Here is a 71,233-nt window from a genome sequence, read left to right as displayed (position 1 = left end):
GAAAGGGATAGCCAACTTGGAAAGAAGCATCTCACATATTTCACTTTTTTTTTTTTTGGCTGGTCGTGGGGTCTGAACTCTGGGCCTGGATGCTGTCCCTCAGCTCTTCAGCTCAAGGCTAGTGCTCTACCACTTAAGCCACAGCGCCACTTCTGACTTTTTCTGCTTATGTGGTACTGAGGAGTCGAACCCAGGGCCTCATGCATGCAAGGCAAGCCATTCTACTACCTTCCCAGCCCACATATTTAACTTTTATGTGTAATCTAAACTGAAAATATATGATTGAATGTTAAAAAAAGGATTATTGGAGGAAAATGGAAGGGGAGGAGGTAGGGGAAGAGGGCAATGGGAGTTGAATATGATTGGAGTATACTATATATGCATGAAAATAGTATAACAAAACCCATTAGAAACTAAACAGAAATAGGAAAGAAAGGAGGGGATGTTAGGAAAGAGTAATGGAAGGCAAATTTGATCAAAATACATTAAATGCATGTATAGATCTGTTACCATTGTACAATTAATTTATGCTAACATAAAAGTAGGGGTAAGGATAAGGTTGAATGTGATTCTTCCCTTGTGATGTTAAAAGCATGACATGTCTGGATATCACAAGCTGCATCATAGCCGTGACCCTGGGAGTCCCTGGCCTTGCTGCACCTCTGGTCCCCTAGAGCATAAGAAGCTTCCTAGCTGGGCACTGGTGGCTCACGCCTGTAATCCTAGCTACTCAGGAGGCTGAGATCTGAGGATTGCAGTTCAAAGAAAGTCCATGAGACTCTTAACTCCAATGAACCACCAGAAAACCAGAAGTAGCACTGTGGCTCAAGTGGTAGAGCACTCGCCTTGAGCTGAAGATCCCAGGGACAGCACCTAGACCTTGAGTTCAAGCCCCATGACCACCAAAAAAAAAAAAGGAAGCTTTCTAGGTGTGGACAGGTTGGGGAAGGAAGAAGGCACAGAACCTACTCTTTAAAAGACACATTCTCTAAGTAAAGCTTTTAGGAGGGGCTAGGAAGGTGGCTCAGTGGTAGAGTGCTTGCCTTGCATGCATGAGGCCCTGGGTTCGATTCCTCAGCACCACATAAGCAAAAAAAACCTGGAAGTGATGCTGTGGCTCCAGTGGTAGAGCACTAGCCTTGAGTTGAAGAGCTGAGGGACAGTGCGCAGGCCCTGAGTTCAGGCCCCCAACTGACAAAAGAAAAAAAAAAAGAAAGAAAAAAAGAAAGAAAAGCTATTAAGAGTTTATAACAAATATGGCAGTAACAAAATGCAATCATGAAATACTTCTTTTAATATCCTTTCACTTGTGTGTGTGTGTGTGTGTGTGTGTGTGTGTGTGTGTGTGTGTGTGTGTGTGTGTGTGTATGTGAGTGGGGAGAGAGGGAAGGAGGGAGGGAGAGAAATAGATTAGTAAATACAGGAAGGAGCGCTGGGATGTAGCTCAGTGGCAAAGCGCTTGCCTAGCAAGTGCAACGTCCTGGGTTCGATCCCCAGTACCAAAAAAGAAAAGACAAAAAAAATACAGTTAAAAAAAAAACCCAAACAAATAAAGGAAGGAGTATTTAAAACTGTAAGATGGTATATATGAACATATGATGGCAAAATATCTAGGTATAGGCTAGTGTATGCCCATAAATATTAATATTAATTGCATATGTGTCTCTGAGTGAGTACATGACTCAGTTCAGCGAGTCTACCGAATAGAATTTGGACACAGAGAAGTGTCTTCTTTTGGACAAAAATCTTCATTAGTGTTATTAAGCTTATCGTGTTAAGATATTGTTACTTTAGTTTTTGTTGTTGTTGTTGGTGGTCATGGGGCCTGAACTCAGGGCCTGGGCACTGTCCCTCAGCTCTTTAGCTCAAGGCTAGCACTCTATCACTGAGACACAGCGCCATTTCCGGCTTTTTCTGCTCATGTGGTGCTGAGAAATGGAACCCAGGGCCTCATGCATGCTAGGCAAGCACTCTACCATTGAGCCACCTTCCCAGCTCCTGTTACTCTAGTTTTAAATCTCAAGTATTAAAACATTTGTGTTTAGTGCATTGAAATATTTTATTTTATTTTAATTTTTGGTTGTGGGGCTTAACTCTGGACCTGAGCAATGTCCTTCAGCTCTTCAGCTCAAAGCTTTACCACTTGAGCCACAGCACCACTTCCTGTTCTCTGGTGGTTGATTGGAGATAAGAGTCTCACTGACTTTCCTGCTTTGAATTGTGGCTTTGAACTATGATAATCAGATCTCAGCCTCCTGAGTAGCTAGGGTTACAAATGTGAGCCACCCACATATGTTAATCTAGCACAGTGAAAGACTCAGTGTTTGCTAGGCTAAATTATCAGTTGATGACATACCGTGTTGATCTAACAAATCTAAGAACCACTTCAGGTAGCTTTTAAAGGAGCATCTAGAGTCAGGCACTGATGGCTCACACCAATAATCCCAGCTACTCAAGAGACTGAGATCTGAGGATCGTAGTTCAGAGCAGCTTGAGCAAGCAAGTCCATGAGACCTTTATCTTGAATTAACCATCCAAAAGTCAGAAGTGGAGCTGTGGCTCAAGTGGTGGAGCACAAATCTTGAGCCACAGAGCTCAGGAACAGCACCCATGTCCTAAATTCAAGCCCCAGGACTGGCACCACAAAAATAAGTTGAGGGCAAGTGGTTCTTTTAGGACCAGAGGTAGATATTACACAATGGCAAAGCAAGCAGGTCTTCACCAATGATGTTTACAAAGTCATATAAGACCAAAAGTGTGTCCTGTCACTTGTTAACATTTGTCAGCAGACAAGAGGTAATAAAAAGAGTACAGCCTATCTGGAAAGCTACTTGGAGAGGTCATTTAAACTTGTGGGGAAGTGGTTGGAAAGGGGAGGAGCTTCTCTTTAGAGAGGGTGACTGTGTATCTTCATGGGTGTGCGTGTGCTGCCTTCCTCATTCAGCCGATCCTCTTTCACTTCAAAGAGAGTCCCTCTTGGATGATAAATTATACTGCCACCCTAACTTCAGGAGTCAGTCATGATTGGGTTGAGAGTGTCTTAGTAAGCCTAAATATCCTTATTATCATCTGTCCTTAGGACCAGAGGCTTTGGGGCAATGGTGTCTTGCACCTTGAGCGCTCACAACCCAGGGCTCTCCATTTTGGTGTGGATCCCAGGCCTGGAGCAGTTCCATGTATGGATTGGGATTCCCTTCTGCTTGATCTATGTTGTGTCTTCTCTACCTTACCGTGGTGGAGCGCAGCCTTCACGAGCCCATGTTCTTCTTTCTCTCCATGCTGGCCACAACTGATCTAATCCTGTCTACAGCTCTTGTGCCCCAAACTTTCAGGATCTTCTGGCTAGACGCTCGAGAAATCACATTCCCCGGGTGCCTGACGCAAAGGTTCTTCCTGCATGACAGTTTTGTCCTGGATTCAGCCATTCTGATGGCCATGGCGTTTGATCGCTACGGGGCCATCTGTTCCCCTTTGCGATATGCCACGATCTTAACGCTCAGGACCATCATCGAGATGGCAGTGGGTACCTCCTGGCGCAGCTTCTGCAGCATCCTGCTGACAGGCCTCCCATTCTGTGGGACACGCATCATCCTCCACACATACTGTGAGCACATAGGTGTTGCCCGATTGGCCTGTGCGGACATCTCCATCAACATCTGGTACGGCTTCTGCGTTCCCATCATGACGGTGATCTCAGACGTGGTCCTCATTGCGGTCTCCTACACTCTCATCCTCCGTGCAGTGTTTCGCGTCCCTTCCCAAGATGCATGCCAGAAGGCCCTGGGCACCTGTGGTTCCCACGTCTGTGCTATTCTCATGTTCTATACACCTGCCTTCTTCTCCATGCTTGCCCATCACTTTGGGCACAGGGTTCTCCGCACCTTCCACATCATGTTTGCCAACCTCTACATTGTTATCCCACCTGCGCTCAACCCCATGTCTATGGAGTGAAGACCAAGCAGATCAGAGAGAAGATCCTATTGTTGTTTCCCCTCAAAAGTACAGAATGATATTCCCATCTTTGTTTGTAGTATGTGTAAATGTGGCCAGAATGAAAAGCAGATGCTCTTTAAAACCATAGCTGTGTTGCAGCAAGGTGGAAGGATGTACATGAAGGAGATAGTTCTGGGTACATATTAAAGAAAACCCTTGGTTGCCCTTGCTTTGGCAACATGGAATTGGACAGGTGTCCCTATCAAGAGGAAACAACTGCAAACAGAGTTGAAGTACTCTAAGTGGAAAGACCCATAAACATGGTAAGGTTTAAGGCTATGATGAGAGAATGTGCTTAGGTAGAGACACTGATGAAGAGAGAATAAAAAATGAAAAATAAATAATTTAGGAGATCAGATGACGGATATTTAGGTTATTTATGATAATAACTGATGCTGAGTATTGTATGTTTTGTGCTTCAGTGCAAATCTCTTAAAGGTGACTCCCATTTCTTCCAAGTCTGCTATAAACAAGTTCTGTCAGCTAGCTCTCACAGGAGTGAGAGCATTAGCATGTGGGGCCAATGCCAGGAGGGCTGGCTGTGGTTCTGGGAGGGGAGAGTAGCTTCTTGGCTCTAAAGGACCTAGAGAAGGTGAACTGCAGCCGTAGTACTAGGAGAATGTAAACCCCTACACACAGTTGGAGATCTGAAAGAAAAAGGGCTAGGATTGCCACAGTACCCTCAAGTCAATTGACTTGGACATTCAAGTGAAAATTAAATCACATTGGTTGGGAGAATTTGTGGAGGTCTACTCTACAGACTGAGATTCCTTGGTTATAAGAGACAATTGATTACAAGATGTAGCAATAGTGAGGATGATGAACAAGACCGGGAACTCTACAATAGAGTAACACATTTTCAATAAGTCACATCCCAATTTTATAGGCATTAGCATTTAGAAAACATGACACATGATCAAAGAAAACTCTGAGGAGTATAATTGTAGGGCATTAGAAAATACAGTCGATTGATCCAGTGGCTTTCAACTCTATCCCAACTCTATTCAACTCTATCCTGGGTTCTAAAAAATCGGTACAGTGCATCTCAAAACATGTGATTAGAACCTTCTTGGTCAAGTTTTTAGGCAGTCCTCCATTTAGTGTAGGATGCCAGTAGCTCACACTTTGTAATCCTAGCTACTTAGGAGGTTCAGATCTGAAGATCCAGGTTCCAAGCCAACCCTGGGCAGACAAATCTGAGAGACTCTTATCTCCAATCAACCAGCAAAAATTTAGAAGTAGAGTCATGGCTCAAGTGGTAAAGTACTATCCCTGAGTGAAAAACCTGAATAAGAGCATAGGGTCCTGAGTTCAAACCCCAGCACTGTCACACACACACACACACACACACACACACACACACACACACACACACACACACACACACACACACACACACAAAATAATAATTCATTTAGCTGGAAGATATATGGAATCCTGAATAATTTTAGAAATTGTCCTAAGCACTTAGACTTATGAAGGCTGACAATGCACTTTAAAAAATGACATAAAGGAATGAATAACAGAAATGTAAAAACAGGTCTGTGCTACCAGTGGGATGGGGGAGGCCAACAGAAAGGGTGAATATGGGCTAACTGCTTGAACTCAGGGCCTGGGCTCTATCTCTGAGTTTGTTTTTCTTTTTGCTTCAAGTTAGCACTCTACCACTTGAGCCATAGATCTACTTCTGCTTTTTAGTAGCTAATTGGAGATAAGACTTTTATGGACTTTGCTGCTGGGCTGGTTTTGAACCACAATCCTCAGATCTCTGCCTCATGAACAGCATTGTTTTGCATTTTGTATGAACATGGAACAATGAAAACTTTTAGGATTGTTTTGGGAAGCAGGGCAGGGGATAGAGGAAGAAAGATAAATGGGATGAATGTATATCACTAGTATGTGCTAATAAAATGTTCTAAAGATCTACTGTTAGCATTTTCCCACCTAATTAAAATGCACTCTTTGAGTAAGATTGCCTCTTGGCCCTGTCAGGCTTGGCGACCAACATTCCAGTCTCCTCTGTGGGAACCTCAGTCATTTTCAAGTGAGCCACGAAATCTCTATGAAGGATCTACTTCCTGCGCCAGCTTGCCAAAAACATTCACAGACAGCATGATGTTTTCTGGTGATTCTCATTCTTTTGGTATTTTTCATCTTTCTGAGACCATGGGTTAGCCAAGAGCTGATAGTTTTAAAAGCTTACTGAGGATATAATAAGCAAATAGATTCTGAGCTGAGATCATTTGAAAGGACATACTCCATTCATCTTGATTGGAACTCAAATCCAGGATTATTCACAGACATGCATGAATGGTTTCCATGAAAGACTCATGGACTCCAAGACAAAACAAAACAGGATGGGGCCGTTGTCAGTATGTCTCTTTTGCTTCCTCCTATTCTTGTGGCTGCCAATTTGCTAATAACAGACCCTTCTTCTCATGACAATTCCTATTTCTCCTCCTACATGGTCTTTTTGCTGGCAACTCAATATGCAGCATAGTTGTAATATACCATCTTAAAATTTTTTTAAAATTAATTCCCCTTCTTCTCTTTCCTCTTGACCCAGCCCCATCCTTTTCAAGTACCCACTTCCTGGTATTTATTTTTTTCAACTTTGGCTTTGCCTTTATAAGGTATTACACTATCACAGTTCACCCTTGAATCTTCCATATTTCAGTTAATATGTATACTCTTACAAGCACTCAACGTATTTACTTATAAGTTTATAAGCTTATAAGTTTATAGCTTTCACGTATAAGGAAAAACATGCCTCCTTCGTCTCTCTAGGCCTGACTTACTTCACTTAACCTGATCTTTTAGGTAATTTTATTGTTTGCTATCTGGACTCAGAGAGTAAGTACTAAAAGGAAAATGTCGACAAATATGATTTTCAGACTATAAATTGTGTCACATTTCAAAAGGAAATGTACTCATTACCTGACTTAAATAACTAAACCCCTCTGTAAATCACCTTTGCAATAAAATTTAAAAAATGTTTTACATGCCTTTATCTTGACTAATTATTAATGCAACATTATATTTAAAATTGAGCTAATTAGAGCTGGGAAGGTGGCTCAGTGGTAGAGCGCTTGCCTTCCATGCATGAGGCCCTGGGTATTCCTCAGCACCACATAAGCAGAAAAAAGCCCGGAAGTGGCGCTGTAGCTCAAGTGGTAGACTGCTAGCCTTGAGCTAAAGAGCTGAGGGACAGCACCCAGGCCCAGAATTCAGACTCCATACAACCCACCAAAAAATATATATAAATAAAAAATTGAGTATTTCTCCCTTCTTCTCACCTTTTATAAGAGGAGAAAGCAGACCAGGCCAAGCTTTCCTTGCCCTCAGTCAAGATTTACAGATCCAGCTGCCTTTTTTCTTTCTTTCTTTTCTTTCTTTCTTTCTTTTTTCTTTCTTTCTTTCTTCTTTCTTTCTTTCTTTCTTTCTTTCTTTCTTTCTTTCTTTCTTTCTTTCTTTCTTTCTTTCTTTCTTTCTTTCTTTCTTTCTTTCTTTCTTTCTTTCTTTCTTTCTTTCTTTCTTTCTTTTTCTTTTTTGTCAGTCGTGGGGCCTGAACTCTGGGCCTGGGTGCTGTCCTTCAGTTCTTCAGCTGTAGACTAGTGCTCTACCACATGAGCCTCAGCCCCACTTCTGGCTTTTCCTGCTTATGTGGTGCTGAGGAATTGAACCCAGGGCCTCATGCATGTAAGGCAAGCACTCTAACACTGAGCCACCTTCCCAGGCCCTCTACTGGCTTTTTCTGATGAGAGAGATTACAAATTTTCTGTTTTATCACTGGACCACAAATGGAATTGCATGTTATGGTTTGTATTGGAAAAAAATAGCAAGCCAGGCACTGGTAGCTAGTGCTTGTTATCCTGCTACTTAGGAGGATGAGATCTGAAAATTGAGGTTCAAACTCAATCTGGGCAGAAAAAATTCCCCAAGACTCTTACCTCCATTTAACCAGCAAAAAGTTGTAAGTGAAGGTGTGGTTCCAGTGGCAGAGCACTAGCCTTGAGTGAAGAAGCTAAGCAAGAACTCAAAATATCTTAGGCTATATATATATATATATATATATATATATATATATATATATATATATATACACACACACATACACAAATATATACATATATATACATACGCAATACATATATATGTATATATACATGTATGTGTGTATATATATACATATATACACAAATATTTATATGTGTATACACCTTGCCTTTGTGCAAAACCTTATACTAGCAATTCTACTAATGGGGGAATAGGACCTGTTACATATCTGTCCATCTGCACATCTACTAGAATTTTCTACAAATAGTAGAGATTAATGAATGTGTTCCTAGTAATCTCTTCCAGACTTCTTACATTGAACTATGTCTTTGTTATTCCATATTTGTTGCCCCTAGGATTTTAATCTTGTTAACACACTGTTCTATTTCATATGCTCCATCTTAACTCAGACGTTTGCAATTTGTATTTAAACCAAAAGCTGTGTATATGTTTTCTTTCAAATATTAGTGGCAATTAGATGTGGCTTCTGGATTCTGGAGACTGACTTAGAACTTCTTAAAAATGAATAATGAAGGGGTTTGGGAGTGTAGCTCAGTGGTAGAGTGTTTGCCTGGCACGTAAAAAGTCTTGAGTTTGATTTCAGCACTGCAAAACTAAAGAAAAGGGACAAAGGGGGAAAAAAAGCAGTTATAGGGTTTTATGCTTTATATCTGCCATTCTGACCTGGATTATGAAAATAAATTTGTTACATTTTATTTGTCTCTTAAAATTTTCATGCAATAACTTTCCCAAAGTCACTGTTACTTGAAAGAAAATGTTTACAAAGCAGGAGTAGAGATGGAGTAGAGCATGCTGTTGTTGCTTATAATCAAGAAGACAACCTTAGCAAAAAATGTATATGTAGATAATCTATGCAGATAAAGTTAGTCCTTTGTACAGCAATGATTGGAAACTATTATGGAAACAAAAAAGGACATTTACTCACTCACCTTCAGAGTCTAGAAAAACTTTGGAAAAGACATTTCCTGTGGTGTATCTTGAAAAATTTAGTGAATTTGAGCCATAAGAATAAAAGGAGGGGCTGGGAAGGTGGCTCAGTGGTAGAGTGCTTGCCTTGCATACATGAGGCCCTGAGTTCGATTCCTCAGTACCACATAAGCAGAAAAAGCTGGAAGTAATGCTATGGCTCAAGTGGTAGAGCACTGGCCTTGAGTTGAAGAGCTGAGGGACAGCACCCAGGCCCAGAGTTCAGGCCTTACAACAGACCAAAAAAAAAAAAAATAATGTAAAGAACAGGCAAAAGGATTACTTGAGCTTAGGTGATTTAAAAATCTACACACTACAGGGACAGAAGAACCAACCATATCAATAATAGCATTGCTCAGAGGGCTTGGGCTTGGGACAGTCAGATGGAAGAATAGTTGAAGTAGTAAAGTGCTTGTCTAGCAAGTACAAGGCCCTGAATTTAAACCCTAGTACCATATAAATAGATGAACGAATGGATAGATAGACTATAAGCAATTTCACAGTTTGATACCATCATTGGTAGCTGAGAGTTTATGATTGATCACATCTTTTTATTTTCCCTTAGAAACTAAAAGACAGGCATAAAATTCAGATAGATAAAAACAGGACCATGAGATTTATTTTATTTACATATTTTTGTGCTACATACCAGGGTATCTCACATTTGCACCGCTTTTTTTTAATGAAAGACCAATTTTGAATTTCAGCATTTAATGGTTAATTTGAGAATAAGAGTTTCTAGGGTCTGGCCTGGGCTGACTTCAAACCTTGATCTTTAGATCTCAGCTTCCAGAGTAGTTAGGATTACAAGCATGATATAGTGTCACTTAGCACAAGAAAAACTTTTGATGAGGAAAACTTTATAGAAACTGGGTTAGTACTTTTGTAAGATACAAGAAACTAGAAAAGTAAAATAATAAACATAATTGAGAAATTATGAATTTGTTCTATGAACGCATATACCAGCAAAATTTCTTTCAATTCAGGAACTAAAGCTAAATGTCAACTGTGAGTAATATATTATGAAAGCTATTATGTTGCTCTAAAAGGAGATAGTTGTGTGTGTGTGTGTGTGTGTGTGTGTGTGTGTGTGTGTGTGTGTGTGTCTTTTATTTTTTCAGGGGAGGTGTTGCAAAACAAATGATGTCTATTGATGTTATGCAATAGTTTCTCTGTGTAGCTCTTGTTTGTTTTCAAGCTCTCTCTCTCTCTCTCTCTCTCTCTCTCTCTCTCTCTCTCTCTCTCTCTCTCTGTCTCTCTCTGTCTGTCTGTCTTTCTCTCTCCCATCCCTTTCTCCGCCCTTTCTTTTTGTGCTGGTCCTAGGACTTGAATTCAGAGCCTCCCCCCTCTCATTTGGCTTTTTCATTCCATGCTGTGCCCTACTACTTGAGTTATACCTCCACTTTTGCTTTTTGCCAGTTAACTATAGATAAGTGTGTCATGGATTTCTCTGCTCAGGCTGGCTTTGAACTTGGATCCTCACATCTCACCTGTATTACAGGTATAAACCACCCATACCTGGCTCAAGCTGGCTCTTTCTAAGTCACACAACCTTTTGTGATATCATGTTATGTCTTCTGAGCTCAAGGCACCTAGCCAAGTGCTTGAAGCATGTTCAATTAAGTTTATAACCACTTTTTGGGGCTATATAACAATCCTCATTATATAGAGAAAAAACAAAGCTCATATGGCTTTCAGGGTGGGCTCAAAGCTGTAGAGTAACAGAGTTTTATTGCAGGTCTGAGGGTGGAAACCACTCAAGAACAAGAGCTGTCAGTTTCCAGAAAGGAATGGGATGGGCATTGTGTAGCAAGGAAGCCAGTTTCCATCTAAGGGCTCAGGGCTCAGTAGAGAGTAACTCCCTTCCCCAGCCCCCCTCCCCCCCATCTTGCATACCCTTGCTCAGTCTCTACTCTCCGGTGGCAGTATAGCAGGCTCAGAAACCTAGAGCCTAGGAAATCTCCCAGAGACAGCCTGGGATTTCTGCTAATTCCTCATTAACACCTCACAGCTGAGCATCAAGCCTGTCAGGAGCAGCCCTCCCCCTGCCTGCCCCCCCCCCCCCCCCAGGTACTCACAGAAGAAGTCCATAAATCCTACTTTCCCTCACCCGCCTTTCCTGATCTTCAGAGTCTCCCAGGTCTCAGATACACTGTCAACTCCATGGAGATGCTGGAGGAGCCATGCTTGCAGCAGGACTGGGTGCATAGAGTCCGGATGGTCAGTCCTCTCCATTAATCCCATCTCCACAGCAGGCAGGTGAGAAGTTCCGCTCCCTTCACACCAGCTGCTCCTCAGCCAAGATCAGTTAGACTCCAGACCATGTCTGGGGACATGGTCTGAAGAAGTCTTCCCTCTTTTTTCCCTACCTGGATTTATTCCACATGGAGTCCACCACTGAAGGGCAAAAGAGACAATACCCCAGTAAGTGCCCCCTTTGAACTGATGAGTTGCTCAGACATTTTCACCCTCACTGAGTAACCGAAACAGAGGAGGATGAGTAACACTCACTGCTGTGTAGCCTTGATAGGCTCTAGAATCCTTCTGAATGTAAATGGGTGCTGTGCTATGACCCTTGAAAACTATGGTCAGGTGTCTCTATGCAATCTCTGTCTTCATGGTCTTGGATCAGAACAATGAGGAAAGGTGGAGAAAGAAGATAACACCATATTTCCCAGCTTCTATAGTCAGTACAGTTCTTCCAGCTCCAATGGTAAAGGAAGTTCTTTCTTGGATCTAACTGGAATCTTTTGTTGTGATTTTTCAGTCCTTTTTGGGGAGTTCAGTGTTGGGGTTTAAACCCAGGATTTTGCATTTGCTAGGCCAGTGCTCTACCTGTTTGAGCCATGACCTCTGGCCCTTTTGTGCATGATTTTGAGATAGGTTCTTGGTTCTTCCCTGGGCTTACTTGGACTGTGATCCTGCTATTTATAATTGCTACTAAAGCTGAGATGATGGGCACATACCACCAGGTTTTTCTGTTAAAATAGAGTCTCAGGCATATTTTTTATCTGGGTTTGTTCAGAACTAAGATCTCCCTATTTCCTCCTCCTGAATAACTGGATTATAGTTCAAGAAACACAGGCATCTGGCCTTTCTGTAAATTATTACAAAATAACCTCAGGATCATCCTGCTTCCAAACATTCTTACTTAGTCCACAATTCAATTTTTACTATAAAAATATTTCAGACATACTTAAGGGCTTATGAAACTGAGAGCTAAGAATGCTGTGATGAAAAGGGGCTCAGAAAAGACAAAGTCAAAGAATAATAAAAAGATCAATAATGATGAAAACATTGACAAATGTGTTGGGACATTTGCTATGTTAACAGATTTAATAATCTTTTGTTGTTGTTGTTGTTGTTGGTCATGGGGCTTGAACTCTGGGCCTGGGCTCTGTCCTTCAGCTCCTCAGCTCAAGGTGAATACTCTACCCCTTGAGCCACAGTACCACTTCTGGTTTTCTGGTGGTATTGGAGATAAGACTCTCATGGACTTTCCTACCCGGGCTGGCTTTGAACCGTGATCCTCAAATCTCAGCCTCCTGAGTTGTTAGGATTACAGGTGTGAGCCACCAGAACCCAGCTAGTATTCAAACTTCTATAAACTGACTTTAGAGCCCACTCTGGGTTTCATTGCTGTGTGAATAAGAATAAGAAAAATATAACTTGCTATCATCTTGCCACTCTACCTCTGCTGCTACCAGGATGAATGAGGATCATGAATTCTCAATAAACTATGGTTCCAAGTTATCAATCAATCAACCACAATCATAAAGAAAAATGGAACTGTATATATATAATGTATACACACATATTACATATATATGTATATGTATAGGTTGTGCAAATTATTTTCTTGAACTCTTTTATTGTTCCTTCTTCCCCTTCCCAGTGCATCCTGGGCTACTATGTATGTTGTCTGATGTTCTATTCTGAACTAGAGAGAATGTCTTGACCTTCAAGACTCTTGGCAGGGGCTGGGAAGGTGGCTCAGTGGTAGAGTGCTTGCCTTGCATGCCTGAGGCCCTGGGTTCGATTCCCCAGCACCACATAAGCAAAAAGACAAAAGCCGGAAGTGGCACTATGGCTCAAGTGGTAGAGCGCTAGCCTTGAGCTGAAGAGCTGAGGGACAGTGCCCAGGCCCAGAGTTTGGGCCCCACAACCAGACCCCCCCCAAAAAAACAAAAAACAAAAAACAAAGACTCTTGGCAGAACTTAGTATATGACCTATGCTGAATGGAAGGGCTCTTCAGGAGCCAGGGTGACTCTGCAAAGGTTCAATAGAGACAAAGCAGTGAATAGTCAAGTAAGTAGCAGAGTAAGTGAGTAAGTGACAGAGAGTAGGGGAGAAGTCTCAGTTTGCAGCTGGCTCCTGCAGGTCTCTGGGTCATCCATTCCCCAACGACCTGTGTTGGTAGAAGGAGGTGATGTATGAATGGAGTCTGAACAATGACAGCCTTAGCATAGCAGACAGAGCTTTAGAATCTGTGTGTGTGTGTGTGGCATAAGCAGCTTCTTCTGCCAAGAAGAAAATGGGGGGGAGACAGAACACGTGCTGTGAAGCTGTGGGCAGTGGGACTGGGGTGGTGACCTGTGGGGACACTTGGCCCCACCAGCTGGCACCTCACACAGCCAGAAGAGGTTCACAGCAATAGAACCTTGAGTTTCAATTGTGTACATTTTTAAATTGTAAGATTTTTACTGTATATTGATACATAGTGTGATTCAATAAATTGCTTGTAATTTAAAAAACTATTTAATATTCAAAATAAATATAGTTATATATTTATAAAAAAAAAAAAGAAGAAAATGGCTGCCATGTGAGGAGTAAGGTTAAGAATCTGAGAGGACAGTCCTGGATCAGGGCCCAGACCATCTTCCTCTTGGTCCCAGATCCTATTTGTGACACAATCCTATTTTTACTTGACTTTCATGATCCTACAAAGAAGCACAAGATAATGAACATGGCTGCATCAGCATCATCACCAGGTTAGAATATCAGATTCTATTTCAAGACACTGTGTGTGTGTGTGTGTGTGTGTGTGTGTGTGTGTGTGTGTGTGTGTGTGTGTGTGTGTGTGTGTGTCGTGGGGCATGAACTCTGGGTCTGCGCATTGTCCCTGAGCTGTTCAGCTCAAAATGCTCTACTACTTGAGCCATAGCACCACTTCCGGTTTTCTGAGTGGTTTATTGGAGATGAGAGTTTCATGGACTTGCCTGCTCTGGCTGGCTTTGAACCACAAACCTCAGATCTCAGCTAGGATTACAGGGCTGGGAAGGTGGCTCAGTGGTAGAGTGCTTGCCTTGTATGCAAGAGGCCCTGGGTTTGATTCCTCAGCACCACATAAGCAGAAAAAGTTGGAAGCGGCTCTGTGGCTCAAGTGGTAGAGCACTAGCCTTGAGCTGAGGAGCTGAGGGACAGTTCCCAGGCCCAGAGTTCAGGCCCCACGACTGGCAAAAAAAAAAACAAAAAAAAAAACAAAAAAAAAAATCAGCTAGGATTACAGAGATGAGCCACCAGTGCCCTGCCCAGCTAATTTGAGATATTTAAAGACTTAACTGGACCTCAGGTGGAACATGAAAAGCCCACCTTCCCTTTTCCAGTCTCCACCCCCCACCCCCAGAACTGGGGATTGAACTCAGGACATTTTATGCTTGCTTAGCCTCTTTCACACAAGGCGGGTGTTCTGCCACTTGAACTAGACTTCCACATCCAGCTTTTTGCTAGTTAATTGGAGATAAGTATCTCTGAGATAAGTCTGCCCAGGCTGATTTGAACCTCGATCCTCAGCTTTTAGTCTCTTAAGTAGCTAGGATTACAGGCATAAGCCACGGGTGTCTCACCACCAGACTGTTCTTTATCATGCTTCAGGACTCTGAGTTACAGCCCAGAGGCAATCCTGTCCTGGAAACACACACAGGGAGCCAGAGACATCTCTTTCCCTCTCCCTCTTGGTGCCCCTTGCTGAACTGTGACGTGTAGCTGAGCGGGTGAGTCCTATGGATGGGGTGAGGAGTGAGGGATCAGCCGAGCAGAGCAGGCAGGTGGATGATAAGAAGGTGTCACCATGTTTGAGGAGAATCAGATAACAGGGCTGAGAGACAAAGTGTGGGGAAGGTCCTATTTCCTTCTTCCCTCTTCAGGAGAATTGTATGCTATAGATATGAAGGAATCAGATATGGAGGAATCAGGCCAAGAGGAAGTATACTAGTAAAGCCCCTACCTTGAATACAAACTTTCATCAAGAGGCCTCCATGTCTTGAGTACAAGACTGTCTTAAGAGGCCCTTGTTTGGGTGCAGATTATGTGTACCCTGTGATGTGGAGACAGACACTCCCAGCTACTGTTGATATCCTCCTTCTCTTGTATGGGCTAGGCCTGCCCTGGGGTAAGTGGGGCCCTGTCAGGATGTTCCCAGGGTTCTGAGGAGTAAGTGGGGCTCCCATGGGGAGGGCAGCAGGGCCAGGCCCCATGACTTACAAAGCCTCACCCTTCAGAAGGAAGCTCTGGTTCTTAAGCTAATAAACCAAGAAGACTTGCACGTGGGAAAGTCTAGCCTGGGTTTTATTCTATCTCTATTTTGTAGGACCCAGAGTGAAGGCCCCAGGAGGCAATGTTGAAGCAAGGGTCACATGGGAAGCTTGGTTGGCCCCCACCCAGGGTTAGAGGCTCTAGTCTTTGCTCATCTGCTCTAGGTTCCTCAATCTTTGGCACCAGAATAGAAGATGAGACTCTGTCTCTCAAGACATGTAAAGACATAACTGTGGTTCTCAGATGGGACATGGAACCCTCACCTTCCCCTAGATCCTTTCCAGACTGTTCTTTATCTACTTGAACCCAGGTAAGTGGAGTTCACTCTCTCCTCCCACCATGACCATCTTTACCAGATGGACAGTTTCATGGTCACTGAGCCATCCAATCCCATTCCTCACAAAGCTGTACAGACACAGCGATAGATCCCCTTAGTGGGTACTGGATTTCCCCAGACGGGGTACTATAGACCCTAAAGTGTCCTTCTATGGACAAAAGGAAGATGAGCTACAAAACTGGGTCAGAGGATGGATGTCTATACTGGCAACAAAAAAAAGTTAAGCTCCTTGAACCAGATGCTTAGAACTCTGGTGGATAAAAATGGAGAATGATGTTATGGCCAGCTGGACAGACTGAACAAATTGAGGATGAATGTCACAGAGGCAAGGTTTGGGGGTGTGTGTCCTGAACTTAACTTAAAAAATGCTTCGGGAAATGTGGAGTGGAACAGGAACTTGGAGCATCTGTCAGTTCATGGACTGGAAAATGGACATTCCATACTACCTTGCAGCTGACTTACATCTCTCCTAGGGTAGAGGGAACACAAAGGCTGTCTGCCTTTGGAGATTAAGCTTAGAGGACAATGGCTTCCTTGGGTCAATGGAAGGATGTTCTTCTATCTAGAGGGAAGGACTGTCAGAAAGGTGTTTCATCTGATAATTTTGGCTCAAACCCTAGCTTTTCTACGAACCAGCTGTGTGACTTAGGAGTCTATTTAACCACTCAGAAGCCCAAAATCTTCGATCCCTTAGGTGACAATATGAGCAAACCCACAAGACCCTTAGGAAATCCATTATTCAGAATGTAATAAGCTCCTACAAAGGTGATCTATTTGGTGCTAGGAAAATACTATAACAACTGAATCACAGATCCTCATCTAGACCTTGCTAAACATTCTGTACATTGGGTAGCTGCCTCTCACAGGCCTCGTTTATGCCCTCCAGAGTCGCAGCCCCATGGAACCTGGAGATGGAGCCGGATCCTGCATTGCCTGCTCTCAATCAGACTTCGCTGCTCTCTGGGCCTGGGCCCTTTGTCCTGCTAGGGGTTCCAGGCTTGAAGGCCCTACATTCTTGGCTTTCTGTGCCTGTCTGCCTGCTCTACGTGGTGGCTTTGGTGGGGAATACCCTTCTACTTGGGCTGATTGCAGCTGACAAAGCCCTTCGATCTCCCATGTACCAGTTTCTGGGGCTCCTGGCAGTGGCTGACTTGACTCTGGCCACATCTACCGTGCCCAAAGCTCTGGCTGTGCTGTGGGGTTTGTCCAATGAGATTTCCTTTGGGGCTTGCCTAGCTCAGCTCTTCGTTGCCCACGTGGCTTTCATTGCTGAGTCGTCCGTGCTGCTGGCCATGGCGGTGGACCGCTACGTGGCCATCTGCCAGCCTCTGCGCTATGGGGCCTTGCTGACACAACGCGTGGTAGGAATTGTGGCTGCAGCCGCTGTGATTCGAGGTGCCTGTGTTATGACACCCCCGGTGGTCCTGCTCCAGAGACTGCCTTACTGTGGGCAGAGGGCCTTGCCCCACACCTACTGTGAGCACATGGGCGTGGCTCGCCTGGCATGTGGGGACACACGCCCCAACATCTGGTACGGCCTAGCCACCACGCTGCTCTCCCCAGCCCTGGACCTGGTGCTCATAGGCGCTTCCTATGTCCTCATTCTCCACGCTGTGTGCCGTCTGCCATCCCCTGGTGCCCGCTACAAGGCCCTGGGCACCTGCGGGGCGCACGCCGGTGTCATTGCGCTCTTCTACACACCTGCGCTCTTCTCGTTCCTGGCTCATCGTTTCGGCCGCCACACGGTACCCATCCATATCCACATCTTGTTGGCAAACCTCTACGTGGTGGTCCCCCCAGCCCTCAATCCCGTGGTCTATGGAGTACGGACCCAGCAGATAGCTCAGAGGCTTCGGCACTTGCTTCGGCTCATCTGGGCAGGGGCGGGGAGGAAGGTGGACTCCCAGAGGGTCTCTTCACACAAATGAAGGCACTGTTTTCTCCTGCCAAGGATTGCTCCTGGGTTCATCTGGGTAGAATGCTGACCAAGGCATCTCCATCTTCTACTGCGGGTGGTGCTTATATGGTCACCCCGACTCATTCCTGTCTTGAAGGTAATAGGGCAGAGTGAGTTCTTAACCCTGCCCGCTTCTTTCTGCACAGTCGACTCTGGCTTTCATGCAAAGTCACACAAATTCAGGAAGTTGCACTTGGACTATGACAATCAAGAGGCCCAGGATGCATTCTGGAGGCTAAGATCTTGTCTTTCCCCATCATTCCACCCAGACAGAGCCAGACTGGTAAAGGTAGACCTGTGTGGGGCATTTTGCATGATGTCTGACACTAAGCAGGAACTCCGTGTTTACTCAAAAGGTGAAGACAGGACAGTGTGGGACATGGTATAATGTGAATTAAACAACAACAACAAACCAGCTCTGGAAACTGACTTGGTTTCTGACCTTGGGTGATTTATATGTGGGGCTCTGGATACCTGGGAAGGGATTGGACAGTACTGTGATTGCCCACTGGTGCTGTTTCCCATATGTATTTGATCAGATGCTGAGGCTGCTTCTGCTTTTCTACCTTGTGCCTGCCATTGGCTAGGTGCAGCAGGTTCAAATAGGGAAGATAATTCCACACTACTTGTCATGTTGCCTGCCCTATTCTCTCACTGGTCTGACCCCTCCTCCACAAAGTACTGTAGATTTGCTGACATCCACCTGGACAGTGATTCCAGATGTTTCCCTAATCTGTGCACCTGAGGTTTCCCAACCAGCTTCTCTAGGCTCCTTCTCTGCATCCTGCGATTATAACAAGACCAGGCTACAAGGGTTAGTGGAAGAGTCCATGGTCTCTGGTCCATGGTCATTACCCATCAAAGGGTAATGGATCCCCAAAAGAGTCCTAGGTATATCTTTTTGGAGACTTGTATTCATCTAAGCTCTTGCTAGAAGCAGAAGTGGAAAATCCATGCCTTTCTTTCCCAATACATTTCAGGGAATAGCCACCACACTTCCCCCCAAAAATGAGACAAGTAAGCAGAAGACCTTTATACTAAATGGCCACAGTATCTTAATTCAGGGACACCAGGAGATGTAGGGAAGTAACAGAGTATTGATGGTAGCGTTACAGAGACCAAACAGCACAAAAATGACATGACATACTTTTAATAGGAAATGGATGATACACATGTTCACAGGACATCTGATATTCCTCATGCACTTAGGTAGAAGTGTGACTTCTCACCGCTTGGTACTCAAATGAGATGGCAGAGGAGGAGAGAATAATTTAGGGCAGTCAGAACTAAGAGCACTGGACAGTTAGTGAGCTTTGGTCTAGGCCTCAGGACACAAACTCTTGAGTCCAGAGACATGATAGTTTCCTGTGGCAGACTATAAACTATTGGATGGGGGCTTGGAGAACAAGTAGTGGAGGTTGTGAGCATCTAGATTAGGGTAGTTTGGGAAGCATTTGGGTAACCGGATAGAGTACTGACAGAACAATCCAGTATAGTATTGCTGGGGCAGGTCCCCAGCTATATGCTGTGGCCCTTATCCAAAAACACACAGTTAAGCTTCTGTCCTCTAAGTTACCAGAGCAGGTAAGATTGCATTTCCTTCTCAACTCTTTCTTCCCTTAAAGTCAAAGGAAAACTCCTAATCCCTTTTGACTGGAATCCACCCCAAAGGGTCTCAGGTTTGCTTTAATCTGTTTGCACAGGAGGGCCTGGCAAGCTGGAACAGGGGCCTGGGAATGGCTGAGGATGACCCTGTTTTTGTAGTGATCAAGCGACATCAAGTCAGGTTTGGGGGCACCAGCTTGTCATAATCCTCTTCACTTCTCCAGACCCTCCCCACGTCTCAGGTTCTCAGCAATTTCGGATGTTGAAATCCGTGTCCCCTCCTACAGAGATGATTAAACATTTGCAGTAGAGATAAAAGCCCAGAGGACCCTCAAGGGCTTATTCTACTCTTGAAGCTGGGACAAGATGCAGCCTTCTTCAACTCTTCTGGTCAAGCTACTGTGGCTGCCCTTGGTGCTCCCAGGCCAGCCTCAGGTACAGGCAGAGGGTAGAGGGATTGCTATCAGGTTGGGAAGATGGTTCTGCTGCATTCCTTCTCCATTCTGATCTTGTTCAAGTAATTCCAGGCCCTTGGAGAGAATAATAGTAGAGAGAATAAGAGGAGGAAGGAGGAAAGCATTTTTCTCTGATAGTTCTCTTGACTGCCACAGAGAGAAGAAATTGCTCTGGGCTACACACCTTGCTCATTTAGGAAGCTGTATTTTCTGCCACATTCTTTCCAGGCTAAGAATATTGGAGCTGAGGGTGGCCAGCCCAAGGCATTATACACTATAGAATTTTTACTTCACTTTCCACCCAATTCTAAACTACTGAGGTTTCAGGTGAAAGACATATTCAGAGTAATTTATGGATGCCAGGGCCAGAGAAGCTATAGAAGTCGGAAAAGGGAATTTCTCAGAGAAGTACAGAGGCCATGTAATGAATTCCTGACATTTTTTTGTTGGTGTTGTTGTTGTTGGTCGTGGGGCCTGAACTCTGGGCCTGGGCACTGTCCCTCAGCTCTTTAGCTCAAGGCTAGCGCTCTACCATTTGAGCCATAACACCACTTCTGGCTTTTTCTGCTTACGTGATGCTGAGGAATCAAACCCAGGGCCTCATGCATGCAAGGCAAGCGCTCTACCACTGAGCTACCTTCCCAGCCCCCCCTGACAATTTTATATGGACTTCCATATACTTCCATTCTATACTTCCAAAATGGGAGTATAGAATAGACTTAGAATATTGTAATTAATAGGTGACTTTAATCATAGGCAAACAGCCACAATTCCAAGTACTTTATGAATTTATGAATATTTTTCTTCCCTCCCTCCCTCTTTTCCTCCTTCCTTCCTTCCTTCCTTCTCCCTCTTCTTTTCTTTTTTCTTCTCTTTCTCCCTCTTTCCCTTACCTCCTCTTTCTTTCTCAAAGTAAAACAATAAGGCCATGATTTCCACCAGTATTTATCTGAAAACACAGGGCACAGAAAGATGAATTTGTGCAATGTCTGGAAACAAAACTAGGTTGCTTGCTGGTGGCTCATACCTGTAATACTACTTCAGGAATCCGAGATCCGAGGACCACATTTTAAAGCCAGCCCAGGCAGAAAAGTCAACAAGACTTTTTTTTTTTTTTTAACGGTCCTGGGGCTTGAACTCTGGGCCTGGGTGTTGTCCCTCAGGTCTTCAGCTCAGGGCTAGAACTCTACCACTTGAGCCACAGTACCACTTCCGGTTTTCTGAGTGGTTTATTGGAGATAAGAGTGTCACAGTCTTTCCTGCCTGGGCTGGCTTTGAACCATGATACTTAGATCTCAGCCTCTTGAGTAGCTAGGATTACAGGTGTGAGCCACAGATGCCCAGCTCAACAAGACTTTTATCTCCAGTTAAAACTAGCAAAATGCTGGAAGTAGTGATATAGCTCAGGTATCAGCCTTGAGTAGAAAAGCTAAGGAACAATACCCAAGCCCTGAGTACAAACCACAGTATCAGCATCCCCCCCCCAAAAAAATAACAAATTATGGATTTCAACTCACCTTATGCCATGTTATTTTATGGATGTTAAGTATTAATTTCGAGTATGACATGTCATTATGCTGTCACAGTTCCTTGGCCTTCTGATTAGGAACTCTGTCTACCTATTTCCTTCAGGTTCAGATGGATTTGTAGCAATCTGCTCAATTCTGAGAGTGAGGACATCCTAGAGAAGTAAAGGCATGTCCCCAAATGCTTGTAAGCAGGCTAGCTTTGCTTTCTTCCGCAGAACCTGAAGGAAAAGTTGGCTTTCACTATGTGAACTACAACTAGATCAATGCATGAAGTTAGGTGAGGGTAGCCCAGCCAATAGGAGCCAGAGAGACAGAAGCTTCCATTCTGGGAAATTCCAAGGAAAGTAACTCAAACCCTTAACATAGGGAAAAGTAGCTCAAGCTCCTGTGAAATAAAAGAACTCTTCTCTCATACTCCAGAGCAGGGTCAGCCTCTTCTTCTGCCTCATGTTTGCAAATAGCATGTTGTGGTCCATCAGGTATCTTTATATCTTAGTGTACCTATGGTCATGTTTTTGCAGCTGGTGAGAAGTATCTCAAACTTGGTGGATGAGAGTGGCACATGCCACTGTGTGGTCTTCCTGCCCAACAATTCCACCCTACTGCAGCAGCTGGAGCAGCTGCAAAGTGCAGTGCAGAAGCTTGCAGGCAAGTATGAGCAACTGATGTCCAGGGTAAGTGTTGGAGCTGTGGGCTGGTCTGGGGATGGGGCCAGGTATTAGCTTAGCACAACTCTGATCAGATCTAGCATGGAAACAAATCCCGTTAGTAGAGCAGAAGCTAAAAGAAGCACTTCCTTTATCTTTGAGATGAATCCTTAGGATGGGGTGGTGGGGTGAAATTAGGTACTACTTTTGGGATCCCCAATGGTAGTAGCAGTAAAAAAAGAATTATGACCGCTAGGGATGCTTTGTACAGTTAAGGGTATGAATCCAATGGGAGATTAAAAGATGTGGGGGGGATTTAGGCATAAATATAAATTAATCAAAGACTGGAAAGTGATAATTGAAGGAAAGGTGACTGGAATGAGTCTGAATTGAAGAGCTAAAATCAGTGTGTTACAACAGCAATACTCACTAGACACTACATTGGAAAGGAACCTTACAACTTGGGGGGGGGAGGAAGCTGGGGGAAAGAGAGAGAAAACAAGGGAGGGGGTGACACTGTTTGAAAAAATATACTCATTACCTTGCTGTAACTATAACCCCTCTGTACAGAATCTTTACAATAAAATAAAACTTAGAAAAACCCAGTGCATTAGCCGGCACCAGTGTCTCACGCCTGTAATCCTAGCTACTCAGGAGGCTGAGATCTGAAGATCACGGTTTGAAGCCAACAGGGGCAGAAAAGTCCCTGTGATCTTATCTCCAATGAACCATTAAATAACCACGAGTGGCACTGTGGCTCAAGTGGTGGGGTGCTAGCTAGCCTCGAGCACAAAGAGGCTCAGGGACAGTGCCCGGGCTCTGAGTTTAAGCCCCACAACTGACAAAAAAAAAAAATCAGTGCATTGAGTGGAAGGGTGGGTGGGTATATCTCCACTTGTTGAGCTGCCTGAAGAAATTTGATGGCTTGTAGTCACTTATTCTCCCAGTCTAGAGAAAAAGAGAGCTCCAACTAGACAAGGGGAAAGAAGCTATAAAGATCTGTAAAGAGATGGTATGAGTGTTAGATTTAAGAAAGATGAAATGATGGATATAAGAGTGCTTTGTAACCTGTGTGGTCTTGGGAGGGTATGAATGGATGGAAAGAGCCACGAGACTTTGTGGTGGAGGACTGTCTGTCCATCCCCCCACTCCCAGGCCAATGACTATGCACGTGCCATTGAAGAACAAGACAACCAGGTCCTGGAAATGAACCACATCCCGGAGTTCAGAAATCCTAGCACGGTTGCTTCTCACGACGAGAGCCCAGCCTTCAACCTGCTACGTGTGGAGCTGGAAGGAGTACAGCGTTTGGCAAGCCAGCTTAACATCAAGGGAGGAGTTAGCGGGGCTGCAGATCTTCTCCACCAACTCCAAGGAAAGGTACACGGATAGATGAAAGAACTCTCTGTCTTCTGTCCTAGCCAACCTCATGTAATTGATACACTCCCAAATCACTTCTTCAGGTAGAAGACGATCCTGAACGAAGAAATCAAACACCAGAGATCAGTTCTGGAGAACATTCTAGCACCTTCATCTCACCCATAGCTCTTTTTCCTTAGGTGACAAATGCCAGTCTCACCCTGAAGGTCCTGGCTGACACTGAGCAGCGTAGCTTCAATGCTCTCCAGCAGGAAGTCGATGTCCTGGAGGGCCAGCTAAGCCAGTGTGAGAGGGAAAAGGAGCAGGACCAGGCCTCCAGAGACTCTGGCCTTCCCCTAGCACCAGGTGAAGTTACAGACTGTATTTCCCCACTACCTGGGTGGGTGCAGAATGGGCCATAGCCTCCTGAGAGGGCAGTAAGGGTCTTGGGTGGGGGAAGGGGGAAGAGATTCATCTTGAATTTCTTTAGCTTGTGTGTCACTAAGAAATACACACCCCAGCTGTCATAGTCTCACATATAGATGTAGGAACATTTCATACACATGGACACTAATCTCTGTGCATGCACCTTGTTTGTATATTGTTGTATGTGCTCACGTGCATGGACATCTCTCTAACATACCTTATTGGACTTCATACTCTGCTCTCTGTGACTTGTATGCTTCGCAACATGCTCAGACCTTGCCTGTTCTCCCCTGAAGGTTCTTGTGCCCATGGAGGACTCCAGAAAGTTAGCAGACCCTTTGTGTTGAACCTCAATTGGAGGGGCATTTCCTACAAGGCAGGTGCCTGGGGCCGAGACTCGGCGCCCAAACCAGCCTCTTCTCTTTACTGGGTAGCCCCTCTGCGTGCAGATGGCAGGTGAGTCCCAGATGTCTTTTTTTTCTATATCCAGATTCATTCTACATGTGCCCTCCCTTAGCCCAGCCATTTTCTTTGTAGCACCAACCCAGGTTCCTCTCCCCATTTTATGCATGTTCCCAAGGCCAATCTAACCTGTACCTAATAGGTCTCTTCCTAACATTCTTCTAATGGGATCCGCATGGCCTAGATGCCCCTGAGTTCCTCCAAAATCTAATGCTTGAAAAATTTAATTATTATGAGCAAGGTCATGGTTCTGTTTCTAGTTTAATCCTATCTCAAGGACAAACTTCTCCACGGAATTGCCTAACTTCCTACTGAGAAGATGTTTAGAGAATGATCCTAGCTCAGTTTGAGACTTGGAGTTCAGTTGATTTAAGTTTGAGTCTCACTTAAGTCGAGAGAAAAGGACCTGTTCTTAGTCATCTGTGAGGTGAGGATGATTAAATCTATGAGAAGATTGCACAACATACATAGAAAAGCATAGATGAACATAGCAAGTGCTGACAAATATTTATTGGCTAAAAGAATGGCTGAATGATTCAGTGGGTAGACAGGTAGCCCTTCAATTCCAACCTGGCTAGGAAAGTCAGTGTACTTTATACAGTGTTTCCATGATAGTATGGGATGGACCCAACTAAGCAGAAGGTCACGGGAAGAAGGGATGAAGATGGGTAGAACCAGACACTCAGATTCTGAAATGAAGCTCATCTCAAAAAGGTTAATATGGTTACAATGCACCTCAGTTCCTGTGAGCACTCTATAGAATATGAAACACTTCAGTATACTCTTGCACTTTGAATTCTCTCTAAGTTGTAGTTATTAATTTAAGACAACACAGTATTAAGAAAAGAAAGTATTGTAGGGTTCTGTTGGCTCATGCCTGTATTGCTTAGCAACTTGGGAGGCTGAGCTCTGAGGATTGTGGTTTGAAGCCACACTCTGGGCTGGAAAGTCTGTGAGACTCATCTCTAATAAACTACTAAAAAGCAAAGCAAAACAAAACAATGACAAAAAACCCCCAAAGCTGAAAATGGAGCTGTGGTTCAAGTGGCAGAGCACTAGCCTTGAGCAAAAAAGCTCAAGGATAGTGCCCAGGCCCTGAGTTCAAGCTTCAGGACGAAAGAAAGAAAGAAAGAAAGAAAGGAAGAAAGAAAGAAAGAAGGAAGGAAGAATGAAAGAGAAAGAAAGACAGAAAGAGAGAAAGACAGAAAGTAAGGAAGGAAGAAAGGAAGGAAGAAAGGAAGGAAGGAAAAAAAGAATACTTATAATTTAGTGAACTTAGGTCATTTCCAGAGTGACTGAGTGGACCTTGACCTTGAATTCAATTCCAAAATTGTGTCCTACTATGGGACACCTCCATGTTAAGGCAGGTGGAAGACAATAGAGTCTAAAATGGGAAAAGTGTCCATAAAGAAGAAAATATACTAGCTACTATTGTTGAGTGCTTGCTTTGGGATGATATACTGTACCAAATGGTTTCTCTGCATTATCTTGTTCATTCCTAACAATCAATGAAATATATTCTTTTATTATTCTTTTTGTGTGTGTCTCATAGATATATTTGCCTGGGATGGCTTTGAACTAAGATACTTAAATCTCAGCCTCTTGAGTAATTAGAACTACAGGCCTGAGCCACTGATGCCTGGATCTTTTGTTATTCCCTTTACAGATTCATCTAACAATCTTGTGACCTTGAGCTGAGTACTTAACCTCTCTGAGATCTAGTCCATAGTCTACAAGCTAAAATCTTTATTACGTTTTTTTAAATTGTGATTCAATGACAGAATTATTTACAAGGCTCAACAGACAATGCAGTTGTTGGTATTTTTTACTGCAACTGTTATTATTTATTTATTTATTTTTAATTGTGGAAATACTGTACAGAGGGGCTACAATTACATGAGCAAGATAATGAGTACATTTCTTATCAAGCATTGTAGCCTCCTCCTTTGTTTCCCCTTCTCATCCCATCCTCTCCCCTGCCCCCCACCCAACCCTCCTCCTGTTATTATTTATTATTTACATTATTTTGGGTATTTTCTAGTGATGAGGGTACTGGGATTTGAACTCAGTCTCATGTTTACTAGGCAAGCATTCTACCAACTGAACAGTGCCACTGTCCTTGCTAATATCATTTTCAACAACACTTTATTTTCTTGTGGTATCTAGTGGTAAAAAAGCAGTTAGATTTAAACTGAATTTTGTCAGATTCTAAAGTCCTTTTTTTTTAATTTTAATTTTTTTATTATGAAAAATACTGTACAGAGGGGTTACAATTACATGGGCAAGATAATGAGTACATTTCTTATCAAGCATTGCAGCCTCTTCCTTTGTTTCCCCTTCCCATCCCTTCCCATCCTCCCCCGCCCCCCCCCAGCTAATCCTCCCTACCACCCCCCCCACCAAAGTTGTAAAGTTCGTTCTCGACATAACGACTTGTACTTCTCATTGTTGCAATGGGTAAAGTCCTTGTTCTTATCGGACATATTCAACTGCTCATTTGTATAGCACTTCAGTTACCCTGGTTTGTGCTGTCATTTAATGATTCCAATGCACGTGTTGGCTTAGGTACTTCGACTTCTATCGGCTGTACAAATTCTACGATGACCTGATGCTCCTGAAGAACTACGAGCAGTGGAAGATGGGTTATGGCGACGGCAGTGGCAATACGGTGTACAATAACTTCATGTATTTTAACTACTATGGCACCAATGACATGGCCAAAGTGGATCTGTCCTCCAACACCCTGGTGCTGAGGCGCCCATTGCCTGGTGCCACCTACAATAACCGCTTCTCCTATGCTAATGTGCCCTGGACGGGCTTAAATTTTGCTGGTGATGAGGAAGGGCTATGGGTGATCTATGCCACTGAGCACAGCAAAGGCAACCTTGTAATAAGTCGTCTCAATGCCAGCACCCTCGAAGTAGAGAAAACATGGCACACCAGCCAGTATAAGCCAGGCTTGTCAGGGACCTTCATGGCCTGTGGGGTGCTGTATGCCTTACGCTCACTGAGCACTCGCCAGGAGGAGATCTTCTATGCATTTGACACCACCACAGGGCAGGAGCACACTCTCAGCATCCTGTTGGACAAGATGTTGGAAACTCTGCATGGCATCAATTACTGCCCCTGGGACCACAAGCTCTATGTCTACAACGATGGCTTCCTAGTAACTTATGACCTCATCTTCCTGACTACGAAGTACCAGCTGCCCATAAGAGCATCAGCCAAAAGGCTGTCTGGGGCTCATGCTCCACAAAAATCTATCAGACCCAATAGGCCCTTCAGGCCCTGAGATTCCAGGGCTGGGACAGGGCCTTGACAGAAGTGTGTCCTTTCCCTCATTTCTATGAGGATCACTCCTGTAAATGGCCATGAACCTTAATGATTGTGAGACACTGATTCTCTTTAGTTAGCTTCTTAGGTCATTACTATCTCAACTCTCATATTAAGGTTCTCTTTAATAATCACCTGGGGGGCTGGGAAGGTGGCTCAGTGGTAGAGTGCTTGTCTTGCATGCATTAGGCCCTAGGTTCGAATCCTCAGCACCACATAAGCAGAAAAAGCTGGAAGTGGCGCTGTGGCTCAGGTGGTAGAGCGCTAGCCTTGAGCTGAAGAGCTGAGGGATAGCATCCAGGTCCAGAGTTCAGGCCCCACAACCGACAAAAAAAAATTCACCTGGGAGGATTTGATTGAGAAATACAAGGTTATGCACCCCCAGCCCAGGGGGTAGGAGAAGAAATTATCCAACACCAAAATGACAAAGTAAGCTAGGGAAATGTTCCCCTTTCTTTTGGACATTTTTGGCAACTCATATTTCTCTCCTTTAAAGCTGTCAACATGTTTTCTAGGATTCTAGGGTCATGTCCATAAAAATTCTGTGTCAAGTTGAGAGCATTGCATCTGATCTGTGAGCACTGATCACTAGCATGGGGCATGGATGATTCCTCTTCACTCCTCACTTTCTTATGGAGTTCCTGGAGATCATCTTGGTCTGAAGACCAATGCTTGATTGTTTGCAGTTAATATCTACTTTGAGTACAATGGAAGGAAGTGTTTAAGCCTGAATTCTTTTCTAGTAGCTGATAGGCAGGGATGTATGAGTAGGATATAGACTGGGCTGGAGGGAGGGGGACCCAAACATTCTCAATAAAGAATCTGGCGTTTGATTGCAGAAAGTCTCCTGTTAAACTATATCTGCTTTTGTTGTTGTTCTTCAACACCCTGAGAGCACAGAGTGTCAAACTTTTTGCCATGCCCCTTTTCTGTCTGCACAGGGTTTCTTGACCTTAATAAGGCAGGTAAACTGGATGCTGATGGCTCCTCCCTATTATCCTAATCATTCAGGAGTCTGACATCTGAGCATCATCATTCAAAGCCAGCCCAGGCAGGAAAGGCCGTGAGATTCTTATCTCCATCAAACTACTCAGAAAAAGCTGGAAGTGGCTCTGTGGCTCAAGTGGTAGAGAGCCAGCCTTGAGCAAAAGAAGCTCAGGGGCAGTGCTCAGACCCTAAGTTCAAGCTTCAGGATAGGCACAAAAAAAGAAAAGAAAAGAAAACAGAAACAGCAGGTAAATGAAATATATATATAAGGACCCTGAAATCCTTTCAGTCACAGAGAACACATGCTTCAAGGAGACACACATTCACAAATCAATACCCAATAAAACAAATACTCTCTCTCTCTGGCACATACAATTCTGCTGTCTTCATACAAACATCAACACATAAATTAACATACTATTAATAATTCATCAGCTTCCCACCAGCTTCAAACACTTGCTTCAAGCTTCAAGTTTTCAGGGTACTGGCAATCTGACTTTGTAGTTTCCTGATTCTGTTGTCCTCCCCCTCTTCCCCTGTCCTCCCCCCCCCACAACTATACTAGTAACACTGCCACTCCTACCTCTTGATTTACAAGAGTCTCTTCCCTTTAATGTTTTGACATAAAGGTGAACATTTAAGACTGAACAGGGACATTGCAACAATAAAATAATTCTGAACATCTTGTTAGGATGTCAAGCAGAAAACACCACACTGTATGTGAAATATGTGAAGAAAAAAAAGTGTTGCAGCTAGGCTCTGGTGGCTCACACCCGTTATCTTCCCTACTCAGGAGGTTGATATCTGAGAATCATTGATGGAAGTCAGCTTAGGTAGGAAAGTCTGTAAGACTCTTCAATGAACTAGCAAAAGTTTAGCATTGGAGGTATTCAAGTTGTAGAGTACCAGCCTTAAGCAGAAAAAGCCAAGCAAGAGTGCCCTGAGTTCAAACCCTAGTATGGGCATACACACACGTGCACCTACACACACACACACACACACACACACACACACACACACACACACACACACACACACACACACACACACACACACACACCCCAAGTGTGTTGTTGCAATGAACTCTCTCACCTTTAGCTCAGGGTGCCCTTGGAACCTCTCTGGCTATCCCTAATCCTGTTTGAACTTACACAAGGGAACACTCTCAAAGAAGTCTAGAATCCACCAATCTAGTACCCAGAGGAAAACATGACTTTGGTTTCCACATGACCGTTTGTTATTTATTTTCTAGAGTTTACCTTTTCCAGACCACAAGCAGATCAAACCAACTCCATTCTGTGGTACAGGCTTTATTCTTACTCTCAGAAATGTGTGTGTGTGTGTGTGTGTGTGTGTGTGTGTGTTGTGTTGGTCTTGAGGGCTTGAACTCAGCCTGAGCATTGTTCTTGAGCTTTTGTTCCTCCAGTCTAGTGCTCTACCACTTCCAGCTTTATTTTTTGTTTATTTATTTATTTATTGGTGTTTAATTGGGAGATAAGAGTCTCAGGACTTTCCTGCCCAGGCTGGCTTCGAACCGTGATTCTCAGATCTCAGCCTCCCGAAGCTCACAGATGTATGCCACTGGTGGCCAGCGATCCAACATTTTATACAATAGGCTTGCCACTTCTATATAGGGCCTAGGCTTGGCACAGCAACACACATCCCACATTAACAGAAAAGATCTGGTTATTCTTATTATTTTTGATGACTGGAAAACAGTCTTATTTTATTCATGGAAACTTCAACCTCCTCCTCAAATCCGTCTCCCTCCCCGGCTTGTCCTGATGGACTATGAGCCTTAAATTGACATCACAATATCCCCTTTCTGAACAGGCACTGCCCCTTAGGGGCGGGGCAGGCGCAGAGAAGGTCAACACTTAGTCCACCCTGTGCCAAGTATGAATCAGTAGCCAAGCCAGGTCTCAGCAGGGCCACATCTGGAGAACTGGGGGTGAGGGGACAACATCACAAATTCCTGACCCCCAGCCTGGTCACTCATCTTTTTCCATGGCAACAAGAAAGCGAAGGCCTGCAGGAACATTTGTCCCCCCTCGCCCCACTGCCCCTGCTTCTACCTGCTTGCCATCAGCCTGTCCAGTAGGAAGGTCCATGCCTCATGCTGTTATTCGCTCGCCCAGGGTGCCCCAGAACAGGCAACCTTGTGCTTTGCCTGCCAACAAGAAGATCGGCCCAAGTGTCTCCCGAGTGAAAGTGAATACGGCAGGCAACCTGAAAGATTTCACTTTAGCTGACAACACCTCAGTAAAGCAGCTCAAGGAGAAGCTGTCAGCTCACTTCAATTGCAGGACGGACCAAATAGTGCTGGTCTTCATGGGTCGTCTCCTCAAAGACCAAGACACACTGAGTCAGAGGGGCATCGCAGATGGCCATACCATCCACCTGGTGATCAAGTCCAAGAATGGCTCCAGATCCCTAACCAATCCCTCTCAGATTTTGCCAACCAAGGAGCCCTGCCACTGGGACAGAAACACCACAGAAAAAAGCAAGGAGGGGAACCAACCAGCTGGCGTGAGTCAAGTCCCAGTAGAACCAGCTCTGCCTGTGGAATCTATCCCAGTAGAACCAGCAATCCCTGTGGAATCTAATGCATCCAAGGTGCAGAATCTGGAAGTAGACAATTCACAAAATCTAACACGGGTTCTAGCAAATCCCAGTATCCAGTACCTTCTGTCCAATACTGAGTTCATACAGCAGCTCATCTCAGGCCACTCAGACATGCTACTATTGATGCAGCAGAACCCAGAAATCTCCCATGTCCTTGACAATTCTGAGGTTCTAGGTCAGACTCTTGGGCTGGCTCGGAACCTGGCGGTGATGCAAGAGGTAATGCAGCTTCATCAACCTGCACGGAACCTTCAGCATCCACTAAACCTACCACCATACCTGAGCTCAGAGACAATTTCAAATAGGATCAACGTACTGGATCCCACTTATGCTAATTTCCATGACCAAATGCTCCACAGCACACAAGATCCTTTTGGAGGTAACTCTTTTATAGCTCTCCTAGCAGACCAAGTGCAGGAACAAGTCCAGCCAACATCCTTACCACCTCGACCATTCCAGGAACAACGAGACCCTAGGACACCAATCAACCATATGAATCCTTCTGGTATATCTTCAATTGCCTCAACCCAAACCAACTTTAACAGGATCCATTCTACGTCTAGGGTGAATACTGCTATGATCAAGGACCAAAGCCATGTGAGTGGCATCCAGCATTCAGCTAGGATACCATCCCTACCGAGCATATCCATTACCCAGAAGCCCCAGGAAGCTGGCACAAATGCCTCTGGCTTGGGTCAGAAGTTAGAAGGGCTCCAGATGTTGGATGACCAGACCAAGACCCAGATTACAGGAGGCATGATACAGTTGCTTATGAACCACCCTCACCTGGCCGCTCAGATGATGCTGTTCTTGAGTATGCCCCAGCTGAGTGAACTCTGGAGGCAGCAGCTGCCCACATTCTTGCAACACTCACAGACTTCAAATCTGCTCGTAGCTCTAGCAAACCCTAAGGCATCACAAGCAATATTACAGATCGAACAGGGACTCCAGCTGCTGGCCACAGAGACTCCTATTCTTTTGCCCTGGGTTGCACCTTACCTTTGGGGTCTGGGTTGGCTTCCTGCTCCTAGCTGTAGCTACCCAGACACAGAGCCCTGGCCTTGGAATGTGCCAGAGACTGCCGAGCCCAAGAATCCTGAGTGTTGCCCCAGGCATGAAGCAGTCCTGCAGAGCCTACAATCCCTCTCTGGAGACCCTTCCCATCCTGTACAAGGCCCTGAAAATAATTTCAGAAAGCAGATGGAAATCCTCCAGGCCATGGGATTTGCAAATCACCATGCCAACTTACAAGCACTTATTGCTAACAAGGGTGACACTAATGCTGCTATTCGCCAACTCAAGAGGTCCCAGTGATTCTAACCACCACACCCACCTGTCTGTTTTCTATCTACCTGCTGATTCATTTGATCATCTCATCTGTTGTTTTCATCTTCCCCAACACTTCCATCCAGAAGTCCTGGGACAGGAGAACCAATCAATGCTTTCTTAATCAAATATTAGACACTGGTCATGGCTGGAAGATCTGTCAATAAAATGGCTACACCTACTTTGCCCTCACTGAGGTTTGGCTTTGTTTCTTTTGCAGAAAGGCAACTAGATGTTTTAGATATTCTTACTTTACACACACACATACATCCACACACACATTCACATATTAACAGAAAAAAGAACCATAGTTTTATATATATATATATATATATATATAATGCTCCCATATCTAAGAACAAGTACATGTACACAGATGCACATAAATATCTAGAGACTCATAAACAGACCCATGTATAGGAGAAGTTGGTCAGAGGGGAATTTCTATACAGACCTAGACATTTAGTCATAAAGGTTGATATGTCTTCCTAATTTTCTCAAATCTACATTGTTTGAAAGTAAAAGAATGACTTAATGGTTTAACAGAAGAAGAATGAATATCAACTAGGTCTTAATAGATACTTAGAAGCAGAGTTTCTTACTACTTGTCGCTAACATGATTATAGGACTTTGATGGGCTGTGGCTATGCCTCCTTCAGCAAACAGAAATGCAGCTATTGCTTCTTTCACTGCATATTTTAGTCAACACAAACAGCCCTATATGACACCAATGTGTGTCTCTCTATATTTAGATATATAGAGACATGTGTGTCTCTATATATCTACATATATATATACACACATATATATCTACATATATAGAGACACACATATACACATACATACACAAACCATGGGTACATATATTTGTATATATGTATATATAAATACACATACACACCTGCGCAGTCCTGAGGTTTGAACTCAGATTCTTGCATTCTTAGGCAGGAGCTCCATGTCCTTGTGTCTTATGTCTGTAGCTTGTCCTGTCCACCATGGCCAAGACCCCACTTCTATTTTCACTTTGCTTAGAGTATCCTGGAAGAGTATACAATCAATTATTCAACTAAGAAACAATTTCATCAACTCGAGTCCCAATTTAATAAGTCAATGTGCTTTTGATAGTTGAAGGAAGAATAGTGACTTAACAAAGATGTTTTATTTGGGGGGCATTTCCTTTGTAGAGATATAGATAGTGTTCAAATTAACTTACAAATGTACTAGGTAATGACAAGTGTCATGGAGAAAAATGAACTTGGATAAATGATTCTAATTTGAATGATCTGATAATATCTCTGAAATTGAGCTAAACTCAGAAGGGCACGTGATCTACATGTACAGTTCCCTGGATGTAGAGTAGAGAAGGCTGCACCAGAGTCAAGAAAGCACCAAGATTGAGGTTTTCCCATGGTGTTTGAAAAATAATTAGGAGGTGGAAGTAAAATTCATAAAAAGGGCAGGGGGATCAGAGAGATTATGTACAGCTTTGTAGGTCTGGAGAGAATTTTGCCTTTTCCTGTGACTGCAATAGTCACTGGTGGACACATTAATTACAGTCATTCAAAGATATCACAAGATCAAAACACTTCCTGAGAATGAAATCCCAGCATTAGTTATCCTGTTCCTGTGGTTCTTTTCATTGCTCTCTGTGCAGCTATTAAATATTTCTCTTTTTGATTGATTGATTGATTGATTGATTGTGTGTGTGTGTGTGTGTGTGTGTATGTGTGTGTGTGTGTGTGTGTGTGTGTGTGTGTGTGTGTGTGTGAGGGCCTTGTACTCTGAGATTTTTTTTTTGTCAGTCCTGGGGCTTGAACTCTGGGTCTGGGTGCTGTCCCTCAACTCTTCAGCTCAAGGCTAGTGCTCTACCACTTGAGCCATTGCGCCACTTCCAGTTTTCTGAGTAGTTTATTGGAGATGAGTCTCATGAACTTTTCTCCTGGGCTGGCCTCTAGAGTAGCTAGGATTACAGGAATGAGCCACCCGCACCTACCTAGATTTTGTTGTTCAAGGCTGTTGTTCTATCATTTGAGCCATTTCTGTACTTCCAGCCTTTTGCTGGTTATTCAGAGATAAGTCTCAAGGACTTTCTTGCCTTGGCTGGCTTTGAACTGTGAACCTCACATCTCATCTACCCAAGTAGCTAACAGGTATAAACCATTTTTTATATGCATAGGACTCAACAATGTCTTCTGATATGCTTTCTTGGCTGACCTCTGCATCTTTTTATTTGTATGCAACTTTTAATGTAATTATGAAGTTTATTATGTAATTTTATTATTAATATTAATATAATTTAAACATAAATTGCATTTAGTTGCAAAGGAAAATGAGATGATCAAATCATTGAGGTTGTACCTTAAAAATTCTAAGTCTCAGAAACAATATAATCTGAAACAAAAACAGGCTCTGGAAGATTTTATGCAGTGGAATGGAGTACTGTAATTCAACTTTTCAGTTTGGTTGCTGGGTAGAGAATAGACTAGTAATAGAGGATCAGGGAAATCAGGAAACCAGGGCTTTTGCAATAGAGCTGGTAAGAAATGGTAGTGTCTGGGACTAAGGTAGGAGTAGTGAGAAACAGGTTCTGTACTCGAGGGAATCCACAGAGATTTATGCATTCTTCGCCTTTCTCAGCCTTGAAATTACCAAAGGAGTCCACGGCTGCTAACAAGCTCACTACCACAGAACCTGCTGCACCACCACAAGTTGACAAAGAGGTAAATCAAGAAGGCTAACAAAAACCAAATGATGACCTTTATTTCTCTGAGTAAGTCTTGCACCCTACTTGATTCACTTTATAATAAAGCCCAAATTATTCCTCTATTTGTTTTTCTAAGACAAGATCTTTCGGGTCTCACGGTACTGTCCAGCTGGCCTCTAACCCACAGTTCTGCTTCAGTGTTGTTTGTGCTGAGATTATCGGTATACACTCCCACTCCCAGAATCATGTGATTTTATTGTCATCCGTTTCTTATCTGCTATGGTTTCTTATCTGCTATGACAATCCCTCGTCTGACTCCATTTTCCACTACATCATTGCTAATTTTCCAATCTTCTGTTTTTATTATTTGGAACTTATAACTTAGCAAAAGCAAAAACGAAATCCCTTACGTACATAAATATCTTTCCAAAACATCCCCTACCTGTTTGCTGTAGCTGGGGTCTTCCCACGGAGGGCATTACAGCTCCAGCACAGTGGTGGCTTTCTTTCAATCTCTGTGGATCTAGAAGTGAGTATGAGTCATTCTTTCTTCTTGCCGCTTTCCCCTCCCCTTTTATTATTAAGGTTAAGTAGTTGTACAAAGGACTTTCCATTTGACACAGCAATCTATCATGATCAGTATCACCTCTTCCCACAATCCCACCCATGCCTCCCATCTAGCTGCTTCTTGACTTGAGTTCTCTGACTTTCAGGCTATTCCCTAATTCACTCATGCATCATTCTGCAGAATAATCTATAACATTATGATGATTGTATTCAACCCTGCCTAGACTCTTTGTAGGCATAGAAGAGCACACACACATGTCAATTTTATTTGAATTGATTATTCAAAGACTTGGTATATCCTGAGTATATCCAGTCATCAACTTTTAGCAGTGTCCAGGAAGTGATAAACTGTAGCTTGATGAGTTGCTAGAGCAGGGCTCATATTTCTAACAAATTAACAAGTGATGTCATTGCTACTGCTCTGGGATCACAGTCCTGGGGCTTGAACTCTGGGCCTGGACACTGTCCCTGAACTTCTTTTGCTCAGGGCTAGCACTCTACCACTTGAGCCACAGCACCACTTCCAGCCTTTTCTGTTTATGTGGTATTGAGGAATCGAACCCAGGGCTTCACGCATGCGAGGCAAGCACTCTACCACTAAGCCACATTCCCAGCCCCACATATGGCATTTTATTGGCCTAGTCGATTCATCGTCTTATCCTTGGAGATGACTATTTTATATCTTTACCACTCTCAAATCTTTGATATCCTTTTTTCTATTCTACAACTCAGTGGACTTTTTTGGGGCCTATTTTAACCATATAAAGGGACTTCCACTAGTGTTCACTTCTAAGTAGCCACTAATTAACATCTTTACCTTAGATACATGCCCTCAGTTCTGTTTTAATGAATAAACTCATGTCCATAAGTCAAGCAGCTGTTAAGCTCTTCATTTAGGCATCTATTTACTCAGGGACTTATTTTATTTTAAACTGGGAATTGAACCTAGGTCCATCTGCCTGCTAGGCAAGTGTTCTACCACTGAACCACAACCCCAAGCATTTTTAAAAATTAAATTTTCCTTTTCTCCATCAGTTGTTTCCCCTCATTGGATTGCTCCTATCAAAGGGTAAAGATGTTGAAGTGATGACACAGATCAAGATGCATTGTACATAGAAACTGCATTTTAACTTTAATTTTTATTTTTTTAAATTTTTGCCAGCCCTGGGGCTTGAACTCAGGGCCTGGGCACTGTCCCTGAGCTTCTTTTTGCTCAAGGCTAGCACTCTACCACTTGAGCTACAGAACCACTTCTGGCCTTTTCTGTTTATGTGGTACTGGGGAATCAAACCCAGGGCTTCATGCATGCTAGGCAAGCACTCTACCACTAAGCCACATTCCCAGCCCAGAAAGTGCATTTTTAAATGGCAAAAAATTCAATACATAACCTAAAATGAAGATAAGTAAGGGGAGGAGTAGATGAGAATAATGAAAGGGGTGACATTGGTCAAGACGCACGGTATTCCTGAACTGCTTTGGTGAATGGCAACTCCTTTGCACAATTACTTAAAGATAATACAAATATTCAAAAAATTTAAAATATACTATGCTAGCCTTAAGAAAAACGTAAAACAGGAGCTGGGAAGGTGGCTCAGTGGTAAAGGGCTTGCCTTGCATGCTTGAGGCCCTGGGTTCAATTCCTCAGCACCACATAAGCAAAAAGAAAAAAGCCGGAAGTGGTGCTGTGGCTCAAGTGGTAGAGCGCTACCTTAAACTGAAGAGCTGAGGGACAGCGCCCAGGCCCAGAGTTCAGGCCTCACAACCGGACCCCCCCCCCCCATAAAAAAGAGAAGAACAATGTAAAACAGAGACACACATACACACATACATACACACAATTTAAGTTATATCCCACTTAACCTCCAGATCCTCTTTCTCATTCACAATACTCATCTCATATCCACTTGCTTTTCACTCATTTGCTCTTAAACACATTCCAATTAGGCTCTCTGTCTCTGCCATTGCTCCAAACAGTATTTTATTAAAGGCCAAAAATACTATCATCCTTGACCCCTCTTTGATCCCCCAAATTGTATTCATCAGCAAATCAATATGTTGAAAACATATAAAGAGTTCATGCATCTTGACTATCCCCTTCAACATTCTTACTGCCCTTCCACTCACCCTTCCCTTACTTAACTTTATTTTCCTGTTCTTTTTAAAAATATGTTTTTGAGGGGTTACAGTTACATGAGTGAGGTAATGAGTTGATTTCCTATCGAGCAGTGTTACCTCCTCCTTTGTTTTTCCCCTACCATCCCTTCTCTGCCCCCCCCCCCATTAACTTTGTGGTAAATGGGATTGCATTTGCCCCTCCCCCTTTATTTGTTTACCCTTCTCCTCTTGGCCCCACCCCCAACTAAATGTACCATTTCCTGGTGTTGATTTTGTTAGCTTTTGACTAGTCTTTCTAAAAGATTATACTGTTTGAGCTCTCCATAGTCTATTATACTAAAGGCAATTCATCTGTAACCACTTGCATAAGGTCCATCCCAACATGTTTACTTCTACATTTATAGGTACATTCTATCTACCACAAATGAAGGAAACCTGGCAACCTGTGTTTCTCTGGGTCTCTGGGTCTCTTCACTGATCAAGATGCATTGTATTTATAAACTACTTTTTTCATATGTTTTTCTTTTAATTAAAAAAAGAGGATCATAGGGCACAATGTTCATGAATAATCACAGGAGATGGCTCGATAAAGATTGTGAAAACTAGTTTCTCATTGCACCTACTTCCTCCTCTTTCTCAAACATAAAATTTCCATTTAATAAATGCCTGGTTCCCTACGCTTATTCAAAAAAGAAGTTATGGTTAATATTGACTGAGACAGAAAACAGGGACACAGGGAGCTGAGATCTGATGATTCCAGTTCAAAGCCAGCCTGGGCAGGAAAGTCCATGAGTCTGTTTTCTCGAATTAACTACCAGAAAACCAGAAGTAGAACTGTGGCTCAAAGTGGTAGAGCAGTAGCCTTGAGCACAAAAGCTCAGGGACAGTGTCCAAGCTCTGATTGAAGCCCCAGGACTGACAACAACAACAACAACAACAACAACAATAACAACAACAACAAATCCCATAAACAAAACAAAACCAGGGACACAGGATTCCAGGCGGAAACTTTAAAACAGGAAGGAGCTGAACTCAGCTCTTCATAGAGACGTAAGCCACCAGCAGCTTTTTATAGTCATCCAACCCTAGTAACAGTCTCCATATACCACACTGGAGTGAAGTCAGGTTTTGAGGCCTGAGGAATGCTCAGCCCAGGGCCCTCTCTAAAGAAGGCAATTGAGGAAATAGAAACAGAATAAGTCAGAGAAAGGGGTAGGAGTTCCCAGGGATCCAGAACACCTTGCAGGCATTTCCAGAATCCATTGAAGGAGGCTGTGATGTCAGTCCTGAGGTCACAGAGGCGACTTGATGGAGGGGCTTCCGGCCCAGAAGGCCTAAGGGGTGGCTGTGCAGCAAGATGAGGGCAGTTTGGAGCCCTGCATAAGGGGAAAGACGGGGCCACAGCTGACTGGTATGTATCCCCAGGACCATGCCCTTCTTTATACCTTTGCCCCCTCATTTATCAACTCAAGGCTTTGCCCCCATTTTTTCCATCATCCCCGAATCTCTCAATCCCATCATACACCTAAACAACCTGTCCTCGGACCCACCTGGCCCTCTCCATGTGGACCTGCCAGCTTCCCCAACCCCAGGAGTCAGGATGCTCTTCATGCTTAATTTTTCCTACTCTCACTACTGCCCCAAGGGTTGATCTTAGTCTTCCATCCCCTCTCCCCCCAGCTGTGTCCCCACAGATCTGGGCCTCCTGCTGCCCATCATGGCCAAAAGTGGAGAGGCTCTGCCACAGGACAGCTCAGCACCGGCCCAGGATCCCCACCTCATCAAGGTGACAGTGAAGACGCCCAAGGACAAGGAAGATTTCTCAGTGACAGACACATGCACCATCTGGCAGCTGAAGCAAGAGATATCACAGCGCTTTAAGGCCCATCCAGATCAGCTGGTCCTAATCTTTGCTGGAAAGATCCTCAAGGATGCGGACTCACTGGCACAGTGTGGAGTACGAGATGGTCTCACCGTTCACCTGGTCATCAAGATGCAGCGCCGCACCATTGGCACCGAATGCCCAGCTGCTGTAGTTCCTGCCCCAGGCCCAAGTCCCGGATCACTCGCTCAGCCAACCTCCATCTACCCAACAGATGGGACAACCACCTTCAGCTTAGGTGTCCTCACAGGCCTCAATGGGTTGGGCCTGACCTCTGGCAGTTTTCCTGACCAGCCGAGCTCACTGATGTGGCAGCATGTATCAGTGCCCGAGTTTGTGGCTCAGCTCATTGATGATCCCTTCATCCAAGGCCTGCTGTCCAACACAGGCCTGGTGCGCCAGTTGGTTCTAGACAATCCCCATATACAGCAGCTGATCCAGCACAACCCTGAGATCGGGCATATTCTCAACAACCCTGAAATCATGCGGCAGACGCTGGAGTTTCTACGTAACCCTGCCATGATGCAAGAGATGATGCGTAGCCAGGACCGGGCACTCAGTAACCTGGAGAGCATCCCCGGTGGCTACAATGTGCTTCGTACCATGTACACAGATATTATGGACCCAATGCTGAATGCAGTCCAGGAGCAGTTTGGTGGCAATCCATTTGCTACCACGAATGCTAATGCTGCCACCAGTAGCAGCCAACCTTCAAGGACAGAGAACTGTGATCCTCTCCCAAACCCCTGGACTTCCACATACAGAGGAGGCCCAGGTGGCAGGCAAGGAAGGCAGCCTGAGGACCAAGATACATCTGAAATTAGAAACAGGGTTCCAAGCTTTCTGGGTAATATAGGGCTGTTTGATTATTTCCAGCAATTGCATGAGACAGGCCCATCCCTGGGGTCCTATTTTCAGGGGTCTGTATCTTCCTCCAATCCAAGCCAAGGACAACTACCACCACCAGTTAACAGAGGTCCCCCAGTGTCACCATCCACCCAGGAACCTGGGGCAGGACAGCCTCTCCCCACAGAGTCAGTAGCAGTCAAGGGCAAGTCCTCCTGCCCGTCTTTTCTGAGATATCCCCCGGAGAGCAGCACTGGACAAGGTGGAGGCCAAAATGGCCTAGGGGATGACTCTATTGGCCATAGCCCTAGCATGCCCGATCTGGTGTCTGGAGATTCTGGCAACAGGTCCCCATTTGTTCCTTCACCATCTTCCCCTATGACAGCTATTCCTAGAGTCCCTGAATCTCCCTGGCTGTCTTCATCAGGTTATTCAAGATCTCTGAGGACAGATGGCATGCATCAGGCCCCGCAGTTGCAGGATGAGATGCACCAACAGCTCCCATTACTGCTGCACCTGCAGACAGCCATGGAAAACCCTCGGGCCATGCAAGCCCTGCTGCAGATAGAGCAGGGTCTGCAGGTCCTGGCTACCGAATCACCTCGCCTCTTACTCTGGTTCATGCCTTGGCTAGTAGGACTCGGTGGTACAGCAGGAGGTACAGAGTCTAGAGAAGATACCCTTCTATCGGAGGATCTCCACTCAGCCCCAGATCCTCAGGTTTCCCCAGTACAGGGGTCTGCAGAGCAAGATCTCCATTCCTCTCCCTTCCTCCAAATGTTCCAAGCCTTATCTACTACCAATCCTCAGCAGCTGCAACCAGAGGCTCATTTCCAGGTGCAACTTGAGCAACTGAGAGCCATGGGCTTTCTGAATTCTGAAGCCAATCTTCAGGCTCTCATTGCTACCGGGGGTGACGTAGAGGCTGCTGTGGAGAAACTGAGGCAGTCATAGGAGTCCTCTGTGCCTTTCCCCCATAGCCTATTACCTAGCGCTCCTGCTCTTGAATACAGCTGCACTATAAACCAAATTTACTATAATGCTCTTTACTGAGGAGACAATGTTGGTCCAGAGTCATTGAGGAAGACTAAAGAGCCAGAAATAGGGTAGGGGTACTGTGTGTGACCCAATCACTTCTTCTACGTTCCTGCCATAGGGCCCCTGTCTGAGCTCTGTGTATGTTTACCTTGAGATGCAATTACATCCATTCTCCAGTGTCACCTGCTGCCTGAGTTTCATTCTTATGGGCTACACAAAAACGGGGAGAGTGCCAAATGATGGTGGTTCATGTCTGTAATCCTAGCTACTCAGGAGGCTGAGATCTGAGGATGGTAGGTAGAGGCCAGCCTTGGCAGTGAAGTCCTCGAGACTCTTGTCTATAATCAGCAAAAAGCTGGAAGTAGAACTGTGGCTCCAGTGATAGAGCACTAGCCTTGAGGCAAAAAGTTAAAGGACAGCATCCAGACCCTGTGTTCAAGCCCCAATACTGATATGACCTGGTGATAAGGACTATTTCTATAGAGGGAGAGCTTGGGGCAGGGTGGGGGACTAAAATGTTTACAGTCAGAAGATAAAGACACAAAGAAACAAAGAGTCAGACCCAGTGAGCCAGGAGAGAAAGATAGAAACACAGAGGGAAATACACAAGCACCTCACATGCAAACACACATACACACCTACAGAGTCAGAGCTGAGTGAGATACACAGAAACACAGGGAACTGTATACATACACAGCACACACACAGAGTCAAAGAGACAGCCGAGTGAGACAGAGAAAAACCCATAAATAAATACACAAGTCAGAGAGGCAGTTGAGTGAGACAGAGACACAGACACAGAGAGAGAGAGAGAGAGAGATACACAATGATAAACTATAAATATGGAAAATGGATCGAAAATATGGAAAGCCCCATACAGTATAAACAGGTTGTTTATAGAAGAAGATAGAAGATAGAAGAAGCTTCTCTGAGAGTGTTTGCAGGATAACACTCGAAGAATGTCAGCAGTGAATAGATACAGGTTTGAAGGGGGAAAGAAGACTAAGTAGCAGAACCATTATGTAAGAGAGACTGAGGTAGGAAGCATGTAATATACAGGAAGTGTTTTCAGCATCTCAGAGGAGATTCTCCTTCCCTTTTTTAGTATCTCCAAAGGGTTTAGACTTAAGATCTCCATTTATACATATAATGCACCTTGATCAGAATCACCCCTCCGATCAGTCTCCCCCATCTGTACCTTAAGGTTTCTAGTTCTGTTTTCACATATGTACATAGAGTATAATGACCTATTCACCCATCATTTCTTTTTCCATTCACCTACTCTCTTCTCTTCTCTCTTCCTCACGAAGATCTATTCCAGCTTCCTGGTTTTATTAGTTTTATTTTACTAAACTCTTGTTCACAGGGGTTACACCATGGAATCATATTCCTAAAGATATCATTCTTCGGTCAGCTTAATTGTGTGTGTGTGTGTGTGTGTGTGTGTGTGTGTGTGTGTGTGCATATGGTTCTATGTATGTTTTCAACTACATTTATATTTTGAGTGTAACTTCTACTTATGAGAGAAAACATGCACTCTGACTCTCCAAACCTGATATTTCACTCAATATAATTTTTTCCAGGCCCACTCATTCCCTAGCAAATGACACATTATGTTTCTTGATGAATAAAATTCCTATCATCTATACTATATATATATATATATATATATATATACAAGTATTATATATAATATATAATCACATTTTCAGATTACATTCTTGTTTGCATTCAGGGACGCTTTCCATTACTTGTGTCCTTCTAGGCTAAACATGTTATGATTTTTTTTTGTTGGTCATGGGACTTGAAATGTTGTGATTCTTAAATCAAGCAAGGCATGATTTCCAGAAGATATGCACAGAAATATGCACACACGGGGCTGGGAACGTGACTAAGTGGTAGAGTGCTTGCCTAGCAGGCCTGAAGCCCAGGGTTTGATTCTTCAGTACCATATAAACAGAAAAAAAAATGGAAGTGGTGCTTTGGCTCAAGTGGTTGGGCCTGGGCGCTGTCCTTGAGCTCTTCAGCTCAAGGCAGGTCTCTGAGTTCAAGTGCCATGACCGACACCCCCCCCCCAAATGTGCACACACAAGTAAGAAATGCATAAATACTCGATGATGCATTGACGCATTGTTATTAACATACCATTCCATGGGCATACTCTATGCACATGTTCAAGCATACATTTAAACTACAGCATGTTATTTCTTTGTTGCTTTGTATGTCCCTCCCCCACAGTGTAACCCCCGCTTTCACTATATTTGATGTTAGTATAACATGTGGAGGAGATGGGGACACACAAGTCGTTTAAGGATTCAGGTGGACCTGTTGCAACAATGAGAAGTACAAAATGTCATGTCAAAACCAGCTTTACAATGTCGGTGTGGGGGGGGGAGGTGGGGTATGATTGGGTGGGGGGAGGGGGGAGGCTGGGAAGGGAGGTGAAGGGTAAACAAAGGAGGAGGCTGCAATGCTTGGTAAGAAATGTATGCATTATCCTGCCCATGTAATTGTAACCCCTCTGTACAGTATGTTCTCAAATAAAATAAAATAAAATATTAAAAAAATAAACTACAGCATGTTAAAGCCGAGTTTTAACATATTGTAAACATAGGAAGCATTTCTACTAAATCTGTCAAGGAAGGAAAAGGCCTTCATAGAGTATCCTACGGTGGTGAGTATGCTGGGTGTTGCCTGTGGTGTTTGTTTAAATGTCACTGTGATTAGGTGTGCTGTTTGGCAGAGACAGAAACTAAACCTCTGCCTTGACCCCAGGACACATAGGGTATCTGTCTACCTTCAAGCTATTAGCGTGTGGCTTAACAATGAGACAAAATTTTAGGCTCACTTTTATCCCAGAGATCTTAGTTCATGAGGCATTTGGGCCTTTGGGCCTTGTTCTCCATTTGTAAATGGAAAATGTTCATTGAACTGTTTGGGGTGGTATAAGAAGAAGAAAGACTGGTATTACATCTCCATTTCTTGAAACTCCTAAGATTAGTGTTCTAGAGCTGCCTCTAACTGAAGACTATATAAAATAAGTGCATGTCCAGGTAGATCTGCAAAAAAAATTACAGAAAGAATTTTTGTATGTTTTTATTGTAGAAATACTGTACAGAGGGGTTACAATTACATGAGTAAGGCAATGAGTACATTTCCTATCAAACATTGTCACCTCTTCTTTTTTTCTCCCCACCATTCCCCCAAGTAGCAAAGTTTGTTTTCAACATAGTGTCTTGTACATCTCGTTGTTATAATGGGTTAACCTGTATCCTTATTTCAGCATTTTGTTTTTCCCTTCCCATCCCCAAATTAGAAAAATGTATATACAAGATGCAGGGCACCGGAATCAAATACAGTGAAAACAGGGGTTATACCATGGGCGAAGAACATACAAAAGAAACAAAAAAATCATATAGTACATTTTAAATACATTAAAAACAATAGCAAGCAAGAAAAAACCCCAGTGTGTCCCTATCTTGGGGTTCATTTCAGTTAACGTTATCTTATATGATCTTACGTACATAGCTTTTGACCTTTTCTGCTTCTCCTAGTTATTGCAAATAAAGAAAATCATGGGACCTATGTTTCTTTGGGCCTGGCTTACTTTATATAATTTTTTCCAGGTCTTTCCATTTCCTAACAAATGGGGCAGTGTCATTCTTTCTGATGGAGGCATAGAATTCCATTGTGTATGTGTGTATATATATATGTGTGTGTATATATATATATATATATATATATATATATATATGTATGTATACACCACATTTTCTCGATCCATTCATCTACTGAGGGGCATCTGGGTTGGTTCCACATCCTAGCTATGGTAATAATGCTACAATAAACATAGTTGTGCTGGTAGCTTTAGTGTAGCCTTGTTTGTGATCGTTTGGGTAAATGCCCAAAAGTGGGATTGCTGGGTCATAGAGGAGCTCTATGTGGAGTCTTTTGAGAAACCTCCAAACTACTTTCCAAAGTGGTTGAACAAGTTTACACTCCCAGCAACAGTGCAGTAGAGTTCCCTTCTGTCCACATCCCCTCTAGCATCTGTTATTAGAGTTCTTGATTATAGCCATTCTAACTGGGGTGAGGTGGAATCTCAATGTTATTTTGATTTGCATTCTTTTAAGGCTAGAGAAGTTGAGCATTTCTTCATGTGTCCATTGGCCATTCTTATTTCCTCTTCAGAGAAGTTTCTCTTTAAGTCTTTAGCCCACTTATTTATTAGGCAGTTGTTTCTTTGAGGATTTGTTGTAGGGGGATTTAGTTTTTTGAGTTGCAAGTATATTTTAGATATGTGACCTTTGTCCGTTGTATGGCTAGTGAGGATCTTCTCCCAGTCTGTAGGCTTACAGAAAGAATTTTTGGGGTATTCATCCAACTTCCCGTGGGTAACAGGGAGGTAGGCAGCAGTTGAAGATACAGGTTTTCTTTTCTAAACAGTGAAAAATAATTATGCATCTTTTTTTCTTTGTAAAATTGTTCTTGCATATCCCCTATCCCCCTTAGCCATCTTAGTGTATCACCCAGTATATAATTGTAGTGAGAGAGAACACACATTGAAGGTCTATTATGGGTCAAGCTCTGTTCCAGGCTGTCTACAAAGTAGCTGATTCCCTACCGTGGTCCCTGAGGACAGGCAGGGATGCCATTCACAACCTACAGAAGAGGCAAGTTAGGCATCTGAAGAGGGGAAGTGCCTTGCTTGAAATTATGTAGCTTTTTTTTTTTTTTGGTTAAGCCCCACATTTGAGATGCCACAGCCCACTTCCAGAAACCTTACCTCCTAACTACCTCATCCTAACTAATTTATGCTTTAATTCTTATTCACAAAAAATGTGGAGCAGAGCAAGATTCGTGGCATTTAGCTGGAATCTTTGCAACCCTGACTCTCCAATGTTGTAATCAAGAATATCTTCTTTACCACATCTTACTTAGGTATATGTGTATTTCTATTTCCTTGGTTTTCTTTTTTATATCTCATTTATTAATGACAACATCTTAATTATTTCAACTTCCAAACAATGACAAAAAATACAAATCCTGCCCCATTATCTGCTTGCAGAATGCCACTGATCAACAACTAATTTTGTCACTTGATTTTACTCAAAGGTTAAGTGAGGTTTTGATTGCCTTTCCATTACACGTATAGATTTGAGAAGACTTGAAAGAGTAAATACAAGTTCTTCCTCTTTGGACAGGGAATGTTGTCATTTATTCCAGTTTCTTTTGTTCTCTATGAAATTTTGTAACTACATATTTGGCTATATTGGAAAATTTCACTTTAATGGTTACTATTTTCAGTAGATTTTTTTGTCTGTCATAGGTCTTGTACTGTGGGCCTGGGTGCTGTCCCTCAGCTCTTCAGCTCAAGGCTAGCGCTCTACCACTTGAGCCACAGCACCACTTCCAGCTTTTTCTGTTTATGTGGTTTTGAGGAATTGAACCCAGGGCCTTATGCATGAGAGACAAGCACTCTACCACTGAGCCACCTTCCCAGCCCTTGTGTAGATTTTTTTAAAAAAAAACTGTATATTCTGAGTGGATACTGTTGTGGTCAGTCAGTCATGTTGTTACCATTAACAGCAAGAGTCCTTATTTCAGACAGATCTTGTTTTGATTCTGTGTAGACAGAATGGAGGTGGGTAGATTCAGGATTTCTTTTGAGGCCCAAGGAAAAGCACAGAATAGAGACAATTGCTGGTTTCCAGCTTGAACAATTGGCTGAATGATCATCCTATCAAAAGAGAGAGAGGGCTTGAGAGGAAAGCAAATTTGAGATTCGGTCTTGACAGGAACTGTCTTGGTTATAAAATTAAGTGCAATAGGAGAACCGTGAGAAAAACAGTTTCATAATTTGATGCTACTGGGAATTCAAACCTCATATTGTAAATTTATATACAAAAGGATTTTGCATGATAAAAAATGACAAAAGAGGCACCAACTAGCTTTTATAACATAGGTTATAAGTTAACTTTAATGTTTGCTAAACTGGACCAATTGACAAACTTCAAGCTCTTAGTCAATAAGAATTAGTCAGTATTAGTCAATAAGATGGAGGTAAATTTGCTTTTTTTAGATGGATATAAATTTAAAGTTTGTGTCTATTATAATCCTACGTGGGTAAGTAGACATAAAAAAGGAAAAATATGTATGCCTCACACAAACTGTAGCCCTGCCTAGATTTTGCATGGTCATAGAGCCCCTTACACCAAAATATTTCTGGTTGAGAATAGATATCCTAATGCAATACAAAATAGAGATTAAAATCAACTTGGCAATTTACAAACTGACTAAATCAGATAAAATTCTGTTAGCCCTCAGTTAAAATAATTAACAGACCTAATATGAAACAGATGTTTCAAGTGATTGAAAGATAAAATTTAACTAATGAAGGGGTGATTGTCCTCATCGCTTCTTCATTTGACAGAAAATGTTTGCTTGTTCTTAGCCCTAAATAAAACTGACGAGCCACTTTCAGATGGATTGCTATACTCATAATTCTGGTTCTCTATCCACTAAGGCTCTTATACTTGATGCCTGATGTTAATTAAAACTACCAATTTTGGAAGGGGAGTGAGGATAAATAGGACTGTAGTGTTGTATATGCACCTATGAAACTAGAACAATGTAACTTGTTGAAATTGCTTTAAGATAGAGAAAGGAGAATAGGAAGAATGCTATATGGGATAAGTTGGATGTAGGTACATTGTACACATATATGGAAATGTCATAGCAACCACCTCCCTTGTATAACTAGTTCATGCTAATAAAAAAATCTTTTTTTTTTAAAGAAGCTACCAAGTATATTTAGGCAGCAACTAGTATATATTTAACTCTTACAGAGTTGGCTACCATGTTCTGTTCAATGCTGAAGACTTTGTTTTAGTTTAGTTATACATTATGTGTACATTTGCGCAATTTATTATATGTTTGTTTTAAGGCACCACACATTCACACATAATTTATTCACCTTTGATTTTCTTCCCAAAACTAGGAGTTAATGTCACTAAGTAATAATGTATTACGCTTGCTATGCTAGGCATTTTCTTTTCTTTTCTTTTTTTTTTTTGGTCAGTCATGGGGCCTGAACTCTGGGCCTGGGTGCTGTCCCTTAGCTCTTTACCTCAAAGCTAGCACTCTACCACTTGAGCCACAGCACCACTTCCGGCTTTTCTGTTTATGTGGTACTGAAGAATCGAACCCAGGGCCTCATGCATGCAAGGCAAGCACTCTACCACTGAGCCACCTTCCCAGCCCTATGCTAGGCATTTTCTAGGTATTATAAGATTTGCTTTTTCTTCTTTCTTAAATTTTTTATTGTTACCATAAAGGTGATGTACAGAGGGGTTACAGTTACATAAGTCAGGTAAAGAGCACATTTCTACGACAGTGTTACCCCTTCCCTCACTGTGTGTTTTTCTTCTTATCACTCTTCTTATCATTTACAATCAGCCAAAGCAAATGTCCTCCCATGCATGACTTCACCAACTTTTTTTCTTTCCTATTTTAGACTTTTAGCCTCTTCAAACTGTGGCATTTAGTTTCTGTTTCTGACTGATAAGAAGAAAGTGGGAGGAGGAAGGGAACCCCTGGGACAGTTTACTTAAGCAAAGGGTAATTAGTCCCATTCCACCTCCATTAAAAAAATCTTTTAAACTTGCTCATGTGCCATGGGACATAGTAGAATTTTAACTTCTCAAGAAAGTGCTCTATTGAAAGGATAGAATAGGATATTGAAAATTCAATATTAGGTTAGGTGCTAAGAAGGCACAACTGTGCAAATTGTAGGCCTTTTGAACAAAGCCTCCTAAGTTTCTTTGTCTGACAAAACTGTCCCCAGTGCCTTTCTATTCTGCTTTTTGTTTGTGTATCTGTGTGTGCTGGTCCTGAGGCTTGAACTCAGGGCCTTCGCATGCTGTCCCTGAGCTATTTTGCTCAAGGCTAGCACTCTACCACTTGGACCACAGCTCCACTTATGGCTTTTTGGTGGTTAATTGGGGATGAGAGTCTCACAGGCTTTTCCTGCCTGGGCTGGCTTGGAACCATAGTCTTCAGCTCTCAGCCTCCTATGTATCTAGGATTACAGGTGAGAGCCACTGTGTCCAGCTTTCTGTTTTGCTTTAATGTAGAGATATGATCCAGAGTCACTCCAAAGACACTTTAAGATGTTAAATAAGCCTGAAAACTGCTAATCGATTCAAGAGTAATTCTGTTTTTATGAATTTATAATATGAAATTAATAATAACTTTGGCTAGGCTGTGGCCCTAGTTGCTGTGATTCTGTGGTTTTCTACAAGGTCTGTCCATGCTAAGGAACAGCAGGTCTGCATCTACAGCTTGAACAGGCATCCATGAAATCTAACAGGGACATCAAATTAAAGATGGTCAAGATGGTATTATTCATTTCTATCAGATCACCTGCTCCTTTTTAGTTATTTAGGCTCTGACAACACAGCCATTTAGCAAAGGCGCCTGATGGATGGTTCACCTTAGAGTTTATTAAAAGGGACAAATAATACCTAGAAAAATTAAAAGGTGATTATATTTTTTGTTTTGCTTTTAAGAACAATTACTAGCTGTAACAAGGTGAACAAAATCTTTTTTTTTCACTCTATGAAGCCAGAATAAGTTTAATAACAAAATCAGTAAAAAATATTTTCAGAAAGGAAATTGTAAAACAATATATGTCATGAACAAAGACACCCTATATCATGAACAAAGACCTAGACTATTCCTGAACTTGACACCTGTTATTGTACTTCCTGAAAGAAAGCCAGATACTAATTTGAGTATTTGATTCTGTGGAGGGCCATCCAAAGAGAACCTCTAAAAGTGCTGGTTATGCAGGAATACTTACCTGGAAGATGCTGCCCTCAGGTCTGTACACAAGGAGGGGTCCAGCTACAAAAGTTCTGGGGAGTGGGAACTTCTACCTTAGAAATGACAACTTGGCCAGTCTTGATGTAGGCTGGACACTGGAAATACTCATGCAAATAAATCAAAGTTTAAGAACATGTATCAGTGTGTAATAGCATAGAAAGATCTAGATGCTTGTGACACTCATGTTTCGTTTGTGTTGTTTGAGGTGGCATTCTAAATATCAAAATTCTGATTTTATAATCTTTGGAACTTTCAGAATCAGAAAAAAAGGATCAAGTACCTTAACAGCAATCATAAATGGATACAAACCTAGATAGCCTGATGCATCCATTCTCACTGTGAGAAATAATTAGCCCAGGCCTTCAGTTGCCTGAACAGTGCTTTAGAGACTGTCTTTTACAATGAAAAATATATCTCCTACCAAGTGATGTCTTCTTCCTAACATCTTTAGGAGTTGTTAAATCATACTGGCCTAGATTTAAATGGTTACCTTCTTCTGATTTCTCTGGTCTGAGTCTTCTTCCTCTGAGTTGAGATGATAGAATCCCTCTGAGAGCAACCTGGCTGGCAAGTTCTTTGGGAATATGATGATATTTTAAAACTATGGAGGTAGATTATTCAGCCGGGAGGACCTCAGGGTACAAGCTACCTAAAGACCCTTTTGAGACTGTATGGACTAATTATACACATCTACATGCTGTTCTGACAGAAACAGGGACTTGACGATTTGGCTGAACTGTAGTTCAGTCTACAGTGATTTATTGAAGGCTTCGTGACTGGCATCAGTACTTCTGAATGCTCAGATTAGTCCCTTTCCAACTCCACCATATTCAAACATTTATCAAACACAAACATGAGGATTTTCAACTTGTGGAACAAACTGGTATGCAAAAGGTTTCTAAGACAGTGGTGACATTTTTCTACTGTTGCTTAAACCAAATCATGAAGACAGCCTAACCCCAAGCAGGTGGTAAAACTTCTGCCCTTCCCCCCACTCAGGCCTGACTTCTAACTATGACCTCACTACTGACATCATACCCCCAAAGGCTGGTCTAAGGCAGGAGCAAGCTGCCCCCTCTTATGGGAGCCAGGTGGCTGCAGGGCTACACTGGGAGGTGGCATCTGCGGGACGTGGGTGAAAAGACATCGTTGGAAACCCACGGGTCCCTGCACCCAGGTGTGCTCAGTGCCACAGCTAGGCTTCTACAGGTTTGTGCTCCACAGTACCCCTCAGATAACACAGCCTTCTGTTTGCAAGGAAGGATGGAACGGGCTAGGGAAGAAGCAGGGGACAGCCAGCTGGTATCTGGTCGGGAGACATCATCATGTACCATCCGAGTGTCTGTCAAGACCCCACAGGACTATCAGGATTTTTTGCTGGCAGAAAATAGCAATGTTTGCCACTTTAAGAAGCAGATTGCCAAACGCTTACACTGTGACCCTGACCGACTGGTTCTCATCTTCACTGGAAAGATCCTCCGCGATCAAGACATCCTGAGCCAGCGTGGCATCCTGGATGGCTCTACAGTTCACCTGGTGGTGAGGTCTCGTTTGAAAGGGCCATCCTGTCCGGGAACACTGCCAGGCCCTACCGCCCACTGCGCCCATCGTTCTGAACCACCAGCCTCTGAGAGTGCGGGGATTCCAACAAGGCTGGGCCGGCTGGCCCGGAATTTCCCCGATCTAGCTGATGTCTTCTGCCAGCTGGCTCCTTTGCTGATGATGGCACCAGAGTCTTTGGTGCAGTTCTTGGAAGACCCTTTAATTCAAGGCCTGGCAGGTGAGAAACTGGCCAATGGCAGCCACGTTCCTGAACCTTCGAGACCTGTGCAGAAACGTGACCCAGCTCTCAAGACTCTGGAAACCTTTCAGAAGCCAGTCAGACAACACGAGCTACTGCAGGAAGAAAAGCAGAGCCTGGACTCTTTAAAGGCAGTGCCAGGTGGTGATAATGCTATGCACCCAATCTGCTCTGACATCCAGCAGCTCATGTTCTCCCCTCTGGCCCTATTGGTTGCCTCCAAAGGCTATGTTTCAGGTTCTGAATCTTACAGAGGAGAAGCCAATGGTCAAAGCAATTCGGATACTACCACCACCACCACCACCACCTTTGCACCTACCAAGCCATTGGTACAAGAGGTCAGTGCAGGAGGAGGTGCCCATGTCAGGGGCATAGCCCCAAATCAGGTCAGTTCGGGGTGCAAAATTGGTATGCCAGACTTACACCCAGGGCAAGATTTTCCCTCCCAGGACAGCCAGCAACCCACAGAGAAAGCCAGTCAGCAGAAACTTTCACCCTCTGTTCTGCGCCGAGCCTTGCATGTCCTGCAGCGGAATCCATCTCTGTTACACCAGCTGGCCACCGGCAGCCCCCTGCTATGTCATATTCCACTTCTTCCTATTCTCACCAACCCACGAGCACTGCAGGCATTGATACAGATAGAGCAAGGCCTACAGATACTGTCCAAGGAGGTACCGGGACTGGGACCATTCTTCCGAGACCCAGCTAGACCACGTGTGGCTAGAGGAGTCCCAGAAACCAGGGGTAGAAGACAAGGTCATGGAGAAGACCATGCACAACCCACACTGGCTGTTCTCCAGCTCCTCCATGCACTGGCCAATGCCTGTTCCCAGTCTACCCAATCTTCATCCCCTCCATCCCTCTTTACTGAAAGTCGCTACCAACAAGAACTGGAGCAGCTGAAGGCCCTGGGTTTTGCTGATCATGATGCAAACCTGCAGGCCCTCATCGCCACAGATGGAGACATCCATGCTGCCATTGAGAGGCTTCTAAGGGTGCCACTGGTCTAGGGCTGTGCTCACAGTGCACCAATCCATGAAGAGAGAGGGGAAAGGGAGGAGGGAGAATTCACTTATTTAGGAATTCCTCCCTCTGTCAATGCCCAAGACTGTTCTACATTAAAAAAAGATTGCTTGGAATCCTCGTGTGTGTGGTCAATTTGAGGGTGAGTAGATGAAGCGAACCTTTGATGGGGAGGTATTGATCATGTTATGTGGTTTTAGAAATGGTCTCTGCCTATTCTCCTATCCCTACCAACAGAAACTTGTTATTATTACTCCTGTTCAATCAGCAACCCACCATGAGTCAGTCCTACTTTCTTCCAGAGTAGCCATGAAGGAATCCTAGCTGTTGATCACCACCCCCCGCCCCCCAAAGCCATGCTTTCCTTACAGCCTCTTAAAGGCACAGTTTTGTGTTTGGGGTTCTCTGGTTATAGGGACAATCTCTGAACTAGAGTTCTTCTTTGGTTCTATCTATGTAAGAATCCTGGTCTGCGAGGTTAGCTTCCATCCTCTGAAGATCATTCTCCCCTTCTATTTAAGTTTTTTTTTTTTTAATCCTGTAAAATACTTTATTCTGCCTGGTGCCAGTGGCATACTTGTGTAATTCCAGCTACTCAGGAAATTGAGATTTGAGGATTGTGATTTGAAGCCAGCCCAGGCAGACAAATCCATGGGATTATTTTATTTTATTGTAAAGATGTTGTACATAGGGGTTACAGTTACATGAGTAAGGTAATGAGTACATTTCTTGTCGAACATTGTTACTCCCTCCTTTGTTTTTTTTCCCCTACTATCCTTTCCTTCCCCACCTCCTTAACTCGTCCCCGCTGCCATGGTAAAGATCATTTTTGAGCATAGTGCCTTATTCCATGAGATTCTTATTTCCAATGAAAACAGCAACAAAACACAAGCCAGAAGTGGGGAAGTAGCTTAACCTAATAGAGCTCCAGCCTTGAGGAAAAAGTCAAGAAGTGTGAGGCCCTGAGTTCAAGCCCCACTACTAGCATGCACACAGCTTGATTCTGCTGCCTTATGAGTATCTAAAAACTTGAAAATTATTTCTGATTTTTAGTCTCTGATTTCTTGCAACTATCTCCTTTTCCATCATAAACGTACTTCTGTTCTCATTCCTCATCTTCCAAACATAACATTCTACCAAATTTTATTTACAGGCTTATGTTTCTTGGTGATATTTCCTTTGAGTTAACCTACTCCCTAATAGAGTAGTGCTTAGTATATTATACTAGAATATATATATATATTAGAATATATACTTAGTAGTATGGTATATCCTATACCTAGTAGTAGTTGGTATATTAGACTATTAATCTCTCAGAGAGTTTACCACATTTATTTGTAGTCACAGCTCTTCTACAGTTCTACACTTCGTAAATCCCTTAATGTCATTGTACTTTAGTACTTTTCCTAGCACACTGGCCTTCTCTCTGGGAAGACACCTAGGGGTGTCTCTGGTCCAGAATTTCCAAATATAGTCAGTCCATCACTTTTTCCCTCATCCATTTCTGCTTCATATCTTGTATTTTCTGTGTCTCAGTGAAAGTCATCTGTAGTGTCCCAGCCTACCAATTCTCTTCTGTATACTTCAGATCTTTTAGCAATGTTACTCGTAAAACAGGTAGAGGGAAATACTTCCAGATCTTCATCTTCTTCTATCATTAGTCAGGCCCCAGTGGCTAGACTCCAAGTAGGATCATATTACCATCATCGTTAGTGGTCTCACTGTGCACTAGATCCTGCTAAAACCTTTTAGCATACTAATTTCTACATATCATTCTCCACATCACAAGATTTATTCTAGCTTCAGGGTGATAAAAAAGTAAACATAACACTATTTTTTTCCCCCTGTGCTGGTGGTTCTGGGGCTGAACTCAGGGCTTGGGTACTGTCTCTGAGATTTTATCCTCAAGGCTAGTACCTTACCACGTGAGCCACTGCATCACCTCCAGTTCTTTTTCCTTTGCTGGTTAATCAGTTATAAGAGTCTCATGACTTTTCTGCCTGAGCTGGCTTCAAACTGCAATTCTGAGATCTCAGACCGCTAAATAACTAGGATTATAAGTGTGATCTACCAGCACCTGCTAAAGATTTGTTTTAACATTTCTGAATAACCCTCACAAACCAATTCCAACTCTCTATTAGTAAACCAGCTATCATTCCACTGCCTAAAACATCTATTGGACCCATCTTGTCACGAGATTTTATAATGTGGATTAATTAAGAGAATGTAATAATGACTACTGTTGAAATATACATTGTGATGATGTATAACACAACCACGAGGCACTACATGATTTTAATCACAGAAGACACACATCTCTCATCACATAGAAATGCAAAAACTAAAGGAAAATCACTAAATATAATGATAAAGTGACTTTTTCTACAGGATATAAAACTAAAATTGAAACCTAAAATTAAAATAGGAACAGCAATGCAGTCTGATCCCTCGATGAGACAGGAGGATGGAATAAGCGATGATGGATGGCAGCCAGGATTGTGGGTCTCATACTGAATGTAGGGACTAGCTCTTCGATTTATGCTGTTTTCCCAGCCACAGTGGATCCCTTTTCATGGAATTAGCAAGCAGAGAGTGTGTTTTGCCTTACCATAATACAGGGGAGGGATGGGTTATGTTTTCAGCTCTTTCTGTGCTTGAAAGAGAATAATCTAAGCCATAATGAGGAAATCATCTAATGTTTATAAGGTACTAAGAATTGTCGTTCACATACCAGAGAAAAATAGAACAATACATTTGCAGAGTGGGAGGAAGAGAGAGAATAATCATAAATCCTTTTCATACATTCTAGGACTGATGACTTTGTCTATCCTTAAGGACAACATCCTTAGAACATTTCTTTTTTGAGGGCACATATTACTCGTATAATTGTGATATTTCTATACATGGATATAATGTGGTTTGACCAGGTCTCGTTCAAACCAGTTACTGTTTCCTCCTATGGTCTTTCTGCTCTGAGTTTTTCTGTATGAAGACTCCTGGTTCCTGAGGACTTCGTATCATGAATTTACCCCTCCAGCATGACTTGGAGCTGGCACAGCCAAAGTTGATACTTCTTGTGTCCCTTGTAGAATTTGTGATCATTTTTCTTCTAGTTACTTTCCTGCTTTATTAATAAGTTTTTTATTATGAAAATACTGTACAGAGGGGTTACAATCACATGAGCAAGGTACATTTCTTATCAAGCATTGTTGCCTCCCCTTTTGTTTTTCCCCTTCCTGTTTTTATTTTTTTTAAACCCGGGTAAAACTATCCTGAGTTTATGGATGTGCATCTAGATGAATTGTCTCTGAGTAAGAAATAACCAAGTTACTAAGTACCAGCCACTATTCTGAACATACATTTTCATTACTCATCAAAGTAGCACAATAAAGACAACCATTTATTAAACCAATAATCAATATGATACATACCAGTTTGATCCATAGCACTTTTTCATAACATTTACTATGTGTTTACTAATTATGTGTAAGCCACCAATCAAATACCTGCTGTGACAGTTTTAGAATACAAATGAGCCAATCAGAAAGTCAACAAATAGTATACATTAAGTTAGACACAATAAGACATAAGACATATCAATTACTTTATGAATTCAATGTTTATTACCTAAATGTTGTCAACTATCACTGTACTGAGAATTGACTTTGTTTCAAATATTTATAATAAGCACTTTGCCAAGGCTGGGGATGGTTAAGTGGAAGGCCCTAAGTCATGAAGCTAGTAGATAAGAAAGATGATACTGAAGCCCAAGGACGTTTGGATCCAGATCTTCTGTCATTTCCACTTTAAAAGGCAGGGCATTTATGCCAAATGTTGTCTATTCAAGGGAATAACCTTAGACTAGTAGTATCTTTTCTTCTTTTTACTTTATAGTCTTTATTTTCTCTTCTTTTATAAATACCCAGAGGGGAGCTTTTTTAATATATATATATTTTTATTGTAAAGATACTGTACAGAGGGGCTACAGTTACATAAGTAAGGTAATGAGTACATTTCCCATCGAGCATTGTTACCCCCTCCTTTGTTTTTCTCCTATCATCCCTTCCCTCCCCACCTCCCCAACTCCTCCCTCCCCCTGCAAAGTTTGTTTTTCAACATGCTGTCTCATACATCTCATTGTTAGAATGGGTCAACCTGAATCCTTATTTCATTCAGTATTTTGCTATTTCCCCTCCCTCTTCTTTTGTAGACTTTTATCATTTTAGACTCTCAGTGTCTCTGAATTATGGGCTCTTTATAAAATGAAAAGAAATAAAGTGATTTTTGCTCAGACTTACCCCTTCCATCACTCTCCTTTCCCTTCCCACCTGCTCCTTCTCCACCAGTCACATCAAGCTCTCCACATCCGTTTTTGCACATGTACATTGAGTATTATGATTCTATTTGTCCACCATTAAAGAATAACTTTTTGTTTAAAAGGAAAGGAACTCTAAATGCGTGAGTAGAAGAATGGGAGGAAATACATTTTTACTGAACACTCATTACACAGTTTTGTTAAGTAAGGTAGTTAGCACAATAACCTTGTGATACAAGATAATATTCTAAAAGTTTTAAGGAAGTTAGATAACTTGCATAATAATGCTTAGAGAGGTCACCTTGCATTCTCATTTTGTTTATTAAATAATTGATATGTAAGGCTCTGTCTTAGGTTTTCTGCACTTACTAACTTAACGTGTTCTGTACTACAACATGAACAGTTAAGTACCTCTTTATACAGCTACTTAAAGATAACAAAAATACAATTAAAAAAGAGATATTATGATGATCCCCATTGAACAATTTGGTCAAAATGAGGTATAAAAACATTAGCGATATGCTCAAGGTTAAAAAAGTAGTAGTGAACAAAGTAAGACTCAAGTCTAGGCACTCCGACTCCATGTTTTGGGTTCTTAACTGCTACCTGAATTTGTGCAATTCAGATTCAAATTCACTTCCAACACTTTTTTTTTCCTTCCCATTGGACCCTCAGCAAAGCATTTCCATAATGACATTCGGTCTTCTCTTGATCAGCACCTGATTGGCTCCTTAGTAAATCATGCCTCAGAAAAATAATGTTATACAAGATCATTACTTTCTCCATTCACTCTGGCCAATGCTCTTCCTCCCAGAGCTTTAGACCTGTTAACCTTGCCCTTTCAGATCATAGGTTTCTGTGCAGGTAAATGAATCTACCTGGCTCCCATTGTACACTTTATTTTTCTTATCTCCAACTTGAGTTTACACTGAAGCCTTCCCAAAGTGAAGTAGTCTCAGAAGTCGACTCCGAATCTCTTTGGTCCTAGCCCCATAGATGACAGGGTTGAGTACAGGAGGTACCAGCACATAGAGGTTAGCCAGGAAGATGTGCACGTGCTTCGGGACTCGGTTGTGGCCAAAGCGGTGGGTGAGGAAGGAGAAGAAGGCGGGGATGTAGAAAACAAGAATGACACCCAGGTGAGAGCCACAAGTACTTAAGGCCTTGTGCTGGGCATCACGGGATGGCAGGCGGAAGACAGCACGGAGGATAAAGCCATAGGAAATGGCAATGAGGATGGAGTCCATACCCATGGCCAGCAGAGCCACAGTCAGCCCATAGATAATATTGACAGTGATGTTGGCACAGGCCAGCCGGGCAATGCCCATATGCTCACAGTATGTGTGAGCCATGACACGGTGGCCACAGTAGGGCAGTCTCCTCAGTAAAAAGATGAAGGGGAAGACAATAGCTATACTACGGAATAGCCCCACAGAGACAATTTGGCCGATGACAGTATGGTTGAGGATGGTTGTGTATCTCAGTGGGTTGCAGATAGCCACATACCGATCGAAGGCCATGGCGAGAAGAACCGAGGACTCTAGAGCATAGATCGCGTGCACACAGAACATCTGGGCCAGACATCCGCCAAAGGAAACCTCGCTAGCATGGAACCACAGAATGGCTAACATTTTGGGCACAGTGGTAGAGCTGAGAGCCAAGTCAGCGAGTGAGAGCAGGCAAAGGAAGAGGTACATGGGGACATGAAGGGTGCTGTCAGTCCCAATGACCAGAATGAGGGCAGCATTGCCCACGAGGGCTACAAGATACATGGCACAGAATGGGAAGGCAATCCAGAAGTGGGCAAACTCCAGGCCTGGGATCCCTGTCAGGAAGACTGTGGCTGGGAGACCATCCTCACTGACGTTAGAGCCTGGCATCTGTCTTCACAGATAGAGGTCTCTGTCTAGCAGGTGATGGCGTGCTTACCCTGTAACATTAGTCATCTAATTGATGTACATAGAATGACTGACTTTCTAGGAAATAATCTTTGTAGATGGAGACATATATTTGTCACTTGTTCAAGCACCTGAAAAGAGTTTTATTGTATATAATCAGTATATAATCAAGATACAATATTTTTTTATTATTCAACAATAATGTTTAGAGTTCCACACCTAACACATCCAGCTGAGTATTTGCTCATCTGATTAAGCTAAGTATTTCCTCATCTGATCCTTTCTGTCATCTGTACCCCACACACCACCAACTGGCCTTCAGACTGCCTTCTCCCACCTTCTTCCATTAAATGACTTTTCCCATGTGTTTTGGAATCTTTTTTGTTTGTTTCTCCCTGCTTTATTATTTGTTTACTCTTTCTATTTTAGGGCAGGTATTCTTTCTGTCCTTTTCCATAGAGATCTTTAAACTTTGGTTTATTTTATTTTTTCATTTCTTTAGAAAAATCCCTTTGGCTGGATTCAGTGTCTTGATGCAGTTATAACTCCCCAAGCAGGTTACTGGAAAACATAAAACTGGGTCTCATAGGCTCAGATTCAGAGTTTAGTATTTCATCTCACCCCACTGTCTATCAATAGGGCCAAGATTTGAAATTTTATCTCTTCAAACCATCCATTTTATTTAGTATCTATTTTTAAAGCTACATACAATATTATTCATTATCTGAACTCGAGAGAGACAAACAGAGATAGAAAGCCCCGTCTTATTTGCTTCAAGATTTGTCAGATAACACCAGTGTCATAAGATATCAGCTACGCTGTCAGCATCTCCAGAGTTAGAAAGAACAGAATAATTGCTGTAAGAGTAGGTTTCATGTTCTTCATTTTTGGGAACAGTGGGAAAAGTGTACTGAATACCGCTATTTCCCAATGGTGGCACCCTCCCAAACTTCTCTCAGCATCTCTCCTCTTAGTTACTATAATGATTGAGTTTTTGAGGTCTCACCATTGGCCCTCAACTTCAATACATAACTGAACTCTGAGTTAGTTGAACTCAAATGATAGAGAACATGATTTTAAGAACTTACCTGTGTGGCCGGGTGCTGGTGGCTCACACCTGTAATCCTAGCTATTCAGGAGGCTGAGATCTGAGGATCGCGGTTCAAAGCCAGCCCGGGCAGGAGAGACTGTGAGACTCCTATCTCCAATAAACCACTAGAAAACCGGAAGTGGCGCTGTAGCTCAAGTGGTAGAGCGCTAGCCTTGAGCTGAAGAGCTGAGGGACAGCGCCCAAGCCCAGAGTTCAAGCCCAACGACCGACAAAAAAAAAAAGAAAAGAAAAGAAAAGAAAGAACTTACCTGTGTGAAAGACATGCATCTTCTGTGGTGTTTGCTGAGTTAGGAGCCACCCCCAAGTTAGGCTGTATAATCTAGATGCAGGAAAGCACTATTGTATGGCTCAGAGCTGTATGGGAGAGGAGTGTGCTGGTACAGTGGTAGCAGCTGGGTGCCTAAATGCAGAGCTTAGTTTAGGGAAGCGAATGAGTGCTATGTATCCTTGCAGAGAGAATCAAAACATGTTGAGTGAGCGGAAGGACTCAGTGTGTAAACTATTAGAGTCATCTGCTCCTTTCTCAGTTTTCTGAGCTCACCGAATGTCTTTAGCTCAGCTCTCTCTATTCCTCCCCTTTGGTCAAGGGGCTTGGGAAATGCAGTTATTTATTGTCTGTGAAGCTCAGGTGTGGAAACTTAAGTGTCTTTCCCTGAGGGACTTGACTTGTGGTATATCTGTTGTGAAAGACAAAGAAAATTTGTAGTTCATCAATGAGGAAGAAATGAGTAAGGAAACATTTCCCGTAACTTTTCAAAAAAAGTGTATATTAAATGTCTAGTGCAGTTGTCTGATTCTCCATTCTGGTATAGTACTTTCTTTCTTCTTTCTGTTTCCTTTTGCTTCCTTCTCTTCTGTGAGTCTTCTTAAATTCTCACCTGTTGTGGGTCATCAGAATTCTGTGTGAGTGGTGTTGCAAATGATGGTATTGTCCTGGATATGGAGAATCAGACTTCACTTATAAAATACACACAGGTTCAGGGATAAATGCAGAACTTCACTTACAAAGTACACATTCAGGGATAAAATTTCTAGAAGAAATGTTAAACTGCTATATAATCCTTCAAAAGCTTTATATCTAGAAATTATAATTGAAAAAAATTTAAACAGAACAACAGGGATGTGACTTTCCTCATATTGTGACTACTGAAATTTAGATGTTAAACATTCATATAAGCATTTTTAAATATACCCAATGGAATTTTATATTCAGAAATTTGTACCTACCTTACAATTATTCATTTAAGCATACATGAGCAAAGGCTAGACACACACCAACATGTTAGTTCGAACTTTCAGAATTTAATATTGTTGCTTTATTTTTTGAAGTTGGCCCATTTTCTTACATCTTTGTTTATTTTTGCTTAAATATGTCATTATGATAACTCATAATATGTATATAAATTGGAATTGCTGGTTTTGTTTCCTGTAACAGTAAACTCCAGATATTGCAATATTATGTTACCAAGATATATAAATCATAAGCAATGAAAAGATCTATAAATTTCATAAATTATTAAAAATATTTGGAAATAATTTTATTAATGACAGTGATAGGACTTTTATTTTCTTCCTTCGGATGTCTTCATGTATCCTTAAGATAATGTTGATGCAATGAGATTGGGTTTATATTCAGTTATTCCTAATTTCAACTATTAAAAATGGAAGGTCTAAGAACCTAGATCCATGAATAACTGCTTTCAGAATAACCTTTGTTTCTACAGTGCAGAATTTAGGCCATAATTGAGATTAAGAGACACTCCTGGGAAGAAGATTCTGGTTGTCCAAAGTTCTAAGGAGGCTACTGATTTAATTGGACCCAGACCTCTGGGCAGAAGTCTCTAGCATGTTCTGTTGGTATATCTGAGGGACTAGAAGATATTGGTTGGAAATAATAGATACATTAAAGCTGCAAACTAAAGCCAACTGCTGCTGAAATAAACAGATTGTTAGGTGGGACAAAAATACGGCTTGAGTGATATGAAACATAAGGAATAAATGGCTAAAGGACATAATTTTTCCTTCTTTTGAATTTTCAGTCTGCTTCTAATTCCTCCTATTGACAGACTCTTAACAGGTAGCTTGGCTGGCAAATGTAAAATGTAGGTCAACCCAAGCAATTATAAATGCAGAATGTGGAGGGTAGTTTTGGAGCTTGAACATTAGCATTCTTGTAGTAATCCTTTTGGACATATATGTATGTGGGTGTATTATAACTGACATTGTATTTTGGGATAAGTAAATACAAATAATTTATGAAAATCAAAAATAAATCATTTTGTTAAAAATGAACGTGTTCTATGACCCAGCAATCCCACTTTTGGGCATTTACAAAGCTACACTAAAGCTTCCAGCACAACTATGTTTATCGCAGCATTATTTACCATCGGTAAGATGTGGAACCAACCCAGATGCCTCTCAATAGATAAATGGATCAAGAAAATGTGGAACCCTAGGTCTCCTTGGCTCAGGCCGAAATTTTCTGAATAGAGACCCAGAAACAACAAATCAAAGAAAGGTTGGACAACTGGGATTGCATGAAGTTGCAGAGCTTCTATATGGCAAAGGACATAGCTAGCAAGATCAATAGAAAGCCCACAGATTGGGAAAAGATCTTCACTAGCCATACAACAGACAAGGGTCTCATATCTAAAATATACTTGGAACTCAAAAAATTAAATCCCCAACAACAAATTCTCAAAGAAACAACTGCCCAATAAATAAGTGCACTAAAGACTTGAAGAGAAACTTCTCTGAAGAAGAAAGAAGGAAGGCCAATAGACACATGAATAAATGCTCAACCTCCCTAGCCATAAAAGAAATGCAAATCAAAACAACATTGAGATACCACCTCACCCCAGTTAGAATGGCTATAATCAAGAACTCTAACAACATCAGATGCTGGAGGGGATGTGGACAGAAGGGAACCTTACTTCATTGTTGGTGGGAGTGTAAACTTGTTCAACCACTTTGGAAAGCAGTATGGAAGTTCCTCAAAAGACTTCACATAGATCTCCCCTATGACCCAGCAATCCCACTTTTGGGCATTTACCCAAATGTTTACAAACAAGACCACACTAAAGCTACCAGCACAACTATGTTTATTGCAGCATTATTTACCATAGCTAAGATATGGAACCAACCCAGATGCCCCACAGTAGATGAATGGATCAAGAAAATGTGGTATACATACAAAATGGAATTCTATGCCTCCATCAGAAAGAATGACATTGCCCCATTTGTTAGGAAATGGAAAGGCTTGGAAAAAATTATATTAAGTGAAGTAAGCCAAGCCTAAAGAAACATAGGTCCCATGGTTTCCCTTATTTGCAATATCTAGTAAATGTATGAGTCAAGCAGAAAAGGTCAGATAATGTGATGTTAGGAAAATGAACCCTTAGATATGTATTTAAATGTTTTTTTTCTTTTATGCATTTGTTTCTAACACATTTATAAGATTATTTCTTTGTTGCTTTGTATGTCCCTCCCCCACAGTATAACCCTCGCTTTCACTATATTTGATGTTGGTATAATTAGTGGAGGAGATGGGGCAAAACAAGTCGTTTAAGGATACAGGTGGACCTGTTGCAACTATGAGAAGTACAAGTAAGTTGTCATGTTGAAAATGAACTTTGGTGCGGGGGAGGGGAGGGATGGGGTGGGGGAGTGGGAAGGGGGGAGGCTGGGAAGGGATGTGAAGGGTAAACAAAGGAGGAGGCTACAATGCTTGATAAGAAATGTACTCATTATTTTGCCCATGTAATTGTAACCCCTCTGTACAGTATGTTCACAAAAAATAAAAAATAAAAAAAAAGAAAATGTGGTATATATACACAATGGAATTCTATGCCTCCATCAGAAAGAATGACATTGCCCCATTTGTTAGGAAATGGAAAGACTTGGAAAAATTATATTAAGTGAAGTAAGCCAGGCCCAAAGAAACATAGGTCCCATGGTGTCCCTTATTTGCAATAACTAGTATAAGTTGAGGACAAGCAGAAAAGGTCAAAAGCTATGTACATATGACCATATAAGATGATGTTAAGTGAAATGAGCCCCAATTTAGGGACACAACTGTTTTTTTCTTTCTTGCTATTGTTTTTAATGTACTTATAATGTCATATGAGATCTTCCTCCATGGTATAACCCCTGTTTTCACTGTATTTGATGTCGGTGCCCTGCATCTTATACATACATTTTTCTAATTTGGGGAGGAGAAGGAAAAACAAAATGCTGATATAAGGATACAGAATGACCATTGTAACAATGATTCATACAAGACAATATGTCGAAAATGAACTTTACAACTTTGCAGAGGGGTGGGGGGGGGGGGAGGGAGGGATTGGAAAGGTGGGGAAGAAAGGGATAGTAGGGGAAAAATAAAGGAGGAGGTAACAATGCTCGATAGGAAATGTACTTATTACCTTACTCACGTAACTTAACCCCTCTGTACACTATTTTTACAATAAAAAAATAAAAAATGAAAAAAAATGAATGTGTTGTTAAAGTTCTCAACATATTTCCTTATTTACTAAAAGAGAAAACTAAGCTGGGCACCAATGGCTCACATCTGCAATCCATCTACTCAGGAAGCTGAGATCTGAGATCTGAAGAAAGTTTGTATCCGATTAGCTAAATAAAATCTATCTCCAATTACAGCAGAATGAGCTGTGGCTCAAGTGGTAGCATGCTAACCTTGAGCAGAAAAAAGCTCAGGGACAGCTGCTCCCAGGCTCTGACTTTAAACCTCAGGACCAACACAAAAAATTAAATAAATAAATAAAAAGAAAACTATCAGTAAGGAAACATTTTATATGATTACATTGCACAAATATTGGGTGCAATTAAAATATCTCAAAAACCCTTTGATACAATATTTTTATTATTAATAAATGTTTTTTGGCAGTCCTGGGCTTTGAACTCAGAGACTTGCACTCATTTGGTAAATACTACTTGAGCCATGCTCTAGCACTTTTTTGTTTTCATTAATTTTTTTTTTTTTTGGTCTGGTCATGGGGCCTGAACTCTGAGCCTGGGCACTGTGCCTCAGCTCTTCAGCTCAAGGCTAGCGCTCTACCACTTGAGCCACAGCACCACTCTGGCTTTTTTCTTTTTGCTTATGTGGTGCTGAGGAATCGAACCCAGGGCCTCAGGCATGCAAGGCAAGTGCTCTACCAATGAGCCAACTTCCCAGCCCGTTTTCATTAATTTTTGATTTTTGGTTTTGGAGATTTTTTTAAAGTTTTATTTTACTAGGGCTTGAACTCATTCATTTTTGAATAGGGTTTCATACTTACTGTATTCATCATTAGGAGGCTGCCCTTAAATCAGAATTGGAAATTGCCCCTTTTTTAAAATTGCCTAATAAGGAATAATGCAGAAAGACAAAATTAAGGTGCATAAAGAGTAAAACTTTAAGTCCGCAGAATTTTTATTACTATGTTTGTAATCACAATCTTAACAAAGCAATTCAGATTTTGTATGTCAGAAATCAGTCTGCAGTTGATCATTTCTAATCTAAGAAATTGCAATAACTAGTATATGTCTGAGACAAGCAGAAAAGGTCAGATAAGTTGATGTTAGGTGAAATGAACCCCAAGATAAGGATTCAAATGTTTTTTTCTTTCTTGAAAATGTTTCTAACATATTTATAAGATGATTTCTTTGTTGCTTTGTATGTCCCTCCCCTACGGTATTACCTCTGCTTTCATTGTGTTTGATTTTGGTATAATTTGTGGAGGGGAAGGGAAAAAAAACAAATCATTTAAATAAGGATACAGGTGGACCCATTGCAACAATGAGATGTACAAGACATTATGTTGAAAAACGGACTTCACAACTTTGGCCAGGTAGGGGTGGGGAGGGGTGGGGGGGGAGATGAGAAGGATGGGTAGGGTAAACAAAGGAGGAGGCAATAATGCTTGATAAGAAATGTACTCATTACTTTGCCCATGTAATTGTAACCCCTCTGTATGGTATTTTCACAATAAAAAAAAAAAAAAAGAAATTGTACCATCCGGTTGCTATGTTTCCATCAATGGTTCCACTGGGTCTGATATTAGTCGGCCAATGTGACCATAACCAAATACCATAGGCTGAATGGCTGAAACACAAGAAATGTGTTTTTCACAGGCTGGAAGCCTCCCATCCAGGTCTAGGGTGGGCAGGGTTTCTGGAGAGACCTCTTTGCTTACAGAAGTCCTTGGTTCTTATTGAACACGGTCTTTCTTTGGGAGGTGACTGATTTAAGTCTTTTCTTTATAAGGACAACAGTCCTGATGAACTAGAATCTTACCTTTATGACCTCAGTTATTTTTAATTTTATTTCTTTACCTTCTAAGTATCTCCCATTACCTCTGAAGACCCTAAAGTTCGATTTGTGTTTAGAATTTCAGTTTCAATTAGAGGGGGATACAATTTCATCCATAGCAAATACTATGGAAAAGACATGAATTTCCATAAAATTGACAGAATATGGATCCATGGCCTCAGCAGTTTAGCTGTACTTAACAATCAATTAGCTAAGTTAATGAACTAAATTAATCTCTTTTATTACTCCTTAAACATCTACTGTCCTCTTAGAGCAATCTGCATGACTTGTACTCAATAGTAGAATATTTAGGAGTAATTAGAGAGTCCAGAACTAATTAGAGAAACACTTGTAAAATAATATACTGTTTTGTTAAAAAGAAAGGGGTAGTAGAGATGGGGAAAATGAGGGTAAAAAGGGAGCCCACCTGATTAAATTATTGTATGTGCTGAGTGAATGCCATAGTGAAATCTCGGAAAAATTAACATACACTTAAAAATTAGTGACAGGATTGGAAACAGGTCCTGCGTGGGGTGTGAATGGTGGCAATGAATATACTCACACACACACACACACACACACACACACACACACACACACACACAGAAGAACAGTAAACCTTGCTGAGATTGGTTTAGGAAAGGGGAAGTGGGAATGAGGGAGAATGATTAAGGATTAAATCTGATCGAGTTTCACTGTCTGCATATATGAGCATGTAAAAAACAAACCCTTTATACAACAAATTGATGCTAGCAAAAAATGTGGGAAGAAAAACACAATGGCTCATTTTGGTTAAGTCAATGACTTTGTATAATGTAAATTTCCCTAACCCTCACTCTTCAAAAGTTTGCAGATGCTTAGAATGAACAGCTTCTTCTTCTTTTTTTTTTTTTTAATTTAATTTTATTTTATTTGAGAACATACTGTACAGAGGGGCTACAATTACATGGGCAGGATAATGCATACATTTCTTACCAAGCATTGCAGCCTCCTCCTTTGTTTACCCTTCACCTCCCTTCCCAGCCTCCCCCCTCCCCCCACCCAATTATACCCCCCTCCCCCCCCCACACCGACATTGTAAAGCTGGTTTTGACATGACATTTTGTACTTCTCATTGTTGCAACAGGTCCACCTGAATCCTTAAACAACTTGTTTGTCCCCATCTCCTCCACATGTTATACTGACATGAAATATAGTGAAAGCGGGGGTTACACTGTGGGGGAGGGACATACAAAGCAACAAAGAAATAATCTTATAAATGGGTTAGAAACACATGCATGAAAGAAACGAAAACATTAAAATACATATTTAAGGGTTCATTTTCCTAACATCACATTATATGACCTTTTCCGCTTGACTCATACCTATACTAGATATTGCAAATAAGGGAAACCATGGGACCTATTTTTATTTTTAGGATGGTAGCCAGTATGGTGAGGGGACATCCCAAGGGAGCAAGCTGGGGCTAGAACACTTTCAAACTCTCCCGTTTCAGAAATTGTCATTGTTTGAGTTGTTTAATAAAGATTCAAAAGCACTATTTGTAATTCTGTGTAAAAACAACCTGAGCCAGAATGTATACAGAGTGAAAAGCTTTTTTCCCCATGGGTAACTATCAAACACAATTATTCATAATGAACATATTAGCTGCTTGAGATAGTAAATGGCAGTAAAGAAAAGCGAGAAATCAACCAGAAAACAAAAACTGAAAAATAAATTTTTATTTGCACAAATTAGTTATAAATATTAATGAATTTTGTTGTTACACTTCCTTACATGATGTTATCATGCTTTGATCATGTCTACTCTCCATTTTATCCTCTTACTTTCTCATCTCTTACTCCCTTATACTTCTTAAAAATATGGAATGCAGGGCTGGGAAGCTGGCTCAAAGGTAGAGTGCTTGCCTTGCATGCCTGAGGCCCCAGGTTCAATTCCTCAGCACCACATAAGTAGAAAAAGCCGGAAGTGGCGCTGTGGCTCAAGTGGTAGAACGCTAGCCTTGAGCTGAAGAGCTGAGGGACAGTGCCCAGATCCAGAGTTCAAGCCCCACGACAGACAAAAAAAAAAAAAAAAAAAAAGAATGCTTCATGCATTTGCACACCATTTCTATACAGCAACCCTCCTAATCTCTGTGCTATTCTAATCTTATATGTGCTGACAAAACAAACACTAAATATTTGTATAAGCTTCAGACATTTTGGGCATATTTGTGTCTATATAGAAGTCCATGTGCATGGACAGAGCTTTATATATCCCTGAAATTCTTTAGTAAGACCTTAAGACTCTATTCCATGGTTCACCTTGAGTTTGAATAGGCAGGAAATGAAGACTAAAGCAGACATGCAGAATAAATGCCTGTGTTGAAGTTGTACCTCAATAGACACATAGAGCCCTCAGCACATAGAGAAATAAATACCTCTTCTAGCCATTTAAGGACATAGCTCTCCAATTATTAAATGATTGTGAAACTAACAGAGAGAGACTTCAATGCCTGAACATAGCAAAAGTTAATGTTAAGGAATTAATTCAGAACCAGTGAATCACTAAATAGAGCATCATGCAAGTCTACTGGTACCAGGTATGTTTACAGAAACTTTAAGAATTATCAATACTTTTAGCAATAATAATATTTTGGCATGTCTTGCTATATTACTCTGGCTAGCCTTGCACTTGTGATTCCACTACCTCAGTCTCTATAGTACTTGGATTGCAGCCATGTGCAACAATTCTGTCTGATAAAATACTTTAAAACTGAGATATGGGGCTGGGAAGGTGGCTCAGTGGTAGAGCGCTTGCCTTGCATGCTCAAGGCCCTGGGTTCGATTCCTCAGCACCACATAAGCAAAAAGAAAAAAGCTGGAAGCGGCACTGTGGCTCAAGTGGTAGATCGCTAGCCTTGAGCTGAAGAGCTGAGGAACAGCGCCCAGACCCAGAGTTCACGCCCCACGACCGGACCCCCCCCAAAAAAAACCTGAGATATGTGCATTGTTTCTTCAAAATACATTACAGTGTGGAGGAAACATAAAATTTAAGTACACAGAATGAAATAAACACATCTAACTCTCTTTATAAAAACACTTCTTTATTGTGATTATTGCTGAACTCTTGATATGACAAATAATGTCCAACATATGTGTTTTTTTTTAATATACAATATTCCATAGTTGTCCATTGCTACACTGTTCACCATAGTCAAGTTAAGGAAACATCCCAGTTGTCCTACAATAGATGAATGGATCAAAACAATGTGATATATCTATATCTATATATCTATGCATATCTCCATATATAATGGAAATTAATCATTCATCAGTAAGAAAAATAATATGTCATTCACAAGAAAATGGAGGGACCTGCAAAAATTATGTCTAGTGGAATAAGACAGGCTCTGAGAGGAAAAGGGTGCATGTTTTCTCATATGTGGAAATTAGACATGTATAAAAACATGTATAAAAACATTCAGGGCTATGTGCATACATATGCATACTCACTATAGTATATTTTATGCAGAGGAGGATTGCAATGGTGTAACTCCTTTGAACAACTAACTTACAGTTTAACAAAATGAATAACAGAAAGCTGAAACCTGTTGTTGGGAGGGGAGGAGGACAGAGAAATGGAGAGAAGGATGGACAAATTCAGTCATAATAGTCGTGTATATAGGTGAAAATGGAACTAGGAAAATTGGGGGGATAAGTGGTGTTGGGAGAGATGAGAGAGGATGATGAAAGGGGATCAAGATGCATTGTACTCACAGACAGGGCGGCTTGAAACCTCTCTGTACAACCACATAAAGATCATAAAATTATGTAAATAAAATTCAGATATACAGTGTTCAGCACAAGAGGTGAACAAAGAGGCCATCCACAGGAAAAATACCAATAGATATTGTTTCTGAGGAAGAGCAAACAGTAGGCTTATTAAACTAAACTTTTAATGAGTGATTTTAAATATGTTCAAAGAGCTAAAGAAAATTCTGTCTAAAAAATAAAGGAAAGTGCAAGATGACTCACCAAAGAGATAATATTGGTAAAGAAATAGAAAAATCACATGCTTTAAAAAGTACGATTACTAGCCAGGTACTGGTGGCTCACGGCTGTAATGTTAGCTAGTAG

At 42.2% G+C, this 71,233-nt stretch overlaps 7 protein-coding genes across 7 annotated transcripts; 6 read left to right on the top strand and 1 right to left on the bottom strand.

The window, feature by feature from the left end:
• The first annotated feature begins 3,207 nt into the window (after positions 1 to 3,207).
• On the top strand, positions 3,208 to 3,951 carry LOC138836242 (olfactory receptor 52H1-like). Its single transcript, XM_070034734.1, has one exon. The coding sequence runs from the start codon at positions 3,208 to 3,210 to the stop codon at positions 3,949 to 3,951; it is 744 nt and encodes a 247-aa protein (XP_069890835.1).
• Positions 3,952 to 16,783: 12,832 nt separating this feature from the next.
• Positions 16,784 to 17,836, top strand: LOC138836594 (olfactory receptor 52D1-like). The gene has a single exon (XM_070035369.1). It carries the CDS (start codon positions 16,784 to 16,786, stop codon positions 17,834 to 17,836), a length of 1,053 nt encoding a protein of 350 aa, XP_069891470.1.
• A 2,000-nt stretch (positions 17,837 to 19,836) lies between these two features.
• On the top strand, positions 19,837 to 27,640 carry LOC138836593 (olfactomedin-4-like). Its single transcript, XM_070035368.1, has 6 exons — positions 19,837 to 19,905; positions 21,976 to 22,128; positions 23,257 to 23,481; positions 23,661 to 23,826; positions 24,183 to 24,342; positions 26,914 to 27,640. Exons 1-6 carry the CDS (start codon positions 19,837 to 19,839, stop codon positions 27,638 to 27,640), a joined length of 1,500 nt encoding a protein of 499 aa, XP_069891469.1.
• A 2,923-nt stretch (positions 27,641 to 30,563) lies between these two features.
• Positions 30,564 to 32,800, top strand: Ubqlnl (ubiquilin like). The gene has a single exon (XM_070034733.1). It carries the CDS (start codon positions 30,676 to 30,678, stop codon positions 32,605 to 32,607), a length of 1,932 nt encoding a protein of 643 aa, XP_069890834.1. The 5' UTR covers positions 30,564 to 30,675; the 3' UTR covers positions 32,608 to 32,800.
• A 6,524-nt stretch (positions 32,801 to 39,324) lies between these two features.
• On the top strand, positions 39,325 to 41,953 carry LOC138836461 (ubiquilin-3-like). The gene is made up of 2 exons (XM_070035165.1): positions 39,325 to 39,416; positions 39,686 to 41,953. Exon 2 carries the CDS (start codon positions 39,723 to 39,725, stop codon positions 41,685 to 41,687), a length of 1,965 nt encoding a protein of 654 aa, XP_069891266.1. The 5' UTR covers positions 39,325 to 39,416; positions 39,686 to 39,722; the 3' UTR covers positions 41,688 to 41,953.
• A 9,772-nt stretch (positions 41,954 to 51,725) lies between these two features.
• Positions 51,726 to 53,585, top strand: LOC138836240 (ubiquilin-1-like). Its single transcript, XM_070034732.1, has one exon. It carries the CDS (start codon positions 51,738 to 51,740, stop codon positions 53,466 to 53,468), a length of 1,731 nt encoding a protein of 576 aa, XP_069890833.1. The 5' UTR covers positions 51,726 to 51,737; the 3' UTR covers positions 53,469 to 53,585.
• A 5,134-nt stretch (positions 53,586 to 58,719) lies between these two features.
• On the bottom strand, positions 58,720 to 59,688 carry LOC138836239 (olfactory receptor 52D1). The gene has a single exon (XM_070034731.1). It carries the CDS (start codon positions 59,674 to 59,676, stop codon positions 58,720 to 58,722), a length of 957 nt encoding a protein of 318 aa, XP_069890832.1. The 5' UTR covers positions 59,677 to 59,688.
• Between the last annotated feature and the right edge of the window lie 11,545 nt (positions 59,689 to 71,233).

The sequence above is a fragment of the Dipodomys merriami genome, unplaced genomic scaffold, assembly GCF_024711535.1.
Source record: "Dipodomys merriami isolate MVZ:Mamm:240054 unplaced genomic scaffold, mDipMer1.0.p SCAF_25, whole genome shotgun sequence".
Lineage (NCBI taxonomy): Eukaryota > Metazoa > Chordata > Mammalia > Rodentia > Heteromyidae > Dipodomys > Dipodomys merriami.
The sequence above is the reverse complement of the archived record's forward strand: the minus strand, read 5'-3'. Positions and strand labels throughout refer to the sequence as shown.

Excerpts from the sequence above, each read along its gene's own strand:
- LOC138836242 (XM_070034734.1), top strand. The coding sequence starts at position 3,208 with ATGTTGTGTCTTCTCTACCTTACCGTGGTGGAGCGCAGCCTTCACGAG.
- LOC138836594 (XM_070035369.1), top strand. The coding sequence starts at position 16,784 with ATGCCCTCCAGAGTCGCAGCCCCATGGAACCTGGAGATGGAGCCGGAT.
- LOC138836593 (XM_070035368.1), top strand. The coding sequence starts at position 19,837 with ATGCAGCCTTCTTCAACTCTTCTGGTCAAGCTACTGTGGCTGCCCTTG. Across the intron at positions 23,482-23,660 it reads TCCACCAACTCCAAGGAAAG|GTGACAAATGCCAGTCTCAC; the intron begins GTACACGGATAG and ends CTTTTTCCTTAG. Across the intron at positions 24,343-26,913 it reads CCTCTGCGTGCAGATGGCAG|GTACTTCGACTTCTATCGGC; the intron begins GTGAGTCCCAGA and ends GTGTTGGCTTAG.
- Ubqlnl (XM_070034733.1), top strand. The coding sequence starts at position 30,676 with ATGGCAACAAGAAAGCGAAGGCCTGCAGGAACATTTGTCCCCCCTCGC.
- LOC138836461 (XM_070035165.1), top strand. The coding sequence starts at position 39,723 with ATGGCCAAAAGTGGAGAGGCTCTGCCACAGGACAGCTCAGCACCGGCC.
- LOC138836240 (XM_070034732.1), top strand. The coding sequence starts at position 51,738 with ATGGGAGCCAGGTGGCTGCAGGGCTACACTGGGAGGTGGCATCTGCGG.
- LOC138836239 (XM_070034731.1), bottom strand. The coding sequence starts at position 59,676 with ATGCCAGGCTCTAACGTCAGTGAGGATGGTCTCCCAGCCACAGTCTTC.